The 72,089-nt window shown below is 38.1% G+C and overlaps 1 protein-coding gene across 1 annotated transcript; it reads right to left on the reverse strand.

Annotated features, from left to right (window-relative positions):
* Positions 1 to 21,546: 21,546 nt before the first annotated feature.
* Positions 21,547 to 22,089, reverse strand: LOC129766118 (uncharacterized). Its single transcript, XM_055766582.1, has one exon. It carries the CDS (start codon positions 22,087 to 22,089, stop codon positions 21,547 to 21,549), a length of 543 nt encoding a protein of 180 aa, XP_055622557.1.
* Between the last annotated feature and the right edge of the window lie 50,000 nt (positions 22,090 to 72,089).

The following is a 72,089-nucleotide window of genomic DNA, read 5'->3' on the forward strand; positions in this document are numbered from 1 at the left end:
TAACTGCCTCGTTTTGATTGGCCCGATTTACAGCTTCCCCAACACAGCCATCAAAACCAAGCAGCATTGGGGAAATCAACATTACAAATACATGAAATTATGGGGACTTTTGTTCTCACCGAAATGTATTCCCTAACACAGACTTCAAAACCAAGCAGCGTTGGAGAAATCGGCTTTGCGAACACGTGAGTTTTTGATCCCACCGAAATGTGTTCTCTAACAGAGATTTCAAAACCTTGGTGCCTGGAGGTAATCGGCATTGCGAATTCATACAAGTCGGGGGTATTTTTGTTCCGACTGAAATGTGTTTCCTAACACAGACTTCTAATCCACGGAGCGTGGGGAAATTGGCATTGCAAACACGTGTCAGTCAGGAGCATTTTTGTTCCGATTGAAATGTGTTTCCCTAACACAGACTTCAAAACAAAGGTGTTTGGGAAAATCGGCTTTGCAAATAAATGAAAACTGCGAGTACTTTTGTACTCGCTTGCCTTTGTGCAGACAAGAATATGTTTCCCTAACACGGTCCCTTAAATTTGGGAACATGGGAAAATCATGCATACACTAGAGGCGAATGAACTTTCAAGTTTCAAGCAAATTCGCATTTCGAGAAGTACGTACACTTGAGTGATGCAAACTCCAGAGGGAAATGTTAAATAAAATAATTGTTTGATAATTCTTCTGTTCACATATTCTGTCCTAGGCATCATACCAAACGTAAAAGGACTGTCATTAAATTTACTTGTAACGAAGAGCATAATCTATCACAATGCATGAATTGACCTTACATGGTATTGTTCAATCTTTTTACTCACAAAGTGAATATATTGAATTCAATTGAATTCGGAAATCGTTGCATTCAATCAAGAATTTAACTAATACCATCAAGTAGTTGCTAAGCTAAGGTAGTCCCACGTCAACCGTGTGGTCATACCATAGATATTACCCACTCATTTTTTTTGACGTAGGATTACGTCTTTCGGGAACATATGGGGGTACAAATTGAAAATCGAAAATCGAGTACATCGTGAAAATTGTCCAATTTCAAACGCTTATTGCTCAGTAATTTCATGATGGATTGATGAGATTTCTGCGTCAATCGATTTCGGCACTCAATAACAATTTTTTATATTGAAGAAAATAATATATGTCATGAAACTAACTATCGAACAATTGAAAAATTTGAACCCCTATCTTAACGGAAATACCCACTTCTGATTGGTCGAATTTGACGACACATGCGGCGGGTCCCTAACAGAGACTTCAAAAACAAGCTGCCTGTGGGAAATCGGCATTGCAAATACATGAAAATAGGGGGAACTTTTGTTCCTACCGATAGGTATTCCCTAACAGAGACATCGAAACCAAGCTGCATGGGGGATATCGACATTGCAAATATATGCAAGTCGGGGGCATTTTGGTATTGCACTTAAGGTGAGTAATACGATTAATTCTAGCACATAAAGGGCCTGATTACGAACGCCACTTCACGGTGAAGACGAAATTAAGTGCATACAAATTGCATACAATCAATTCCGTTTTCACCGTGAAGTAACGTTCGTGATCAGGCCCAAAATTTCAATTTGAAATTTCAATGTTGGTTGCCTTCTGAAATTTCATGTCAATGACCGTTCGTGTATTGTGAAAAAATTTAGCACAAGTGTAAGTGTAAAATTGTATATGGTAGCAGATGTGTTGAAAATGACTTGTTTCAATTTCCATAAATAAAAACCAAGGTGTGTTCCCGCTCGGAAATGGGTCGTTATGTTTAAGCTGTCTGTGTTGTTGTGTTCATTTTCATCCAGAGAAAGTTTATACGACGAGAAAAATAGGAAAAGTGAAAAAATATTAGAAAAAGTGATTTCTCATATGCTTCAAATATAGTATTAGGTGTTGTTAGTCCAATTAAAATTCGCATTGGGTTGAATGAACACCCAGAAAGTAAAAATTATAAAGTAAAATCACCTTTTCCATTCCAAATATGTTTTCTCTATATTAAAGTAACATGTTTTTACTGATGAGAAAAATCGATAACTGTGTTCGGTATTGGTAATTATCTTATATTACGTTGGTGAGTTTTTTCTTTCTTCATCCATACACATAACACAGGAGGCATCTCGTCTAGGGTCACAGAGGATGGTTTTCATCATATCTCATTCCACTTCGACATCTTTTATCTGATACGCACCATCCAACGACTGTTCAGCATCCTTCTGTCATCATCACTCGGTAAACACTGGTGAAGTGAACAAACAATACCTAACAACCAAACAAAACAGTCCTTTTCAGGGCCATTAAATCATTATCAAAGAGTTTAACGATATAATTCTTCAAACATATCCAAAATCAATAGATTACCTAACGGAATCCTACGTCGACTATGCGGTCGTGTCTCGGACACAACCCCCCTATGGCGACTTTTTGTATGAGAAAAGTATTTTCTGACTTCAAGAGAATTAATCAAAAATTAAATTCTTCTTTTATATTCAAAGAACAAAGAATACATGTATATATAAAAGTAAAAAAAAGTGAAAAGAAATTGGATACTATACATAATCGAGACCGCTCTGTATACGTAATCCAAGTTGAATAACCGCTTTTTCACAGATCTCGTATAAAACGTACATCTCAGCTGCTGTTGGAGAAATTAGTCTATGTACGAACCTAATAAACATGCTTGGATTTCTGCATTGAAAAATAAAAACGTTAAGTAAACGTTATGGGAATAAATATTTGTTAGAATTTTTTGTTGACACATCCTGTTGAATCTGGGATCAGCGTTGTGTTATCCAAATGCAGTACATATATCGGGAACGAGGAATCGAAAATTATCAACCCTTGCAAGAAATGTATGCATATTATGAGCTTCATCAGTAATGAATCGCTCAAACCAGATCCCAAACACACATAAAAAATATTCGATATCATGAAAGGTCACTGAATCCATTCAGTAACTTGGAAAATAAATTTATACAGATCTCACGGAAGTAATCTTCCGTGACATATACACGTCATAAAACTCCTCCAGACCACCGGGAAAATCGTTGTTCTTGTAGAACCATAAGACAAAACAAAACTCCTACACACTTCATCACACGCGAATGGCCCACTATCGAGCGGTTTGTCCCGACCTCGACCGAACGGAAGAATTCGAGCATAAACGAGACAGAGAGCATCATCAAAGAAATGAAAACATTTTGTTAGAACCTTTCCCGGTGCTACCTGTTGTCCGTCGTTACCACCCACCCGTGACACCGCCGGAAATGTTGTCAATTCAAGGGTCTGCAAGAAACGAGATCAATTGTGGGGTACATAGACTGGAAGCGATACCATCGGCAGGAAAAAAAAAAAAAGAACAAACAAGCAAACTATTTTCACGTTCAGTGCGCTCTGTTGAACTGCGGGCGGGATAGCGTAAAATTTGTCATTAAAATTAGTAAACATTAATGAATAGAACGCACCTAGCGAAGTTATTTTGGGGGGATTTGTGTGTGTGAGTACGCGAGTTGATGAGTGAGGGAGACAGGTAAATGTTTCCCGTTGTAAGACATCAACATAAATCGCAACTCCTGGTGTGACTTAACCCCCTCTCGCCACATGTGGAGGAATGTAAATTTACAAGCAAAACACACAGAAATTATGTACAAACAAAAGGCGAACCGATCGGAGCTGAGCGAAGCGCGCGAAAGCGAAAAGGTAAATGACTTGCAGAGGGACAGAGAGCGTCGAAAACTGTTAACAAAACTAAAAGGAAGAAAGATGAATAATGGTTTTAGTTAAAAGTTCGTTTGGCGCGATGAAATCTAGCTTCTAGGTGTATCTTCAGAGCTAAGAAGGGAAAAAAACAACACCCCGGAGTGGCATCAAGCGCGCCCATTGGCTACCTCTTCCTGAACCCATCGGGGGAGCACCGCTGGATGCTAGCGCGAGTCAAACGCGAACGCGATGGCAGATCAATAAAATTTTTGAAATATGTTAACAGCAGAATTTCAATTTTATAACTTCTGTCTGCGCCAACGGCAGCGCGAAGGTATGTGGTCCCGCGTCGCCTAGCCGCCTATCCTGGGTAAAAGCGCGGCGGTCAACATTCTTATATATTATATTGCCTTTTTTTTCGTTACCTCATATCGGTGGGAATTTTTATGTCGGAGGGCAGCCAAGTGGATACAGCCAGCGGATAAAATATAGCTGGTAGGGCGAACGGTAGAATGCACCTTCCAGAAGGTAGGCACACGAAGTCGTCGATACGATATAATCATCTAAATAAAGTCACCCACTCGGCGGGGGTCGGTAGCAGCATTTTTTGGGAGTAGATGACAGTGGCCTTTCACTGTGTGTACGGCTTAATCCAGCGAGCGGGCACTCGGCTTGTGGAACTGTGGGATTTTTGTTTTTGTTTTTAATTATCCGCAGCATAAAATGTTGATAATTATTGCTCGCTTAATTTATTATTATTGCACAAATCCTATTTATGTGACAAGTATTTTTAACTTCCTACGCTAAGTGTTAAGTTATTCGAGGCGAAACGGAGGGAGACAAGTTCTTCATCCGACTGAATTGAACACAAACTCAAGTCGAAGTTTTAAAAGTTTGATCATTTTCATTGAATTTTACGTAATCGAAAAGTGTTATTTTTCAAAGAAAACTCAACCGAATAATGATTTAAAACATAACGCAAAAAAAATTCTACAGTTGAAAGGGTGAAGTTCTCCCTAGAATATATTTATTTAATTATTCCTTCTCAACGTTCAGCGCTTTCATTTTTTGACTCCGAGAATGCTCATCCTCTATCCATATTCAAGTTATACCTAATTCACGCTAGTTAAAATAGAAACTATTGGATTTTTTCAGCTTGTTCATTTGCCCGGTTGAGTTAATTATGTAGTACATAATTAATATCTTGATAATAGTCTAGCAGGATTGGGCCGATTACTCTCGGTTACTCGAGTTTAGTAAGAATAACATTCTTCAACGAAGTGTGTTGGAACTTGAAGAAATCATGGCTGGTAAACAAATTTCAATTCTCATCCAAAATTTGGTGGTCAACGACTCTAAAGACAATCTATCAAAACGGAAAATTGCCGTCAAATATAGTATCAGTCGTGGTGCTATACCAGAAAATTGGGCAAAGTACCAGAAGCTCAGATCTGTGGCTGAAAGAACACATAGAAGAGGTGTGCATAAAATAGACCGTCGCACAGTGCGTTGAATGCATAGAAATGTGGGACAAAAATCACAACAGTAGAATTTAGTTATTAGGATACTTTGGTGTCATGGGAAAATTTGTTCATAAGTATCAGAACTACTGTTTGCATAAATGTCTCATGTCATTTGAATAATCGCATAAGTGTATCAAGAAGTGCACCCGTGGCCGAGTGGTTAGCGTCTCACATTATCATGCCGGGTGTTCGGGTTCGATTCCCGTTCTGGCCGGGATATTTTTTCGTCAAAGAAATTTACTCCGGCTTGCACTGTGGTCACGCGTATTCTAGAGCTTGCCCCTCGGAATACATTCAAGGCGTGTTATTTGGCTTAAGAAATCTCAACTAAGTATTAATAAATGACGCTAGTTAATGCATACGTTGACCCGGCAAAAGTTCCATGGGAACGTTAACGCCATTCAATTTTTCAAATAAGTGTCTTATTGACCAAAATGTCATAAGTGTTTCATGTAAAAAAAAAGTTGTTTGTCAAGAAAGAAAAGTGCTGATCTTTACGGATATACATTACCGGTAATAATTACATATTGATTGAATGAATGGCAAAAATGTTTCATATCCAAAGGATTATAAAAATGAATTATGTATTGACTCAACCTCAACCTTCTTTCAAAAGCAAAAAAAAAATTATGGCATTTTAATTTTTTTAACTCATAAACAAAACTGCAGCTTGCTCCAAACACATACTAGAAAAACTATTCTTTCGCATTATACGTCTATTCTTTCTTCTCATTTTCAATGTCCTCGTCACTAGAAATATCTACGTCTTTCAACATTTCGTTCTCGAAGCTTTCGGTTAACTAAACGTGAAGCAGACTTCTTCTTCATTCGATTGATGTTTAAAAGCTGGCGATTTTCGCTTCAAAGATATTGATCTTCGCTCGAATTGACTCGGGATGATTTTCTCGTGTGATTTAAATGGGGTTTCTTGATGGGTAGCTTCCAAGGTCTCTTCAGAAAGGTGGGTAGATCGAGCTTTGAAGCAATGTTGGTACTGTGGATCAAAAGTACCAGCTATGAGTGAGCGGTCCTTAATATGTTAATTTGCTTGCCGCTGGATATAATTCTTAAAATGGTAGACAATTTTGTGATGAGATTTACAACTATTACAGTGATTGCAGCACTTGTTGAAGGATCGGAAAAAATCTGTGCAAGGTGTTCTCGTCGTTGCTCGTACCCTAACCAGCTTTCGACTTGTCATCGTTTCATACATCAAGTCATTTTCAACACATCTGCTACCATATACAATGTTACACTTACACTTGTGCTAAATTTTTCACAATACACGAACGGTCATTGACATGAAATTTCAGAAAGCAACCAACATTGAAATTCCAAATTCAAATTTTGGGCCTGATCACGAACGGTGAAAACGGAATGGATTGTATGCAATTTGTATGCACTTAATTTCTTCTTCACCGTGAGGTGGCGTTCGTAATCAGGCCCTTTATTTGCTAGAATTAATCGTATTACTTACCTTACTTGCAATACCAAAATGCCCCCGACTTGCATATATTTGCAATGTCGATTTCCCCCATGCAGCCTGGTTTTGGTGTCTCTGTTAGGGAATACCTATCGGTAGGAACAAAAGTTCTCCCTATTTTCATGTATTTGCAATGCCGATTTCCCACAGGCAGCTTGGTTTTGATGTCTCTGTTAGGGACCCGCCGCATGTGTCGTCAATTTCGACCAATCAGAAGTGGGTATTTTAGATAGGGGTTGAAATTTTTCAATTGTTCGATAGTTAGTTTCATGACATATATTATTTTCTTCAATATAAAAAATTGTTATGGAGTGCCGAAATCGATTGACGCAAAAATCTCATCAATCCATCATGAAATGACTGAGCAATAAGCGTTTAAAATTGGACATTTTTCACGATGTACTCGATTTTCGATTTTCAATTTGTACCCCAATATGTTCCCGAAAGACGAAAGACGAAAGATTAACATGTTTTCAGTTTTCGTTCATTATTCCAATGAACAATTTTTCATCTTCAAACTTTTTTGGCGGTCCGGAACGTCAAAATTACCACTTTTAAACCGTGCAAACCACGTCTGACACGTTCGTTCAGTTGGAGCATGGTCACCATAAACTTCCACCAAAATGCGATGACTTTCCGCAGCTTTTTTCTTCATATTGAAGTAATGAAGTAACACTCCCCGCAAAAGCACTCTCGTTGGTACGAAATTCAACACATTCGAAGTGGCAAAAAACTATATTGTTTATGCTTCAATTTTTTGACATTTGCTGAAAAAAAACGCGCAATGACAGTAGCTTTCCAACGAATGTCTGGAAATTTGATTCACTGGAATAATAATCTATTTACGCCATCTGTTGAGAAACCGAAGAAACTTACTGGTACATCTGATATAATGGGTAACATCATTGACAATTCAAAGCCTGGAGGTTCTGGCAATAGCAATGATGGCAATACCACCCGTAGGTTTCTAGCGAATCCCGAAACAAGTTCCGAAATAACTGGCATGGATTTAGAATTAATTTAACGACTAGTTTCAGAAAAAAAACCATTAATGTATCGATACAAACAAAACGTTACGTTAATCTGTACTCTTGATACAATATGACCACTGCTATGCACAGAAATTTGCTGGCTATAGAATTATTCAAACTGCAACATTACCTATAAAATAGGCTCAAGTAAAGAGTAATGAAATGATTAAATATGCCCAAGAACATTTCAAAATTTCAATTTCAATATGTTCAAAATAGTCGTCAACATACTAATCATAATATAGTCAATCATCTCCTTATGTCCACGTATCTAATAGTAAACACTTATTTTGAAAAGGAGAGAAGTAATTGTAAAAAAACATCTAGATGAAGTAAAATTTCTATTGAAGAAAACAACTGTTGAATCAGGAAAAGATGACGATGAATCTGATGACCAGTGTTGCCATACGTACAGATTTATCTGGAAAGGTACAGAGAATGTCAATCAATCTTCCGGGGGTCACTTTATTTTTTTTACGGCGCGCTGTCGGGGAGGAAGATTTTTTCCTTGAAGAATCATTTTTTCTAAAGGTATTTGTGCCCTACAGTCACTCACTTCAGATAAATCGGAATCCAACTCTAAGTTTGACAAACCCAAAAGTTGTTTTTCATATTGAACGGCTGATGAAGATATCAACATTTTAGCGTACGTCCATTTGGAGCGTCCAATGATAGAACACTGCACTTTTACGGAATGCTGTTGGTACATTAGAGTGCCGATGGATGTATGGGAAAAAAGTGACCCTCGAATTTTCAAAGCGAACTTGATTAAAAATGTTGATTTCCACGAATAACTACCCTATGCAAAATATCAGCTCAATCGGACTTCATTTACTAAGGTCGCACAGCGGTCAAAGTTTGAGTTTTTTTAAAACCGAAAAATCACCCAAAAAGGGAGTAAAGGAAATCGGAGTTTTCGAATTTTTTTTTTGATGCCAAATATCTTCAAATTGCGCCAAATTACGTCGAGATCTACTGTCATCTCGAAAAATTTTTTTTGTCAAAAATCGACACTTTGGGACCTAGTGGTTTTTTTTCGGAATACGAGGCAAAACGTATGGTTTGGGGTGCCAATGGAAACCGTCATATCGATTTTTCATACGGGACTCCCTGCGAAATGTTGATTTGCACGATAAAATACCCTCTACAAAATATTAGCTCATACGGACTCCCCCCTTGGGTGATTTTTCGGTTTTCAAAAAACTCAAACTTTGACCGCTGTGCGACACTAGTAAATGAAGTCCGATATTTTATATTGCTGATATTTTGCATAGGGTAGTTTTTCGTGGGAATCAACATTTTTAATCAAGTTCGCTTTGAAAATTCGAGATAGCCATTTTCATTGGCACTCTATTATATATCCATTACTGTTGCAGAGGGTGAGGATTCTCACCACAGTGAACATACTTTCCAACAGTTCGATTGCGAGAATCCTCCCCGCGTTTTTCACCACATTTTTCATAACGAATCTTGTTGCCGCAGTGGCTGGCCAAGTGTCCCAACTTTTTATAGTTGGTACAATTATACACCTTCAGTCCAAACAATCGCACCGGGAAAAAAGTTTCATCAACTTTAATATAATTCGGGAGAACTGAACCAGCGTTTTTCAACCGATACGAGTCTGAAGGTTGAAAATCTTTTTTACCATCCTGTAAATATTCTGAATGCAATTACTTGATATCCAGCATCTTCACATGCTCTCCAATATTTGAATTTTCGAAACAACCTGAGAATTGCTTTGAGTCTTCGACACTCAATCTCGCATCGGAGACGAGACCTTCTATCTCCACATCTCGAGCCAGGATGTAGATATGGTACTCAATTTTAGAAGCCTCGTGATCAAAAATGTTATTGGCAACATCAAAAATCTTGTATACGCAGCTTGTTCGGTCCTACCTTGTGTACGATGACATCCGGATACTTTCGCAACAGAGCTCTCGAAATATCAAATGGCTGGGTCGAAAAAAAATGTAAGGGGTTGTATCTAGGACACGACCGCATATTTTCGACGTAGAACTACGCAATCATATGATGCAATCCACTTGTTTACCACTTCGAATATTGTTTTAGAATGCATCGAAGTTTTTGTAATAGATTATATTCTTCGTTACAAATTTGATGAGCGTCCTTTTACGTTTGATATGATGCCTGGGACTACCAAAATATCTGAACGGAAAAATTGTCAAACGATCATTGTATTTTACATTTCCCTCTGAAATTATTGCACATCTCATGTTTACGTAGTTCTCGAACCGCGAAAGTTCATTCATCTCTAGTATCTGAAACGCCGATTTTCCCAGGCCTCTCAGTTTAAAGGTAACTTTTAGGGGAACATATTCCGGTCTGCACAAGAACAAGCGAGTAAAAAAGTACTCAACACCAAAAAAAAAACCCGGCTTACATGTATTTGCAAAGCGGATTCCCCCAGGCACATTAATTTAGAAGTCCGGGTTAGGGTAACACAGCTCGCTGGGAACAAAAATACCCCCGACTTGCATGTATATTTGCAAAGCAGATTTCCACAGGTACATCGATTTAGAAGTATGTGTTGGGGAAACCGTAAACCAGGCCAATCAATCCTTGGCAGTTAGGGCGTTTAAATAACGCTTGAAATTTTCCAGTTATTCAATTGTTCATCTCATGTAAAAAAGGTTTTATTAATTGTGATAGACGCATAGAATTGTTTCCCATCAATTGATGCAAACATCTTTCCGATCTGTTAAGAAATGTTCGAGTTATAAGCATTCAAAATACGGGTAGGGTCTTCCAGTTTTCATGAATTTAAACCGTTTAGACATTAGTTAATTGTAATGTATAGCATCTCAAACAAATCTTAGAGAATCTCCGATTCGATTGGTATGAATCATGAGAATTCGTTCACAGTGAAAATAGTTATTACCGTTAACTTTATTTCATAAAAACGTGACCTGTTTTCTGATTTGGCATTCTTCCTGAAAGACGTAGTTCTACGTCAAAAATACAACCCACGATCCCCTTAAGCACGTATCCGTTCAACAACTTCAACGTCAAGTCATTGCCAAGTAAAAAAAAAACAAAACCTTCACTTAACTTAACTAGTTGGAGAAAAATGACTATTGGGATTTGATGACACGCGGATTTTTCGCAGTTAATTATGCGATTATGGCGATTCAATTGTGCAACACAAACTTGATCCAATGCACATATAAAATTAGAAGTGGCATTTATCTCAACATCTCGGATGAATAAATCCTTGTTAAGTGTGTGTGTGTGTGTATACGTTGAACAGCCGTCCCTCAAAGACATTCACAGTAAAGACAATTTGTTTTCTATTGAACCCATAATCAGCTTAATGCATTATATTAGTGGAACAGAACGCCCGATAGAACTAAATAGCCGGGCGTCTTTTCATGGCAAACGGGAGTAAATAAAACTACAAATACTACAAGCTGCAGTTGGGAAACGTCTTCTCTGTCGCTGCCGGGCAGCGAAGACATCGGCTCCAACGTCTCTTCTCGGAGTTCGTCAAAGGAAACTGCAGCGTAATGTGCCCTGCTATAATGAATGCCATCGTGCAACCGTTTCCCATCTCTTCCCTCGCGCTTTCGTTTGGCACATGACCGGGAGATGGCGTTTACAGAAACAACAAATAGAGCTGATCGTCGTCGGAACGCTTTGCAGTGCTGTTCGGGCGAAACGAGAGACAACTGGTTATGTCAGATAATTATAGAATTAATTAGCTCCCGAGTATTAACTCGAGCCAATAGATATCGAAACTGAAATTTTCGAGACGGCAAGCGACTGTCTCAAACCCTTCGGCTTGTGACGGGGATTCCGGGGGAGAGAACGGGGAGATGCAATTTCTTCAACAGTCCGGCGCGCTTAGTTCGGAAGAGTCCTCTTATAGAATTTGGAAGCTGTGCCCGGAGCGTGGCTGACACATTTTAAGGTTTGTGTTGTGCTGAAGCCGGAGCGTGAATGCCAACGGCAAGTGGAAGGATTGGCATATTGACAGAGCCAATAGCATTAGCAGCAGTGCACAGCTAATCGAGTGATTGACAGATCGCATTGAAATCTGCAAAGTATAATTCAAAGTTGTCCACTAGAATCGTCGATAAATGCATCTCTTGTTTGTTCGGCGTCTCGGTAATCCTACAAAGAAAATCATCACCAACTCAATCTCGTTCGCTCGTCAGTCTGCTTTCATCAACCGAACGCCTACGCGTGTGTCATAAAGGCAAATTAGTGCTGGTCTCTTCCCGCGAACCGCGATCGCTTGTTCCTTTTCCCCATGTCGCAAATGTCGTTGCCTGGCTTTCGAATTGCGGTGTTACACGCATAGGCTGTGCAACGAATTAGAGTTTGATGCAGTAACTAATAAGTATCATCGTTAGAAACTCAACATCTATATGCATGTCACAATCAATTGACATAACAGTAGGTCTTTATTATGAAATTATGATTTTTTGAGCTTATATTATGAAACGTTCAAGGGTGACTGATTTGAAGTGTTACCCTTATGGATTCTACTCTATCTCTGCATGTACTGATGGTAGCGCCCTCGAAATTGACATGAGTTCACTACACAGGCAAATCAGTTTTTGAGCGAACTCTTGCGGTTTCTCATTTGTGTGGCTTTTTTTGTGTGATTTTATTATGAAACTAGCTGACCCGGCAAACTTCGTCCCGCCCAAAATTTATTTTTCGTTATCACATCCACGTTTTCTTACTCAGCGCACGTTCAAGGGTCCAATCGCAGAACTGTTCATTGATTGATCTTCTAATCTACCCTTTAAAATTATTTTTTACCATGCAATTTTAGTACTTCTACCAAAACTCGACATTATAGTATCGGATTATTTTCAAACACAATTCTCGTGCAAGATTTTTCATCCACTTGCAAATAACAGGTACCTCATGGAATAAATGTTTGATACATAAAATATGATAGAATGAAGGCAGCCCTAAATCGGACCTTTCTCAAGTTTTGCTCTTATCAACACATTCGGCGATCCATTTTTATTTATTTAGATAGAAGACGATATAGGAGTGCGTTTTATCACATTAAAATCCATTTCTTTAGCGCTTTTTATTTAGTTTACAGCTTACAGAGAACGAGAGAAAACTTGAAGTGCTTGCATAATATCATTGTTAATCCCAATTCCCAAAGATTTTTATTTGCTAAAAGGAAAAAAGTCAAACAAAAATTGCTAAAATGTAGATATATTTTTAATTTGATTGAAACTTTGCAAACTTATTCGGCACATGGTACGATGTCATTCCACGATATTAACTTTTTTTATTTTTTATTGTTTTCAAATTTGAAATGACAACAAAAACAAAAAAATACAAAAATTTCAATGGTGTCATTTGATTTCGCCGTGGTAGGTTTAGTGTTAAATTCTCAAAAAAATGTATGAATAGTTCTTACAATTTCCAACAAGTCACCCATACATCAAAAGATGGACACTTTTACAGGGAAAAAGTTTTTCTAATAACAATAATTTTGTTTAAAGTCAAGATAGGAATATAGTGTATTCGACAATGTTTTAGATCTCATTAAAATATGAGCTTTTGTCGAAGACGTCAACTTTCTATCTTCTATGGTTTCTGGAATAATTAAGTTTGAGTTAAGATTTTTCGAAAAAAAACGTTTAAAAAAAACTCAAAATTTCGAACATTTCCTCACTCAAAAACTATGAGACCTGTAGGTCTCATAGTGGGTTAAAGAATAAAATGCAAGAAATAATTTATGTGCTCAATGATAAATATCAAACAATTCGGAAAAATAATTGAAAAAAATATTATTAAAATCAAAATTTATTTTCCTCAAAAAAAATCTTTTTAAAAATTCTGAGAAACATATGTATGAATTGCCCAAGAATTATCAACAAGTTATCCATAGAACAGATGAAGGGCACTGCTACAGGGGAAAAAATTTCTAATAACAACTTTTCAATGTTTTCTTTGAAAAATTGCTATGAATGTTTAATTATAACTTTTTTAAACTATCGCGATTGACATATTCTGTAAACTTTTTTCTATTTAGAAACACATCAAGAACATGTCAAACGTGGGAAGTTACACAAAAAAATACGTGTAAAACATATTTTTTTCAGAAGTCTCCATACAAAAATGTCATATATTCCAGAAACGAGAGAAAAAATTAAAAAAAAATAAAAGATAGATAGTTGACGTCTTATTTTATATTTTAACAAAATTTAAAACTTTGTCGAAAACACTATATCGCTATCTTGACTTTGAACGAAATTAGGATTAGTTGTATTTTTTCTAAGAAAACATGAAACAATTGCTGTTAAAAAAATTTTCCCTATAAAAGTGCCTATCTTCCGATGTATGGGTAACTTGTTGGAAATTATAAGATATTTTTTTTCAGAATTTAAAAAAAATACTTTTTTTGAGAAAAATGAGTTTTTATTTTTTTTTTTTTATTAATTCGTTTATTTTTACAGGCTCAGTTACTTAAGTTTAAAGGAGCCGAATTCTTAAATATAATTTTAAAACTATATATATAAACAATTTTCTTACATCTATGGTTAGTAAGGTGGAAAACCGATTACTCGCGGTGTACTCGAGTTTAGAAGGAGTTTTTTTAGGAGAAGGATGGGATATAAGGAAATTGTAACACTGTTGATGAGCACTCAATTCTTAAATCTATTCGTATATCTATAGTTTATTTACATTTCAACTTATTCTACTATTTATAGCAAGGGGACGAATTACCCGCAAAGGAAGGAAAGGAGGGTATAAGGATGTAGGGACAATCACACACGAAGATCTATAGCTTTAAGGAAAACATATATATGGGGCATGTAATCAAGGTCTAACCGAGCCAACACATCTCTCACCGGCACATTGGGCTGTCTTCCTCGGGCCCGAAGGGAGTTTTCTAAATTCGATCTGGCGACCAGATACACCTCGCACGACCAAACAACGTGCTCGATGTCGTGATAACCTTGGTTGTGTTTTTATTTTTGAAGTATTATTTTTAAAGGTTTTTTTATGAAATTTTTAACATTTAATCCTTTGACGCGTTAGAATTTTTTGTAAAAAACGTGCAAATTTGAAAATGCCATAATTTTTGTTTGTTTGCTCAGTATCAGAAGAAAAACTAGTTGTGGGAAACAATATGGGTTATATTGTGTCAAAAATTTAGATTTTTTTTTTTAAATGAGGTTTTCAAAAATACCATTTTTAAACTTTATTCTCAATTTTTTTCTGTTAAAAATGATTATAATTCACGAACTTGAGAGTATTCCCATACATTAGTTTATGCAATTCGGTGCTCACCGTGCTATTCGTGCTATCATTCACGAGCAACTCATGTGTCAGCGAGGCGCAATATTTCTATATCACTGCGAATTAGTCGCACGTAAATCGTTTGCTCAAAAAAAAAAAAGGCAGTGCTCGTTCTACGGACAATGTGGAGAGGACGAATATTGCAACTGAAGCTCCTCCCGTTTTCAAATTTTTGGTTATAAATAAGCCATGCTCCATTTCAAATCACATTCAGCTAGTGAGAAGACAACATTCTTTTCTAATGTTTATATCACATACACAGATTTCGATACAAAGAAAATGGGAGATTTCGCAAATAGCGAAACAATTTTATTTGGTGGAGGCACCGCGCCGAGGAGAGATTACTTCTGTAGATTTATATGAAACACACATTGTTGTTGTCAAAGTCAGATTGAAAGGGTTAAGAAATGTGAAGTGATGGTGGTACATAATAAAATCACTTGTGACCGAGTGTGGTCAACTGCGAAAAAGACCATCGCGATAGATTTCGCGATGAATACAATGCGAATATTGACCTAAGGAAACAAATTGCGGTATATGGCCAGCTAGGGTATTCAACTGATTCTACAGAATTACCTAATTTCTACTTAAGAGTTATTTATAAAATTCCGATGCATTCTACAACGATATCCGAAGTAATAATGAAAAAAAATTAACAAAAATATTGTTGAGGTTCCACGTCCACAGTGCATGGTCTTGGACATAACCTCCTTTAATTTTTGTTTGCTGATAAATTTTATGAAAACCTCTGATATGGAAAAAGATATGGAGCTGTGGACGATAAACCGAAGTTTATATTTCTGAAAATGTATGAGAAGTGCCGTGAAAGTAAACGTATGTTACCAAAAATACAAGCACACAAGGATTCTGTGTAGTTTTGGGCCGGTATAGTTAGATGCCATTATAGGTCTATATCGAGAATGTATGACATTCATGATAGCGAATGGATGCATCCAACAAGCTAAGTCCCCTTAAGTTTTTCTCTTTCTCTGAGTCTGAGGGATGTCAAATGCTTAATTTTTTTTTCTTAAAAAAATGTTTTCTAAATGATCAATTACACCCCTAATCAGTCGGAAAACATCCGATTTTGACGCGACCCTCTTCGATTTATCAAACATTTTTCATATGGTGACAACTACCTAAAATAAAAATTTTCATTATGAAACGACCTATTTCTATTACGACTGATTTTTGATAAGGGCGTATCTAGAATAGAATGCCTTTTAAAAAAATCATAACTCAAAATCTGCATGTCTGATTGAAATATGGTTGTCGGGAAATAAATTAACTATTTAGGAAAAATGACATTTTGATTACACCGTTTAACTCAAAAATTGAATTTAATATTAAAAATGTTTATAGCTTAAAATATCTTTTTAAGAAAACCCTTTTAATTTGGCAAGTTTTGACATATAGTGATATACACTATGTCCGACTTTCCAGAATTGATATATGAATTCTTGAAAATTTATGTAATTTCAATACTCTGCGAAATCATAACCATTTAAAAGAATAATATGAAACTTGAAATATCTCGAGAACGATAAGTCCTAGGGCAAAATATAAAATAAATTTTTCATGTAAAATCGTATGTAAATTCCATTTTTATACTACTTGTTCTTAAATTGTTTTGATTTCGCAGAGTATTGAAATTTCACAAATTTTTAGAAATTCATATCATCATCCATCATTTGTCAAAATTTGTCATCCATCATTTGTCAAAATTTGTCAAATTGAAAGAGTTTTGTTATAAAAAAACATTTTTAAAAATATCTAAGGAGACATGTTTTGAGCTATAAGGATGTTTACTATTGAATTCATTTTTTGAATAAGATGTTTTAACGGTGTATTCAAAATATTTGACGTGGGACTACGTCTAACCGGAATATATGGAGGGTAAAATGAAAACCTAAACACAGAACATGCAGGAAAAAATTAAAGTTTTCGAATGCTTATAGCTCGAACATTTCGTACTGGATAGGAGAGATGTTTGCATCACTTGATAGGGAATATACCGAGGTTTCTGAGGAAATCGGCTCTGCAAATAAATGCAAACTGCGAGTACTTTTGTCCTCGCTTGCCTTTGTGCAGAGTGGAATATGTCTGTCCTAACATGATCTTCTAAACTTAGGAACCTGGGAAAATCGTGCAGCCACTAGAAGCGAATGAACTTCCCAGTTTCAAGCAAATTCGAGATTCGAGAAGTATGTACACTTTTGGGATTTAAACTTCAGAGGGAAATGTAAAATAAAATAATCGTTTGATATTTTTTTTTGTCTTTATTGGAAAGATTTTCAGCCTTAGGCTGGTTCATCAAACGTTTTATAATTCTTCCGTACATATATTTTGTTCTAGTCATCATACCAAACGAAAAAGGTCCGTCATTAAATTTACTTGTAACGAAGAACAATCAATCACAATAAATGAATTGACTTTACACGGCATTTGTTCATTTTTTTCACTCACAGAGCAAATATATTGAACTCAATTGAATTTGGAAACTGTTTTATTCAATCAATAATTTAATCAATACAAACGAATGATTGCTAAGCTAAGGTAGTTCCACGTGAACCTTGCGGTTATATCATAGATATAACCCACTCATTTTTTTATTTTCCCCAAACAATTAATCGATTTCCCAACAACTTTGTTATACAAAATATTTCAAATCAAACATCTAGATTTCGAGTTAAGATTTTTTGGAAAAAATCGTAAACTATTCTGGATACGTCCTTATAAAAAATCAGTAATAGTAATTGGTCATCTGGTAATAAAAATGTGATTTTAGGTAGCTGCCACCACATGTAAAAAAATCAAAAAAATCGAAGAGTCTCGAGGCAGAGGCCGGTTGATCTGGCGTGGAATTGCTCAAATGTAAAGTGGCTCATTCAAATGAGATGTGTGCACATCGCTATTATTCATGGAGTTTCTCAACATTCAGTGCATTCAGTACATCCAACATGGCTTAACTAAATTAACTATAACGCTCCAGACAATGATACCTTATGACAAATGATATTCTGTCAGCAATTTGTTTCATTTGCATTTACCAACTGAAGTCGCAAGTTGGCCCCATCAATCGCATATCGCCACGCCTATTCTGCGGAAGTGACAGCGATTCGAATCAGTCAAAGTGCCAAACGAGCCACGCACAAGATTCTCACGTTCGCTCGATGACGACAATCCCGTAATTAGTCTCGGTTTATTTTTCACCGCTCAAGTCCCGTTCCGGTCCAAATTCTAACGAGTAATTCTACCTTCACTCTGCTCTTCTTCGGAAAGATTTCATGTGGCCAACCTTTATTGCATTATTGCTCGTGGGTTGTCACCATGCCAGGGACAAAACATCGAACAGCACCATTTTCCCCCGTTTCCTGTTATTGTTGGCTTGCTTGACTTTCGCTTTTTGTTTATCTGTGGAGCTATTTCCACTCGTTCGAACTTCTAACGTTGTCGCGTGGTATTCACCCGTTTCCGCTCGGTAAATCTTGTCGTAGCAACGGGGAAAACGCAGGGCGGACTGTTTGAACAAGACTTCAAACAAATGATCGATTCACGCTTAATGTAGCACTAAACGAGTCACCCAAAGAGGAGAAGGAGGGAAAAAACTGTGTATAAAATATCAGTTCCACTGTGGGTCCCGCAAAGTTCGACCTGTTGAGATAGCAATTGAATTAAATTAATTTATTAGAATTGAGAAAAGAAAAAAACCTTGGGATAGGATCAGTCCTAATTTTTGAACGGGTGCATAAAGGCTGTCCCTCCGTTTTCTAGGCGAGCGCCGGCACTACGAAAAGTTTAAGGCGCTTGATAAATGGCGACAAAGGTCCAGTAGCTACAGGCGTTCACCGCACTTCATAAAAAAAAGGTTGAGCAATGGGCACAATTTGAATAATGACACGGTAGCGCAACAGTGGACAGTAAAGTATTGGGAAATGAAATAGGTTAATTACAGTGCAGATATTGGGCCGTGCTTTCAAGTTTTTGTTGGTTCTGGCTATGGCGAGCACAAAGTGTGCGATTGGGTAACATACATATTGGCCAGTTACTGCTGTACGGACTGCACCAATCTGTGTCCCGGTTGCCTGTTACGGTCCGTATCAGAATGTGGAATACAAATGTTCTAACAGAATAACGTTTATGAATTTCATCATAACACGCGATAACCTATCCAGGGAACGGGTAAATCGTTTAACTACACAAGAACCGGAGAGGCAGAGACATTCGAATCATAGATAAACAGGACCTGGCGTGTGTGGCTTGGCTTTAGTTTTTTTTCCTCTTCGCCACGAATGTCCGACGAGATCGAATGGCCATAAAAGAGGCAGCCCGAGTTGTGCGCAGTCTCGACGGATTCCCGCGAGTGTAAAGTAAGAATAATAAATAATTTTAATGTGACCGATTTATCACCAACGGTGGGCGAAATGATAAGTTTTATAGCAACCGGATTGTTTGGAATTTGAGCCAGTTTTTTTAGATGTTAGCTCGGCGCAAACCAGTTTTGCAGTTGCGAAATATTGCTTCCACACAAATTAGTCCAGTTCGGGGATCGCGTTTTTTTTCGATCAGTGGCTGAGGCGCCATACCAAATGTTCGATTGCGACACAAAATTTCAGTTTAACCAAAAGACAGCCACATTGACGAGAGGAATTTCTTTGTCTGTCTGTTTGTTATTTATTCATTATTGCTTTCGTGTATTCGTCCGTCTGTTCGATGGTCGTTTCCGTCGGAAAGACTGTTCAATATTGCGTTTATAGTATTTAATTTTGTATGAATTGTAAGTTAATAAGGTTTCAATGTGTGTCTCGAAATATTGATCCCACGAATGGAATTTTCAGAGAATTTCCTTTACTGTAATTAAGAACTCGTTTATGTTTCATTCTCAAATGCTGCCTTAATTCCCGATTATAAACAAAATATTCAGGAATCTAAGTAGAAAATCTATTCGGCATATTCTGTGTGTTGAAAAATCGTTAAATTAATACTGCATCTTTATCTCTCCAGCTTGGTAACCCATTTAATAACATGTATTTCATTCAGATGTTAGTTCAACAATAGAATCACAGAAAAAAAAGAAAAGATCAATAGAAAAAAAGAAACGGCAATTGAAGTCATTTCTACAACTGTCGAGGTTGTTCGATTTTAAAATTATGAATACGTTTATTTCGAGTTTTAACTAATTTTTATTTTCGTTGTGAAAAGGCCGGATTTCTGATGGTATTGATATACAGCCATTCCATGCCAAACCGATATAGTGGTTCTCAGATTTTTGTGAAAATTGGTTCTTTATCGCAAAACATTTGACCCGTATTTTTTTAATTTTTCATTGGGGCGACCAATTCCATTTTAGGGTTGTCCGAAAAATCAATTTTTCCTCTTTTGACGTAGGATTACGTCTTTCGAGAAAATATTGGGGTACAAATTGAAAATCGAAAATCGAGCATATCTTGAAAAATTGTCCAATTTCAAACGCTTATTGCTCAGTCATTTCATGATGGATTGATGAGATTTTGCGTCAATCGATTTCGGCACTCCATAACATTTTTTTATAATGAATAAAATAATATATATATCATGAAACTAACTATTGAACAACTGAAAAATCTCAAACCCTATCCTAGCGGAAATACCCACTTCTGATTGGGCAAAATTGATGACGCATGCGGTGGAACAAAGCTGCCTGTGGGAAATCGACATTGCAAATACCTGAATGTAAAGGAAACTTTTGTTCCTACCGAAATGTGTTTCCTAACAGAGACATTAAAACCAAATCATTATCAAAGAGTTTAACGACGTAATTTTTCAAATATACAGTGAGGGGCAAAATAAAGTGTCCAAATTATTATTTTTCCATTTCTTTCATTTTGCGGGTTAAAATTCAACGAAAACACATCGTAATCATTTTTAAAATATTACTTATTATGTTCTTTTCAAGTTTTGTTAATGTTGCGCTGGTAGAAAAGAAAATTTTTCTGATAGAAAAAAAGTTAATATTCAAAAAACAACAGAGGCAAAATAAAGTGTCCAGATCAGTACAGCTTCAAATAAATCAAACTGAAGGCAAACAAGAACGATTTAATAATGGGTATGGCCTCCTTTAGCCTTCAACACCTCCTGCAAGCGCTTCGGCATACTTTCAACAAGATTGTGCAAGTGTTGTGGGTCGAGTTCTTCCCACGCCTGCTCCAGGGCATCAAAATAAATATTTTTATTTGTCACACCAGTCTTATAAATCCGAGCATCGAGGATGGCCCACAGATTTTCGATGGGGTTCAGATCAGGACTTTGTGGGGGGTTTTGAAAATTGACTTCGTCAGCTTGGCCGTATGCTTCGGGTCATTATCCTACTGGAAAACGAGGCGCTCTTCGAGGTCCGTCTTGATGAGGGATACCTCGAGGTTTTCCCGCAGGATATTGCAATATGACTCAGCTGTCATGATTCATGAATTTTTACCAAACTGCCCACCCCACCCCAAGAAAAGCACCCCCACACCATCACGTTACCTCCTCCGTGCTAAACTGTTCCTTGGATATGGCGGTTTTGGAGCTCCTCACCCGACTTGTGCCACACACGATCCCGCTTCTTCCGGTTGAACAGCTCGAATTTGGATTCGTCGGTCCACAACACTGTTTTCCAGTATTCGAGCGGTTTATCGACGTGTTCCTTGGCGAACTTGAGCCGCTTAGCCTTATTCACCTGGCTAGTGAAAGGCCTTCTCACTGCGATCTTGCTATGGCACTCCTTCGCTTGGATGCAGCGACGGACAGTACGACGGAGCTCTTCCTGTATTTTCCGGATCGTAATTTTTGGGTTTTTCTTCACCTCACGAATGATTTTCTTGTCCGTCCTGGCATCTGTCTTGGGCTTCCGTCCTCTTCCCGAGCGATCCACCACCGATCCGAACGTTTTCATATTGTTCATTAATTTTGATACCGTTATCTTGCTGATTTCGTAGTGCTTGGCCACTTCCCGGTGCGTTTGGCCGTTATTGACATCACGAACAACCAGTTTCCGGATGGACAATGGAATGGAACCGGAAATTTTTGCGTTCTCCATATTTTACAACTTATTCGAATGTATACACCTGTTTGAATGCTCCAGAGCCACGCCAGTTGTTCATGAAACATCAAAATACACAAGACAAACAAATTCGAGGGGCCTCACGATGGAAACTTATCGAAATTATATAGATTTTCGAGTTGGACACTTTATTTTGCCCCTGTTTTTTTGGAATATTAACTGTTTTTTTTTCTATCAGAAAAAACATTCTTTTTTACCAGCGTAACATTAACAAAACTTGAAAGAACATAATAAATAATATTTAAAAAATGATTACGATGTGTTTTCGTTGAATTTTAAACAGAAAAATCAAACAAATGGAAAAAAAATTTGGACACATTATTTTGCCCTTCACTGTATTCAAAATCAACAGATAGCCTAATAGAATCGTCAACTATGCGGTCGTGTCTCGGACAAAACCCTCCTGTGATTTTTTTCAAAAAACCGACTTTTTTTAAAAATTCATAACTTTTGAACTACTAGACCGATTTAGATAATCGACATATCAAATTAAAGCCAATAGCCTTTTTATAAAAAATACTATACCAAAATTCAAGTTCTGCTTTCGTTATTATCGATAGTATTCGTTTTTTATCGTTTTCATTGTCTCGGGACCAAAGGCGCTATATTTTTATATATTTTTTCTGGAAAGCTGTGATTTTTCACATAACATATGTCGAAACCAGAGAGGCGTTTTTTTTCGTTTTTGAGTTATGATTTTGCAAAGTTAACAGATGATTCGAAAAATCAATTTTTTCCTCTTTTTCCGAAACGAAAATTCATAACTTTTGATCAACTGAACCGACTCAAATGATCGACAAATAAAATTAGAGCCAATTAGATAGTCTTTTTTGAAAAATATTAAACTTGCGAGAACAAATGGATTTTGATTTCGTAATTATTTCTTGTAGTAGTTTTTTATAGTTTACATGGTTTCGGGACCAAGAATGTTATATATTTTTTATATTTTTTCTTGAAAGCTGAGGTTTTTTACGTAACATAGCCAAAAATCAGAGATGTGTTATTTTTCGTTTTTAAGGGGGTATTCTAGTGTAGAGACACAAATTTCAGACGTTTTTTCGAGCTCCGCAAAAATAAAACCAAGAATATTGTTACTTTCCATTATATCATTATTTGTTCATCTATCTTTTAACAACAAAACGAAAATTGAACGGATAAAAAATATACAGGACTCAAATAGTTACAAGCTTATGAAGTGAGGGAGTTAAAAAAAAGTTATGCCATGGCTATTCCAACCATTCTGGTTTTTTTTTATCCCATGTATTTATTTTAGGCTCATTAGCATTTTATCTGAAACAGAGCCGACTTTTAATCGTGTACACATCGTGTCACATGGTTATCATTATCTATAATTAGCACATTACACAGTTGCCATTTGCCAGTATTCCTTCTATACCATTGCATATGGTACATCTACACAGTAGCCATTTAGGCGTAAGAGTTTTCTATCTGTTCTTCCATTATCCAGTTAGACCGGACAGCGGAGACAGTTGATTGATCATTGTTGAGTTATTTATAGAACAGCAGCCCGATGTGTCTTGCAGAGCAGAGCAGTTGTATGGATGAATCGATCTTATTTCGACCGTGGATCGATCTCCATCGCTGATGATTGTTGCGTGGACGTAGTTATTCTGTAACAACACAAAGATGGTCAAATGAGGGCCCTGAGTTTTGAACTCACGATCGATCGCTTACTAAGCGAACGCGCAACCAATGTGGCTACGGAGACCCCCAACCATTCTGGTTATCTGAAACAAAAAAAAAAGAACAGATACTAAATCAGTAAAGATACCGTTATCTCATGAACCTCGGACAGCTCTAAAACTTTTTTTTTGGCAAAATGGCGGCCGTTTGGAAAACAAAATGCGGTTCAAAACGACTTTTCTTACGTTTCTCGATTTTTGAAAAATGGTAAAATTAAAAAAGTATCATTATTTAGAGGTTCATGCGATAGAGAGAAGCATGCGGATTGTATTCATATAAATTTGACATGAATCGGCTCAGTAAAACTTGAGATATCGTGTACGCCAGTTTGGAAAAACTAGTTTCGAGAAAAACGCGTTTGAAGTTCATTGCTATGGCCATAACAGGTTAGATACCGCTTCACTAAAATAGCTCTAACTCGGTGAATAATAGGATTTTCGATAAGTCCTTTCTAGAGTATATTCTCAAATGCCTAAACAAGAGAAATATGATGGAAAAAAAATTGATTTTTTTCAAATTTCTAGACTAGAATATTGCCGCAAGTTATGATTTTTCAAAGTTGTTTCAGTACATATATGTTTTCAGTCTTCGTTCAATATTTCTATGCGACTAGACTGGATGTATGCCACTAGAGTTCAATTAATCGGCAAATGTGTAATTTTTTTTTCAAGAAAAAAGGCTAGCTAATTGGCTTTAATTTGATATATCGATCATCTGAATCGGTCCAGTAGTTCAAAAGTAATAATTTTTTTTTCCAAAATATATATTTTTATAAAGGCTCATATGGCGTTAGCCTCACGGGGCCGGGAGTTCAATACTTTGACAATTTTTCTTATTATCTATGTTAGTAATATGTAACCGATTACTCGCTGTTGGCTCGAGGTTAGTATTACAAGTGTTTTCGTAATTGGGATATTGCTGTCTCCAATGCTCTGTACGTGTGCCCGACACGGGATACTTCCTATTGGGACCAGCAGACCATTAATCAGCAACGCTCCCTAGTCTGTAACCCATATCTAGCGTGGTGCGTCTTTCTCGACTCGAGGAATCCAGGATAAAATGGTCACTAGCCGGCGCAATCATCAGCTCGTGTAGAGTTGTCATGAGAGGTACAACCTTTGGCTCTTGTTGAATGATCAGTGGACTGCACAACCTTCGGCCCGTGCATCTGTAAAGAGTGTGTGTATGTATTGCCGCGACTAAGTAAAAGTTTATCGATCGGATAGGAGGGATATGAAACGGGGACACAACGAAGGAAACATCATTAAACGTTGACATCGGCGTTTCTGAGGAACAGGTATAGATGAAGCAGAAGATCAGGATCACGGCTACCTAAGATATCCCGGACGGGGATCTCCGATTGTCTGCCTTGTGCTCTCAGTGCTCTAGAGAGCTGAGAGCGAGCAGCATGGAACCGGATACACGACCAGACAACATGCTCGATGTCGTGGTAGCCATCGCCACAATCACAAAGATTGTTTGCTGCGAGCCCAATGCGATAGAGATGCGCGTTTAGGTTGTAGTGATTGGACATAAGCCGAGATATCACGCGAATGAAATCACGACCTACATTCAATCCCTTGAACCATGCCCTCGTCGAGACCTTAGGGATAATCGTGTGTAACCAACGACCGAACTCATCTCCACTCCACATGCGCTGCCAACTTACGAGTGTGTGCTGACGAGGAAAAATTCATTATAAGCAATTTGCCTTTCAAAAAGAGTGCCTTCTAAAGCGCCCACCTTAGCTAGCGAGTCCGCTTTCTCATTCCCCGGAATCGAGCAATGAGAGGGAACCCATTCTAAGGTAATCTTGAATAATTTTTCGACCAAAAAACTCAATAGTTGTCTTATTCTTGTTAGGAAATAAGATGAGCGTTTGTCAACTTTCATTGAGCGGATTGCCTCTATTGAGCTGAGACTGTCTGAAAAAATAAAATAGTGGTCGATGGGCAATGTTTCAATGATCCCGTATAAAATTTTGTACAAAATGATTTTTTAGACCATCGGTTAACTTTGAAAAATCATAACTCAAAAACGAAAATAAAACGCCTCTTCTGGTTTTTATGTGAAAAATCCTCAGTTTTCAAAAAATAAAATAAAATAATATAGCGCCCTTGGTCCCGAGACAATGAAAACAATAGAAAACGAATACAATCAATAATAATGAGAACATCAATCGAATTTTCTGCAGGTGTTAAGTAAGACCAGGTGATTGGCTTTAATTTAATATGTCGATCATCTGAATCGGTGTAGTAGTTCAAAAGTTCTGAATTTTTGGAGAAAAGTTATTTTTGGAAAGTTTTTCTAACAACAACTATTTCATGTTTTCTATTACAACTAATTATAATTTTCTTTAAAGTCGAGATAGTGATATAGTGTATTCGACAAAGTTTTAGATCTCATTAAAACATGAACTTTTGTCGAAGACGCCAACTTTCTATCTTTTATAGTTTCTGGAATGTAGGGCATTTTTGTATGGAGACTCCCGAAAAAAAATAATGTTTAACTCTGTGTGTAATTTTGTGTGTAAATTCTCGCGTTTGACATGTTCTTGATATGTTTCTGAATATAAATGTTAACAGAGCACGTAAATTGCGATAATTTATACATACAAGTGTTACGAATTAAACATTAATACAGGAAAAAGAACCTTTTATTTTTTTTTTTGCTCCGTCGATGGTAACACTGCATTCTCCACTTCGGGCCGATAATTTTCGGTTACTCGTTCAGTCTGATCGGATGGTTTTTAGTGTCAAGATGTACAATTTGCAAGAACGTGTATTTTTAGCGAAATCGTATTACTCGTGCAACCGAAGCTTTAATGAAACTTTGTCCTCTTATGGTAAGAATTTGGTAAAATTTGGAGGAACTTAAAGAAGAAATAACAGTTCGGCTGAAAAGTTCATAAGGTAACACAGTCAAACTTTTTTTTTGCAAAATTCAATTTTATTATTCAATATAATTGCCTTCGAGGACATTAAAGCGATTATAGCGATCTTGTAACTTTTCGATACCATTTTTAAAGTACTCTTTCGGTTTTTCCTTTAAAAATAAGCTAAAATTCCTTGCCAGCGAGCATTCTCTTCAGGTCTACGAACAGAAAATAGTCGCTGGGGTCAGATCTGAAGAATACGGTGGATGCGGAAGCAATTCGAAGCAATTTGCAATTTTGCCATCGTTTTCATCGATTTGTGATTGTTCCATTTTTTTCACAATAACAAAAGTTGCTTCACTCTCAATGCCGTAACTCACGAACCAATCGACCGATTGGTGTCAAATTTTGACACGTATCCATTGAAAGATGATGCTTTGTGATAGTTAAGTAGATTTTTGCAAGAGGCACCATCTAGACGTCAACCTTATGAACTTTTCAGTCGAACTGTTAACTCGGATTTTCAACAGCATCGAAGTCGTAATGTTAGAGTTGTGCATGAAGAATTTTGTTCACCGTTTAAAACGCGTTGTCGAAAAAAGGGGTGGGCACATCGAAAATGTCCTAAACCTTTATATTCACTTTTGTAGAAGTTATTAAAATTTGTTGCGTGAGCGTTTAGTCTGAAAGACCCTGTAGTAATTTTTCAAAGAAAAACATGAAAAAGTTGTTGTTTGAATAACTTTTTCCCTGTGAAAGTGCCCATCTTCCGATGTATAAGTGACTTGTTGGAAAATGGGCTTCATAGACTGCAACTGTAAATCTCTGTTTGATAAGAGAAAAAAAAAACTAAAGCTGGGTTAGACCTGTGATGTGATACAACTGAAAGGTTGACGAAGGACTACTAATGACTTAGTAACCGTTTGTTTGAAGTTACATCTGAATCAATTCGCAATGAATGAATGTTTTGAAAGATTTCAGAAAAATTCCAAGAAAGCATAGAGTGGGATTGGCTAGAGCGAGCGTAATAGATCCATCAAACAATCATGATTGAAATTTTTTTTTCAAACGGGCGTTCATATGTATAGTTTTTTTGTGGTTTAATTTTTTCTAAACCATCTTTAGAGCTGTTTAAACAATTGTTTGGTTACATATGTAACAAACATCACTCATATACCTTTTATCTTTCGAATGAAATGTTTGTCATACCACTTTCCTCAACCAGCAAGATATATTAAAGCTCAAAATAATCTCTCGATGAGACCTCGCCACACTGTGTTAGTTTCACAACATAACTAAGTGAACTTCTGAGCTGTCACCCACTTATTAGTCGAGTTTTGTGATTTTCCTAATTTACTTTTCAAACACACCTTCCGAAATGAATATGCGTTCCAAATGTAGAAAATAATTGCTACAGATTATTTCGTTATAAACTCATCTCATTCGCCTTCAAGACTCATCTAAGAAATTGAGCCCTAACTCAAACGCGAAACGGAATTTAGTCATAATAATAATTCCGAATGCGGTCAAATGCTCTGTCATTGGAGTGAAATCAGGCAGTTGCCGAAATTCGTTTTAGTCTCACTTTTATCTGCAGATAACAACCCGTCATATCTTCGAGCTCCAATTATAAAGCTAAACATGGGCGCAATTTGACGTCATCGCAATAGCGATAAAACGCTAAAACTTTTTACGAGTATTCATCATGACCTATATCCACGCCCGCCTATAATTGGTTCTCACCACTAAAACATGTTGGAAATTAATTCTGCGCGTCTCTGCGCTCCTTCTTGTCTTCTCGTCGGCAAACGAAATTGGACAAATGTATTTTGCTTGTCAGTTGTTTATAGAGGCATCAACACGGGCACTATGGACACTCATTTTCTACGAAAAACATCATCTTCTTTCCGACACAGCTCGACACTCCCCCGCAGTGTCGTCTATTGCACGCGGTTTTTTCCCTCCTCGTTCCTATGACAAACCGAACACGATTCGATACTCATCATTACGACACATTTTTCGACAAATCGCGCAAAACAAGCAGATAACCGTGTTGTGTTTCACTTTTAAAAGCAAATATTCAACGATGGCAAAGGAAATGGTTCGAAGGGCCGCGGTTTCGTTCCGTTTCGCATCTAGCGCTTCGGTTGTCGCCTGGAAGACCTTGCCGGCCGTTGCGTTGTTTGCTCGCATAAATTTCTCGAAACACCACTCTTTTGGCCTTTAACCGGCAACCCATTTCGGCGTCGATCCGAATGCGCGGTCGCAGCCGTCAGAGGAAATTGATGGATGTAAACAAAATTAGCTTAAATTACTCAATAAATTATAAAAAGTACAATGTTTTGATCGGCTGAATTCCGGTCCGAGTGGTGTCTGTCCGAAACCAGTCGATGGGTGATGATTTTGTTGAAATACAAAACACATGGGCGGCTCTCTCGGCTCAGGTTTGAACAATTTTTGGGTTAGTTAGGGATGGTCTATCCGCTGTGTAGTGAAAGATAGTCGGTGGAAGCGTCATCATAAAACTCTTCTACGGTTATATTCACTAGAAAAGGAGTGGAGGTTTTGTTTTTGGTGGGTTTATGACTTATTTTATGGGCAGTAGTTTTGTTCTATCAATATATTTTCGACATCAGCGGAGTCCAGCTGAGAACTAGGCGTTCTAACTGATCTTTATTTGCGTAGAACCGTTTAAGTTCGGCAAATAGCTCGTGGAAAGTCATTCGAAGCTTTTTGGGTCAGAATTGCTAACGGAATGTATACCGAACTATTAACGTAGAAAATGGATACGAACAGTGAGATAGCGTATCAACGTCAGAACAGGTTGAACGACTAAGGGATCACGAAGCGAGCAGGAATTGAAGCAGGCTGGCTGAGCCTGGCAAAAAGTGCCAGTCGTTGACATCAAATTACAATTAATTTCATTTCATACATTCGTACCCTCAAACGTCGTAATTGATTACATCTCTCTTATAATCTAGATAAATTCCATGTTTTTGCTCACCAAGCTCGAATGGCGCGTTAGCTTGTCTCGTGTACGTATCTCATTTGGAATGATGGCGTGCGCTTTTTTTTGTCTTGCAGCTCCAGTTTCGTTTTTTTTTATTTCGTGCTCGATCCATCCATGGCATATAAAACACTCTTCTGCAGGAGTCACAAACCCTGCCAACCGAGGACAGTGGCGACCGCATGCAACTACGGGAGTGATTATCTTTGGCGTAGATTTTCCACGCTTTCTTAATTAGTATCTTGTTTGAAGTTTCGTCGCAAGAACGGCAGCAAAACTCGGCTACCGTTCGACAAAATCCGCTGCTACCAGCGGCGGTAAAAACGACAATAATTTTTGTTTGATCTTTCTGACGTTTCGAGAGATATAATGAATCAGTTATGAGACATGATTGACGAAATCGGGAGTGAGGAAAAAGTTGATCTTCGTTGTCAATTAATGTTTACCCGGAGACATGACAGCTGTTCGGCCGACGATCAGATAGGGACAACCGAGCGGGACTTGTTTAGTACATATAAAAATGATTTATGCATTGCTCATAATTGAATTCGGGTTCCACGGCTACATGTTCGTTGAACGATCTTGATAATGCAAAATTTTATCGATGGAGTCGCGTAGGTATTTCAATACACCTTTGCTGGAACACCAGCTAGATCATTTTTATATACTTTATTTATTTATTTTTATATTTATATTTATAGTTTCCTCGTAATGAAATGGACCACACTGCAGGTGATGGGAAATTATGTTTTTTTCTCGAATTAAGTTCGAAATGATCAAAAAAGGGCATATACAGGCATTGAGAAAAAAGTATTGAGTTTTATTAAATCTAGATTCGAGTTAAATACATACACTGTGTTGCAAAGTAGATGGGGCATTGGCATCAGTGTATTACAGGCAAACCTGTTTTCGTGCCAAGGATAGGGACCACAAAAAAAATCGTACTAAACTTCACCAGTAGCTTTAAAAAATAATTTTCGCAGCACAATTTGAAAAAAAAAACTTTTTTTTGTGCTTTTTTTACGTGAGCAACATGAGCAACGTACGGAAGGAATGCGGTGGATAGGGACCGCGTAAAAAAATCCTTAAGTAAATTACCCAAATCCTATTGATTCCATTCGTGATCAACGTTCGATTCCGTTTTGTTTTCCTTCTATACGTTAAGACATGTTGCTCACGTAAAAAGACATGTTGCACTTATTGGAGAAAAACTCTAGGAATAGATTTTTACAAGCTTTTCTTGATTCCAATTTCCTATTACTCAGGAAGTTTTACAATTTAAAATAAAGGTGGTAACCGCTTGGTGCCAAGTCCGGACTATATCCGGACTATATAAAACATCCCAATCAAGCCCCCGGAGTTGTGTGGCCTTGCGTTGTCCAGATGGAACACAACACCCCATCTGTAGGCGAATTCTGGACGTTTCTGGTTAATTTCCAGATTCAAACGGTTAATTTCTTGACAGTAGAGACCTACATTTAATGTATAGCATAAACTGTCTAGACGTCCCGCGTTACGCGGGACAGTCCCGCATTTCAACAAAATGTCCCGCGTAAGATTTCGTCCCGCGAAACGTCCCGCATTTGGCAAAAGAAACGAAAATGTCCCGCGATATCAATATATTCCAATATCACAATTTGATCACGTTGAATGTTCTTAAATGGATGAACCTCAAAAAAAACTTTTATTTGGCAGACTGTTCAAGAACGCTTCTAATGCATCCAAAGATTAATACTTTGAGCTGGTTTCATCGAACCGACATTGGGCTTTTTGTTTAGAGAGTGTCAACTGGAAGTGACAGCAACAAAATTGGAAAATCTAAATCTATATATATATATAATATATAAATTGAATAAATTGAATTTAAATTAATATATAAATTGATTTCTGTCTGTCTGTCTGTCGTCTGTCTGTCAGTCTGATTCTTATGGACTCGGTATGTAGGAATTTTTGGGGTCGGGGATGGTTCTTATGATAGTTCGAAACCCCTCCCCCCTCTCTAAGGGGGGCTGCCATACAAATGAAAGTTTTAGGATGCAAGAAATGTTTCTATGGTGGTTAGACACTCCTCCCCCCTCTCGAAAGGGGGGCTGCCATACAAATGAAACACAAATTTCTGCATTACTCGAAAATTAATCAAGCAAATTTCTGCATAACTCAAGAACTAATCAAGAAAATAGAACCAAATTTGGCATGTGGAGGTTTTAGGAGGCAATAAATGTTTCTGAGGTGGTTTGACACTCCTCCCACTCTCTACAGGAGGGGGGAGGGTCTGAATAACTCGAGAACTAATCAAGCAAATGGAATCAAATTTGGCATATAGAGGTTTTAGAGATTGATAAACATTTTTATAATGGTTCGACACTCCTCCCCCCTCTCCAAGGGGAGGCTGCCATACAAATGAAACACAAATGTTTGCGATAACGAAATTGATTTTCGTTTAAAGTGACCAGATGGTCAGAGGTCTAACGCGGGACACAAAAAATAAAACGTGATGTATATACGTTATGTGAACATAAACCATAGTTTAGAGAGTCTCATTTTTTCGTGAAACTCTCGACATGTGTCCTTGCAATTAAACCTGATCTGTATTATTTCTTTATAAGTATCTGCACTCAGTTGTGATTTTGCGGTGGTTTAGATTTTGTTTACGCCTAAAAAACACTCACTCAGTCAGAGCATTTAAGTGTGGCAAGCACGATTAAAATTCTAAAATTTTGTTCCAATTATCGAATGGAATGCTCGAAAATTCCAATCCATTTTTCATCGATTTTAGCGTTAACGTTTGCATTAAAAAATTAACTAATTTCGGATGGCGATGAAAAAAACTATAAAAGATAATTTAATGGAACAAATTTTCCTTAAATCTAACGTATATTAAGCCTACAACAAAAATGATTCAAGGTTGTTGATTCGCAGCAGCAGCAGCGCTGTCAAGCAATTTGATGATTTTTTTCATACTTCATACTTTTTCGTACTTATAATGAAAGACAAGACGTACTTGATGCTTGAATTCAACGAATGGCAAGGGACCGGATACTTTACGTTCCCCAGGTAAGCGATGATGACGAATTTATCACCCACATCAAGTTCTCGAAGAAGGTCATTCTCTGACAAACGAGAAGGGAATGTGCAAGCCGCTCTTCTTTCGAGTCATTTGGTGAACTGGGAGATATACAGTATGAAGTGCTAACCGGAAGTTGCGAAGGTGATGTGGTCTTTATGCTGAACCTGTGATCAGCCCATTATGCCAAAAGATCACTGGAGGATGGATCGGCTGGAGATAAACATTGTCGCGAAGACCGCCAACCTTCCCAACATCCCTCAGCTGCGACCGATAGAAAACTTTTGGGCGAATGGCCAAAATGGAGAGACAGTCGACCACCAAAGTCAGGAAAAGGTAAAAGAACACACCGATATGCATCTTTTCATCGGCCATAGTTGAGGTTCCGGCCAACTTCCGTAAGGCTGCCAAGCGCTTCATTTACGATACTTCATCAAACAACCCTGCCTCTTCCTGTCCCGTATACACTAGTTCTTCCGGCTTATTATATTTTTCCGGCCCTGATCGAGCTAGGGGACCAAAGATTAACTTTTCGTCTGACTCACGTTGGTCCCTGCGGATCAATAGGGGACTTTTATAAAAATAATTTACTAATTTTGTGGCTGTCGTTTCTATTTGACACTCTCTTAACAAAAAGTCCACTGTCGGTGGGATGAAACCAGCTCAACGTATTAATCTTTGAAAGCATTGGAAGCTCTCTTGAACAGTCTGCCAAATAAAAGTTTTTTTTTGAGGTTCATTCATTTAATAAAATCAACATGATCAAATTGTAACATTGAAATATATTGATATCGCGGGACATTTTCGTTTCTTTTGCCAAATGCGGGACGTTTCGCGGGACGCAATCTTACGCGGGACATTTTGTTGAAATGCGGGACTGTCCCGCGTAACGCGGGACGTCTGGTCAGTTTATTTTCGTTCGAAAATGGAAATGGATTTTAATGTGATAAAACGCACTCTTATATGGTCTTCTATCTATATAAATATGAATGGATCGCCGAATGTGTTGATAAGAGCAAAACTCGAGAGAGGAATTGTCTGATTTAGAGGGATCTCTATCCTATCATGTTTTCGGTATCAAACATTTATTCCATGTAACGGAGAAACATTTTATTTTCAAGTGGTTGAAAAATATTGAACGAGAATTGTGTCTGAAAATAATCTGATATTATAATGACGAGTTTTGGTAGAATTACTAGGAATTTTATAGTAAAAGGTAATTTTAAAGATAATTTTTGTTTCAATCAATGAACAATTCTGCGATTAGACTCATGAACAGCGCTTAGTGAGGAAACATGAATGTGATAACGAAAAATAAATTTTGGGCGGGACGAAGTTTGCCGGGTCAGCTAATGATTTTTATAAAAGTCTCCTATTGATCCGCAGGGACCAACGTGAGTCAGACGAAAAGTTCATCTTTGGTCCTCTAGCTCGGTCAGAGTTTAACGTTTTAAATAAGCCGGAAGAACTAGTGTATACTCGACAGGAAGAGGCAGAGTTGATGAAGTATCGTAAATGAAGCGCTGCTTGGACATTCCCTTCACGTCTGACAAAGAAGGACCTTCTTCGAGAACTTGATGTGAATGATATATTCGACATCATCGCTTACCTGGGGAACGTAAAGTACCCGGTCCCCTGCCATTCGTTAAATTCTACGAAAAGAAGTTTAAAAATGTCCATTTTGGCCAGATTCTTCTCCGCCGTTTTGCCGGTTGCTTCGATCTCCCGGCTTAAGGAGCGGCAAAGAGATGATATTGTGAATACCAGATCGGCTATATCTGGCGGACACAAAGTGCCTCAGGATGTCCAACTCCTTCGCTGTGGGGTGGAGCTTGCAGTATGGAAAAATCATCAAGCTGCTTGACAGTGCTGCTGCTGCGAATCAACAGCTTTGAATCATTTTTGTTGTAGACTTAATAAACGTAAGATTTAAAGAAAATTTGTTCCTATAAATTATCTTTCATCGCCATCCGAAATTAGTTAATTTTTTTGATTGCATACGTTAACACTAAAATCGATGAAAAATGAATTGGAATTTTCGAGTATTCCATTTGGTAATTTGAAGAAAATTGTAGAATTTGAATCGTGCTTGCCAGGAGTAAATACTCTGATTGAGCGAGTGATTTTCGGGCGTAAACAAAATCTAAACCAAAAAAATCACAACTAAGTGCCGATGATCAGAATGAAATAATACTGATCAGTTTAGACTCGCTAAACTATGGTTTATGTTCACATAACGTATAAACATATCGTTTTGTTTTTTGTGTCCCGCGTTAGACCTCTGACCATCTGGTCACTTTAGTATAGCACTAAAAGAAAATTTTTGAAAAAAAATTTCAAAAAATATTATAAAAAAATAAAAAATTAAATTATAAAATATATAAAATATTTAAAAAAAAACATTAAAAAAATTGCACGTATTTTACTGTTACAGTATCGGAACCATTGACACCATTCACAACTTCAGCGGTCTGGCTTGCACTTTCGCCTTTGTAAAAGAAAAACTGTAAATTGTACCGAATTTTCTCTTTGTTGACTTTCATTGTTAACGCCCTGTAACTCACAACTGAATGAAACGAAAAAAACAGCAAAATATTTTGTTTTGTTTGTGTTTTGTCACCTTTACATAGAGCCAAAACTTGAAAATTGTATGATCAATATTAAGCGAGGTGATTATTGATTAGTAGAGCCAGCTACCGAGAAAATAATGGATAACTTTTTCCCCAACCTAATATTATTTGAAGAAAAAAAAAAGAATGTATTAGCATTAAGGGGAAAAGAAATTATGGCCATTATATAATATAATATAATATTTATTTAAATTCTATATTATATTTTATTGTTACTTTATTTTTGTTTCTACTTGAAGTTGTATTTAATTCGCAAAAAACATATTCTCATTTTGGTAATACATATTCGTTGTTAAATTATTTTTCTCATGTGGAAAATATATTACAGGAATATTCCCTCTTTCCCTCTTTATTGGCGACATCGAAGGTTTAGTGTCAACATGAAAGTTTCTAGTGTCAATTACCGAAGTTTTAGATGTATTTGACGCAAAGGCACACTCTTTCAGATTACCATAACAAAATCAATTCAAAATTGTTGATATTTGAATGAAAATGATTACCTAACCACTTGAGTGTTACTGATTACTTGAGTGTTTAACTCTTTGTGGTCGTTTGTCTGCTCTCGGCTACCATACCTTTTTACCGTTCTGGTCGTTCGTCTGCTCTCAGCCACCACAGCAAGAAACCATTCTAGTTTTATATTGGGGAAAAAGAAATGTCGTATATTGTCAATATATGGCAACACTTAAACACATCTTGTGTTCAGTCTTCCATGTTTCACAAAAAACACTGCGTCTGGAATAAACATGTCCCAGCAGCGTTCACAGTTTTGTGTTTGAGTACAAACATGATTTTTTCGTACCTCTGTTAGAAAATGTGACATGTTTGTATTCGTGGTATGTTTGGACATACGATGTTTAATCCCAATGTTTCACATGATGTTCGAACATGGTGTACAGTTTCTCTTGCATTTTCACCCCAAGCACCGGCAGTGCGTAGAGTAGAAGAAGCGAATCGGACACCAAACCACCACCATTCAACGCGTGGTGTGTTGGTATGTTGACATGGAAAAAAATGCTTTCCTATCATGACAATGGGTGCTTCGTTTAAAATATTGGGCAAATAAAATAAACCTCTTTATCTGTTCTGAACAAAATAAACGTCGATTGATATCAGAGTTTTTTACAATTAATATCATTATTTAGTGCACGCATTTATATTCATGTAACTTTCGCTATTATTAGCTATTTGAACAAGTACTAAAATTGAATTATTCAGCAGTGACATGTTAGGCGTGACGCTAACCACTCGAGTGTCGTTTTGACGGTGTTGTGCTTGTCCTTTTCAGTCTCAAGTTATAGAGCGTCAAAGATGGAGTCCACCAAGCAAGAAATTCGCCATATTTTACGTTTTTACTACCTGCGAGGTAAAACTGCAACGAAGGCGGCCGAAAAAATTCGTGTAGTTTATGGATCCGATACTGTAACGATTCGCACAGCACAGCGTTGGTTTGATCGATTTGGTTCTGGTGTAGTGGCTGTCGAAGATACACCCCGTACTGGTAGGCCAATCGTGAGCACTCGCTCGATTGGCCAGGAACTGGGTATAGACCATAAAACCGTTTGGAACCATTTGCAGAAGATTGGATTCCAAAAAAAGCTGGATATATGGGTGCCACACGAGCTGACGCAAACCGAATCAACGCCTGTGATGCACTGCTGAAACCGAACGAACTCGACCCATTTTTGAAGAAGGTGGTGACTGGTGATGAAAAGTGGATCACGTACGACAACCTAAAGCGAAAAAAGTCGTGGTCGAAGCACGGTGAGCCCAAACCATCGCCAAGCCCAGAGTGACGGCCAGGAAGGTTATGCTGTGTGTTTGGTTAGATTGGAAGGGAATCATCCACTATGAGCTGCTCAACTATGGCCAGATCCTCAACTCGATTCTCTACTGTGAGCAGCTCGACCGTGCGAAGCAGGCGATTGACCAGAAACGGCCAGAAATGATCAATAGGAATGGTGTTGTTTTCCACCAGGACAACGCTCGGCCTCACACAACTTTGATGACCCGCCCCGAAGCTACGGGAGCTCGGATGGGATGTCCTATTGCACCCACCGCAGTCCGGACCTGGCTCCAAGTGATTATCATCTCTTCCAGTCCATGCAAAACGCTCTTGGTGATACTAAGTTGGCCTCAAAAGAGGCTTGCGAAAACTTGCTGTCTGAGTTTTTTTGCAAATAAGGAAGAATGAAGTTGCCTTTTAAATGGCAACAAGTTTATGAACAAAACGGCGCATATTTGACTTTAATTGAATAATTTTAGGTATGTTAAATAAAGCGTCAAATTTTGATCAGAAATACGACATTTCTTTTTCCCCAACCCTATATTTTACTCAACTAAGTATCAGTTTATGCTTTTCCTAAACGAAGCTTGATGTCTAGTGAACCTATTCACGAATCAATACGGTGCTCCTATGAGTAATAGATATTCAGTATTCAGTATCAAACAAAGTAGTCACCCGCACAAGACAACGCACAGTGCGTTGAATGCATAGGAATGTGGGACAAAAAACATAACAGCAGAATTTAGCCATTGTAACACTTTGGTGTGATGGAGAAGATTGTTCATAAGTATCAGAACTACTCTTTGCATAAATGTCCCATGTTATTTGAATTTATAAAGAGCAGAATAATTGTTTGCATAAGTGTCTTATGTCATCTGGATAATCTCATGTGAAAAAATATTTGCTTGTTAAAAGTGAAAAGTGCTGATCTTTTCAGATACACATTGCTGGCATTAATTACACATTTATTGCATCAATGGCAAAAGAGTCTCATATTCATGGATGATAAAAATAAAATTATGTATTGGTTATGATTTACTCTTGATATGATTTACTCTTGGAGACTGTTGTAGAAATCTATGTAAAGGATGTGTCACATCAAATTGCATCACGGAAAAAACGCTGTAGAAATTAAATTTTTAGGAATTATATCTTCAGCTTTCGCTTATAATCAAATAAGAGTGTATAGATCACGTTGGCCATGCTTCACTGTCAATTTTTCGTAAATTTGGAAAAATGTCGTCGAATGAAAAAGAGTGTCGTGAATTAATCCTGTGCACTCATTTCGAGAATCCGGAGTTGTCACATCGGGACATCGGTAAGATGCTGGGAATCGTCCAATCCACGGTCAGCAGAGTACTAAAACGATACTTCGAGAACCTAACCATCGACCGGAAGGTGAAGAACGGCAAAAATGGATGCTCCGTCAGTGAAAAAGATCACAAGCGCGTAGTTAAGCAGTTTAGACGTGAACGAGAAGTTCGGTCCGGGATGTCGCCAATAAGCTGAATTTGTCAAGTTCATTCCTCCAGCGGACCAAGCAGTGGGAGGGCTTGCGTACATACAAGGTTCAGAAGGCTCCTAACCGCGACGAAAGGCAAAACATGGTGGGGAAGACGCGAGCCCGGAAGCTGTACACCGAAATGCTGACGAAGCCGCATTGCCTGGTAATGGACAACGAAACCTACGTCAAAGCGGACTTTCGTCAGCTGCCGGGCCTGTTGTTCTTCTCCGCAGAGGACAAATTCAGCGTTCCGGATGAGATTCGCAAGTAGAAACTATCCAAGTTTGCCAAAAAGTACATGGTGTGGCAAACGATCTGCTCTTGCGGAAAGCGGAGCGCCCCCTTCGTGATGACCGGCACGGTAAACGGGCAGGTTTACCTTAAGTAGAGCCTACAGAAGCGCTTACTACCACTATTGAAGCAGCACGAGGGCCCGACCATCTTCTGGCCGGATCTCGCTTCGTGCCACTATTCAAAGGACGTGTTGGAGTGGTACGAAGCCAACGGGGTCACCTTCGTGCCAAAGGAAATGAACCCGCCCAACGCGCCGGAGCTTCGCCCAATAGAGAAATATTGGGCGATTATGAAGCAGGCCCTGCGGAAGAACCCAAAAGTTGTCAAATCGGAGGCGGACTTCAAGAGAAAATGGATTTCTGTTCAAAAAAAACTACAACCTGACGTTGTACAGAACCTTATGGACGGGGTAAAGAGGAAGGTGCGAGCAAACGGGCTTGAGCTCGAAGTATGAATAAAAAGAAATTGCCAAAAGTTGTTTAATAGTTTTTATTTTACTGTCTAAAATTTTCAAAAGGATCGGTCTACTGGGCGAATTTCTACAGCGTTTTTTCCGTGATGCAATTTGATGTGACGAAAGAAAGATGAAAAGAAAGATTTTACACAAAGACGAATTACAAACTATAATTTTCATAAAAAAACTACACATTAAAATACATTGTTGAGTTAATACTTATACATAGTTCACAAAAACAATAAAAAATGTTTATTTTTCATAATCTTGCATGTATCACTGCTTTTTCAAGGAAAAATAATTCCGACCAGTACGATACCCATGACCAAATTTAATACGACCGCAAAGGGTTAAAACATGCAGTGCTGACCCTCACTCAACAATTTGTCTATGTATTTTGGTTCTAGATTTTCACCACTTGCATAAATGGTGTTATTCTACTCCTTAGAATATTTGTTTCCTACGGAAAAAATAAGTTTCATAATTTTGTTGTTGTTGTGCAAATGTGTTGATTCTTTCTGGAAATTTATCATTTTTCTCGAATTTAGTGTCATGGACACGACTGCATTTTTTAATAGGAATACGGTTTTTTTTTCAATTTGTATTGTTTCTTATTTCTGATATAATTTTAGAATGCATCGAAATTCTAGTAATAACCATTAAGTAGAAAATTTGGATGGTCCCAAAAAGGGACGTGGGTGTGGTTTTGTAGAAACAGCCTAAGGAGATTGATTCGTTCTTGTCCTCGCGATAACAATACACAAGCTGATCATATGTCGAAATTTGTGTCCTTATTGCCAATGGTCGGAGTGCACGCAGTATGCTTCGGAATGTTCTTCTCCCTCTAGACACACACTGCGGCTCCTGGCGATTATATTTTCGTTTCAACAGCACCATTATCGACTTTTGCCAACGCAGAAGATTAACAATGTGTTCGTATGATGCAATAATAAATAAACACTTTCTACCTGACGATTTTAAAACCGATGCGGTAAAACTTTTCATCGAGTCTCCACCTCGGATTTGAGAACACATTTTGACGTAGGACTACGTCTAATCGGAAGATAGCGGGTAAAATGGAAATCTAGGCACTGAACATGTAGGAAAAATGAGAGATTTTGAATGCTTATAACTCGAGCATTTCTTAGTAGATCGCAAAGATGTTTACATCACGATGTTCCACGTATCTAACAAACTGAATAACATTTTATTTTCTTTGAGATAAACAGTTGAATAATTGTGCAATATCTCAAGCATTGTCCAAACGCACAATGTGTCTCGTTTTGATTGGTCCAATTTGTGCTCGTCAAATGGGTCCAACCAAATGGAGCAACCAGAGTAACAGCGGAACATAATTTAGATAGAAACAAAGTATTATACTGTAAACCACTCCCACTTGTGATTCTACCGCCAGTCGAATGAAATGAATTTGGCTGTTGCTTCCCGAAAACATCATTCATTCTCTAACCGCGAAGCAGGGCTGATGCGCTAAGTTCATCGTTCTAGCATATAGCGGCATAACTGGCAGGAGCCATGGCAGAATCGGCTGGAGCAGCGGCAGGAATGGCAGAAAAGGCGGTATTAGTGGTAGCAGCGTAGCGGTGGCAACGGGGACAGCGGTCAACGAGTTTTAATTTAGTTGCGCTCATACTCTGGGGGCACTTAGAGTATGCACTGGATATTTTTAGTTGGCCGATAGTTTGGTCGGGTCAGCCTGATCAAGAAGCCGATCAAACTATTTGACGATAAAATGTCTGCAGTCTGCGGGGACTTCGAGGTCATCGTTCCACGAACATCATCAGCAACGACCACCGAGTTTTCATCAAAGTGATAACCTTGACCCATCGTTTTCGTGTCATCGATCCAACACTCAGTGTCTGTGGCTGCATTCCGTTTCTCGAGAAAAGTGCATCAGCAAAATGAGGCTACAAATTTCGGCATCGTGAGAACAAAAATTAATTGGCGCTTTTCAGAGCCACTAAGCCATTTACAAAAGAGTTATTCAAAGTTATCTACAACACAATGGGTTCTAAAGTTATATCCGAATAATAAAGTAAAATATATAAACTTGGGGAGAGCCTGTGTTAATTTAGACATATTTTTTGAGCTTATTGATCGTTGGAGATCGATCATTCAGTTTTTACTAATTCGTGCATAGTTTCCAAACTGACAGTAAGTGGTAGTAAAATACAACACATTGCAAGCCGGATGGAAAGAAGAAATATTCTATAAGCGAGAGCAGTGTTCATTGTTATAGTTATCACCAAAACAATCCAAATCCTCCGAAGCGATTTCGCGCTCAATCTTCGTGTCGGGCAGAACCTCTGTGTGTGGATAATAGCTGCTGGCTGGCTGGAGCGAGACTCAAATTAAAATAGCGCATGAAATTTCTTCTATTCTCACGGAGCCTAGTTGATATTTTTCTTCCGCTTTGCTTTTGCGCAAAGCACTGAGCTTGCTTTGTGAATGTTCTTATACTGCATTCTGGAACAAACGATTTCGTCAGATAACAAAGCAGGAACTGGTTGGCAGAATTTTTTGTGGTATTTTTTTCTTTTTTTTTTAGATAGAAGGATGTATGATGATAAGCTCCATAGCATTGTACAATTATTTGTACAATGCTATGGAGTTATTTAATTTGGGCCTCGCTGCAACGTTTATTTGTGTTCATGTTATATTTTTTTTTTCTATTTAATATGATCAAAAAACACTCGACAAAACAAATCAGAGGCACAGAGTGCGAAGCTAAAATGTTGAAGTAATTATTGAAATGCTGTAAGATTGTGAAAAACCGACGCATGGAGATGTACATGAGGATGTACGTCATGTAGAAGCTTCAATTTCAAGCTTCGAAATATTCTATGAACACATTTGTATCTTGGTGTGTGTAGATGTAGTGGACAAAAATATCGCAAGGAAGAAAAAAATCGATTTGTTTACATTTTGTTTTAAGTTTTTGTATACTAATACAGTATTTCACTGACCAAGTCAATAACGAATTTTTTATCGCACGCACTGTTCGTTAGATGCGCTATTCTTTCGTACTAGACTTGCCGATAGCAATATCTGTGTTTGTGGCCAAGGTTATCACGACATCGAACACGTTGTTTGGTCGTGCGAGGGGTATGTTGTTGCCAGAACGAATTTGGAAAACTCTCTTCGGGCCAGAGGAAGGCAGCCCAATGTGCCAGTGAGAGCTCGGCTAGATCTTGATTACATGTCCCAAATATATGTTTTCCTTAAAACTATCGATCCTCGTTTGTGATTGTCTATATATCCTTATATTCTCCTTTTCCTTTTCCTTCGCGAGAAATCGGACACCTCATTACTAACAATAGAATAAAGTGAAATATAAATACATAATAGATATAAGAATAGGTTTAAGAATTGAGTGTCATGAGTGTGCACATTGTTACAATACCCTTATGTACCCTTCTTTTCCAGAAGAAAACATGTCACCCTTCTAAACTCGAGGCGACGGCGAGTAATTGGTTTTTCTACATTATGACCATTATAATCAACGAAAAATATTTATATATACCAGTAACAATATAGGAGTTTGGCTCCTTTAAACTTATGTAACTGAGCCTGTAAAAATAAACGATTTAAAAAATGTAGATTGAAATGGTTACTATATCCAAAAATCAAAGAAATGTTTTTTTTACTCTGTTTTGAGTTATAATTTTTCGAAGTTGACATTTTTTGGTTGCGCAAGCAGCTTAAGGGAGTAGAAGGTACTGTGTAGAGGTAGTGGTAGAGGTAGATGTAGTGTAGAGGTACTCATTTCGGACGTTTTTTCAAGCTCTGATCTAATAAAAAGAGTATTTTCACCATCCATTATTTCATTATTTTTTTTATCTTTTGACAACACAATTAGAACCAAACGGAATAATATTAAAAATTAGAATAGTTCCAATCAGTGTTGCCACACGCACAGATTTATCTGGAAAGGTACAGATTTTTTCGTTATTTTTGGTACAGATTCTATACAGTACAGAGTACAGATTTTCGTCAAATGGTACAATTAGTACAGATATTTTTCCACGGGTGAAATTTTTCACATATGAACAAAACTACATTAAGCTATATGATTACGTTTAAGCCGCAGTATCGCTTGGTGCGGCAGATCGACTCTTTTAATAAATGATAGTATGCAATCTATATTCAGAAAAACTATGTATAAGCATCATCAAACACACGAATGACAAATGAAATGTGAATGGGATTTTCGAAAATACCGTTCTAGGGTAAATTATTGTTTTCTTTTGTAAACAACATAAATACGAAGAAAAAAAATTGATTTTTCGTGTTTCTAGAATACCCCCTTAATCAAAAAAATGTAGTAGTTTATATTCCAACTTTGAAAAATCGTAATTAAAAACGAAAAGAAACATCTGCTTGATTTTTGGATATGCTATGCGATAGAACCTACCAGCTCTAAAGAAAAAATTGAGAATATATAGCGCCCTTTAAATTTAACCATGTGAACTATAAAAAAACAAATATATTTATTAAATAATAACGAAAATGATACCCATTTTTTGCTAGTGTAACATTTTTTTCGAGGCTTTCTAGCACATTGACTTCAATTGGCTGAATTAGTTGAATAGATTCTCAATTAAAAAAAAAATGTTTAGGTATTACATGAACGCTAAATATTACATGGCATGCCGAGAAAACTTCCAACCTTGAAAGACCTTTGGCCGATCGAGAATTTAACTCAATACTTTTCAGCATTAGTCGTGAATTTATGAGGAAATTCCTGTTTTACTAGTTCCCCAATATCGCTTGTGATCGTTTGCTAGTTCAGATCGCCTAAGCTTAATTACAGTCAGTCCATACTACAGGCCATTCATCCATTATGGGGTACAAACGTGTTTTCCTGAATCTGTATTAAAATCAAAACAGAAAACTCTAATCATAAGCATCGGTTGTGAAGATAAATTTACATGTATTCCAGTTGAGGTGTCCCTTGCCTTGTTTACTTCATTCACTCATTTTCACTTTAAGCCCCATGAATATTTGCCGAATGCGACAAATACCTGAATGCGACATTTACCCGAATACCAGGTTTACCCGAATACTACATTTACCCGGATGCAACGTTTACCCGAATGAAAAAAGTAAAAATCCCTACATATCAGGCTATTTTGTCAAATCTCCTCAAAATAAATAAGATTTCATCAACACAATATGCAACAAAAGCAACCAAAATACGCAGTTCAATGTAAAATTGTAATGAGAAAATTTGAAAATGATGCGGGAGACTTCATTGATTTGTTTTTGAAAATAAGTGTAGGCACAATTATTGTGCCGTCTTCTTTTCTTTCCGTATTGCTCTTTAAGGCTAAGATATATTTTTTCGAAAATTAAGCATTAAGCATTAAGGATGTTGCATTAGGATAAATGTTACATACGGGTAAATGTAACCTTCGGGTAAATGGTCATTCGGGTAGATGTTCTATTGAGGTACCTGTCGCATCCTGGTACTTGTTACATTCGGGTGATTGGATTTCGGGTGAATGGCTTTCTGGTAGCTGTCGTTCGGGTAACTATTTTTCGGGCAAGGTTTTCGGAAGATTTTCGAGGATCAAAAAATCAAAACTATGAGCGCATTGAGGCACCCCTAAATCATGTCCGATCGAGCTGAAACTTTGCACAGATCATTTTTTTTTGGCCATTAAACAAAATGTACATGGTCGGTTTTTGAAATTTGACATGACCATTTTCGCTGCCACCCTAATGTAGCCTCATGGAAAATTTTGGTTTATACCCAAAACAGCATTTATACCCAAAGAGTAAAAATAATCTTTAATCTGTTTTACACATACTAATATTTCGTTTAACCACTTGCCCCACTAGCCTCATTCATTATTTAATTACATTTCAGTTAGTTACATTACCGTTTGTTGATAATATTCGTTTTTATTGCTTATTTTTCATAATTCGTCAATCCATTTATTTTTATTGGGGTGTAGTTTATCCTTTATTTAAAATTGAGCACAATATCTAATTTTATGCAATTTCATTTGAGAACGAAAGTGGGAGAAAGTAAAGCTGCAAAAAATAATGTCTGAATTTATAGATCGCGAAATACCCGAGGAAATGACGAGAATCCACAAATACTCTCAACATATCAGCCCGGAATCCTACGTAATAACTTCTTCTCGGAAATATTTTTTCTCCAACTCGAATTCATCACACTTCCACACGATTATGGAATCGTAACAGTGCGAAAGCTTGCAGAAGCTGATTTCCGCAGGGGTCGAATCATCGAAGATGATTGCGAGACAGTGATGGGTGACGCGCTCGACGCCGCAGGGAACCCTAAAAGGATCAAACGAACGGATGAGACGAATTATTGATGATGCTCCAGACGAACCGAACGCATCGAGCATCGAAGGAACCATTAGTGGAGTTCCACGGAAAAATATTTTCAATCATAGTTTGAAGAGATAAAATTGCAGCGGATACAAATCAAGTCCCCTTTTCATGGCCGGAGTGATGGCAATGTGTGGTGCGGTGGCGATTCGGTAAAGGAACAGCAGGAACAGTAAAGCTGCTACTCATGTTCGATGAGATAAAACATTGCCGAGGAAATAGTTTTTATTCGTTGTTGCAGCACTCCACCGAGTGGAATCGCGCTACCACTTCATCATGCTTCTGTTCTGATGCTCTTCAGCGTTCGCTCGAATCCCCTCCCCGTTCCTGGCGAAGGAAGCTGGCGAGCTACATTTGCGCCACAATAGCGCTGGAGCCTTTTGCTCCATCGCTCTCTGTGAAAACTAATCAACAAGTTGAATGATGATTTATTACCACATTGCTCACAGCGTAGAGGAGTGAAAAAGCTAGTTTTACTGAAATATTACCACGTAAACTATTTAACGGGTCACTTATTGCGAGAATGTTTTAATCAGGTTCTGGTGGAAGCGAATTGATGGGCTCGGAGGGAAGGAGATGTTCCGAATTATCCACGGGTTAATCTTCGGAATGAAACAATGAATGAGCAAAAGTGCTGTAAAGTTATTCTTTTCAACACAAGCATCGAGTAGCGGATTTCGGCACGCTATTCTTGATTTTATTTAAATGTTGCATCCATATTCACTTCGACGGGTTCCACCTTCCCCAAGGAAAGAAACTTCTTTCGCAACGATAGCTGGGAATGGAAGAATTGGATTCGTACGAATGCCCTGGGCAGTCTGTCTGATTCGTGGAGTGCACAAATTTACCACTCACCGATAAACTTTTGATTGATTTTTGGTGTATTCAATTTATTCAAACTTGACTGCACGCAAAGGACATAAGGTACTGGGTAGTATCATCCATATTCCGTGCGAGAGGAAAAATAATGGCAAAGGAATTAAGATAGAGAACAATTTCTAAGTGCTTTTCAAGGTAACTTTAGGAGCGTGTGGGATGGCTGGAAATGACATGCCGAGGATGTGTTGTTAACGGAACGGTTTATGTCCTTAGAATATACATTTCAATGCAGTCGAATGCCAGAATGTTGCTTGATTCGATTATTGCTATACATAAATGAAAGAAATGTGTGAAATATTTACGAGTTTAGTTCATTGAAAAAATATGTTTATATTTTTATATTATGTTTTACGGAATTTCAACGCGTGCATGGATATGTGACAAACACTAATACATTATTTGAAATAAAAAAAACTAGTCGGCGAAACCGGAACAGTATTTATCAGTTTTTCTTCGCACTTCAAGAATTCCAAGCATTTAAGCCATTAGAGTAATTTACGTCGTCTTCATTAAAACGTAATTAAGGTGAGATAAATTATTCTGTTCTGATAGCACAAATTACGACCGACTCGAGAGAGCGCGCGCGTCTCTACTGCCTCGCACAGGACGGGTGCAATGCATGTCTTACTGTTGATCCTGACACCCATTATATGAGGTTTCCTCAAACATCCGGAACATTGTAGTGGCACATCGGGAGGCGGTAACTCCGCAATACGAATATACGAACGTTTCCTTTCCGCCGCTCGGCAAAAACTGGGCCAAGCCGGGAACATTAGTATCACGCAAAGCGAGAGCTTGACACTCGGAGGAATTTGACAGACAGGAAGATTTCACTAGCAGCTGCTACATGGCCACATCAGTGCCATCCATCGCAGGAGCGCAAAACACAAGCAATCTCTTCATCAAAGCTACGAAATGGGAATTGTGATCTCTGTGGAAGAGAAATGTTTTCGCCTTCGTGATGGTGGTGTCACACTGATGTGATTGCATTTTTAAAACATTTGTGTGTATTTAAATGAATAAAATGAATTCCCAATCTAGTAGAGCTTATTAGTGACAAACGGATTGATCACGGATAAATTACATCACAAATATTAAACGTTCATGAGGAAGCCATTGAATTATTCGGGCCATTGAATTATTCGGAATTCACAATGTCGACAAACTTTTACTTAGTCTCGGTTATACATACACATACTCTTTACATATAAAAACTACACGGGCCGATGATTGTATAGGAAACTGATCTTTCCTCAAGAGCTGAGGATTGTACCGATCATGACAACTCTACACGAGCTGATTGTACCGACTAGCGACCATTCCACCTGGATTCCTCGAGTCGAGAGAGAGATTGTTTCCAAGACACGACCGCATTGTTGACGTAGAACTACGCTGTTATTTTATTCAAGTCTCTTGTTTATAATTTTATAATTCAGCGAATACGCATACAAATATCCATATATTGATGGCTTCCAGCAATTAAATATACACACCCTTATCTCCGTTTTGCGCTCTTCTCAACAGAAGCCTCTCCTGTTAATGTTATCGGTCTCGATAAACTTAGCTGTCATCCTTGGTAGAGATAGTTTTGCTACTGTCATGCGAAACATTATCACACACAAAATTCCTGAACAATTATTTTCTTGGTGAGCCGATGATAGCCTAGTCTGATGATTCCCCACACAATTGTGTACTTCAGAACCTTGACGGAATGGCGACAGTTAGAAGTAATGATTGCATATCAGAGACATCAACGAGTAAGTAATTTGGTCGCGTTCACAGCTCAATCCCAAACGAAGACATACGATGACGCAAAACAAGGAAGAACAAGCGATGTTCATTGCTTCGTATCTAGAAGGATACTGAAAGTTTGCCTCAGCGAGATCCAACATTCATGTTCTAGGAAATATTCCCCTTTGCTCTTATTCTTCTTCTTTTTTTTGTTCACGAAGACTTTAAATCATTCCCCTTCGTTATTCGCCGATAAGTTGGTCGTTATTGACGGCATGGGCAGGGACGCTCACAATTGGACAAAACAAATGTCTGACATACAAATGAAACACAAATTTCTGCATCACTCGGGAATTAATCACGCAAAAGAAACCAAATTAGGTATGTGGGAGTTTTAAGGTGCAATGAATATTTTACGGTGGTTAGATACTCCTCCCCCCTCTCTTAGGGGGGATGGGGGGGCTTCCATTCAAATGAAACACAAATTTCTGCATTACAGGAGAATTAATCAAGCAAATCAAACCAAATTAGGTATATTGATGTTTTAGGGTGCAATAAATGTGTCTATGATGGTTAGACTCTCCACCCCCTCTCTAAGGGGGGCTGCCATACAAATGAAACACAAATTTCTACATTATTCGAGAATTAATCAAGTAAATGAAACCAAATTTGGCATGTGGAGGTTTTAGGGGCAAAAAACATTTCTAAAGTGGTTCAACACTCCTCCTACCTTTTTGAGGGGGGGGGGATGTTTCTATGATGGTATGACACCCTTCCCTCATCTGGAATGGGGAAAAAAATATGAAATATGTGTAATATTAAAATATTACACATATTTCAACCAAAAATATTCCAACCAAACATGACAATTGAAAATTTTCGGAAAGCTCTGAAGGAAAAAGGGAAAATTATTCCCATATGTTCTACAACTACATAGTGACAAGTGCTGTTAGTCCATTTGATGTTTGCGCTAGCGAAATTGATCTTTGTTCGAAACTGGAAATGGATTTTTATGTGATGAAACGCACTCCTAACTTCTTCTATCTATACCAATAAAAAAGTATCGCCGAATGTGTTGATAAGAGCAGAACTCGAGGAAGGAAATGTCCGATTTAGGGCTGTCTTTATTCTACCATATTTTCTGTATAAAAGATTTATTCCATGTAACGGAGAAACATGTTATTTGCAAGTGGTTGAGAAATCTTGAACGAGAATTGTGTCTGGAAATAATCTGATATTATAATGATGAGTTTTGTTAGAAATACTAGGAATTTTATAATAAAAGGTAAATTCAACGGGGTCGATTAGAAGATCAATCAATGAACAGTTCTGCGATTGGACCCATGATCTTCCTCATAGTAAGAAAACGTGAATGTTTGAAGGTATTGATAACAAAAAACAAATGTTGGGCGGGACGAAGTTTGCCGGGTCAGCTAGTATAGCATAAAAAACATATCTTAGAGAATTTCCGATTCATTTGATATGTGAATCGTCAAAATCCGTTCGCGGCAAAAATAGTTATTAACGTTAACTTTATTTCATAAAAACGTGACCTGTTTTCTGATTTGGCACCCTTAATGTAAGACGTAGTTCTACGTCAAAAAATGGGTAATTTCTGTGTGATTTATATGCCCTATTAGAATCCCTGACCCTGCTCAAAGAAAATTTTCAACTGCCGTTTGTTGAGGTCTAAACACGATGAATTATAAATTATTTCTCTAGCTTGGTTCATTCCTAAGTGTTCACCCAGTTGCCTTCTCAAATTAGAGATACCTTTCGCCACTGCGCATAGGAATATACGGCCAATGAAAGAGTTTTGGGTTCTACGAGTTATACAATATATCAGTCATTCCATGCCAAACCGATATAGTGGTTCTCAGATTTTCGTGAAAGTGGTAGTTTTGTTCCTTATAGCAAAATATTAGACCCGTATTTTTTTTTTATTTTTTCATTAGGGTGTCCATTTCCATTTTAAGGTGGTCAAAAAAATCATTTTCTATTTTTTTTTCAAAAATTTATAACTAAGCCGATTAAGATGGTTGACACATCAAATTAAAGCCAATATATAACTGATATCACCTGTTTAATTTATTCCAAAAATTCGCAAAACATTTGGAGACATGTGGGTTAACCCGTTGCAAATTTTTGGCAACCCTCACGAACACCGAATGCAGATTCATCCTTATACTCAGTGACACCAGATCGCCAAGAGGGTGCCATGGTAGTATAAATGGTATATCGGCTATAAACATCCCAGAACGCATTGCCTCTAGCATCATGGAAGCCTCTAATCCTCCCAACCCAGTCGCGCTTGCTGCTCATTCTTGGCATCTCAGTCGTTCTGGCCCTGTGGTTGTGGACGATGACGGGGTCTTCCAAGCATTTATTCCAGGCAAGTATTCGTGTTGTTCGAGCCCTTCATTGCCTGATATTGTTCCAACTTGCAGTGCAACTCAATTTTCACCAGTCTCACCTCATCAATCACCTCTGGTTAATCAAACACTGGGACGCATCGAAAACAGTACTATGGAAGCCCTATTGCCCCCCGCCGTAGTCGAGTCTCTCCCGCCAGCATTCAACAGTCGTCCCGGCCCTACGTGTGGGAGTGGTACTAGGGTCTTCCAGCTCGACATCAAAGGCAAGTACGATGGTCCTATGTACTCGATGACTCCTGATTTGCCCATCGCTTGCAGCCTCCTGTCACCTATCAGCAATCGTCCTGGTATGGCCACCACAAGTCATCAATTTCGTGGCCATCGAAATTCTGGAGTATCCATCTACTACCAGAATGTAAGAGGATTGCGGACTAAGATTGAAGACTTTTTTACTTCCGTTACTGCTTCGCCATATGACGTACTCGTGTTAATTGAAACCTGGCTCGATGATGTTATACCTTCTAACATGCTGTTTAGCAGCGATTATTCTGTTTATCGGGGGGACCGCACTGCGTTGACGAGCACTAAGAAGCGTTCAGGCGGTGTCCTCATTGCTGTGAAGGATACCATCCCGTCCAGTCTAATTCCGACTAACGTAGACAGCATTGAGCACGTATGGGTGTCGTTAAGCATGTCACAATGTAAGCTTGTCATTGGTGCCGTGTATATTCCTCCAGATAAGGCGTCGGATGTGCAGTTGTCTAATCTCCATATCGACTGTATGGAATCAGTAGTCTCACACTCCGGGCATGATTCGGTTGCTGTATTCGGTGACTACAACTGACCTGGACTGCGATGGATTCGAAACGATAATTCTAGATGTTGCGTGGATCTCACAATATCATCTATTACTCAATCCAACTCTGTTCTGCTTGACGGCATGAGCTCCAATAACATGTGGCAGATGAACTGCCTGAAAAACCACTCCGGGAATACGCTTGATCTGTTATTTGTCAATGAGGAGATAACTAACTACTTGACTATTGATGAAATTGACAATCCTCTTGTTCCAACCGACATCCACCATCCACCTTTCTCATGTACAATCGAAATTGACAAGCCTTTACTAGAGCTCAATGACCATGAATTTGACGTCGAAGTACTTAACTTCAAGAAAGCTGATTTCAACAGATTGGGCCAATATTTATCGTCAGTGGACTGGTCGCCAATGATCCAGTGTGTAAATCTGGATGATGCTGTCGAGAAGTTCACTCTCATACTTCAACGCGCTTTCATCTTATTCGTTCCACATCTACGTCCCCCGCAGAAACCACCTTGGTCAAACGCTGAGCTTCGACGTAGGAATAAACGCTGCAACGCTGCGCATAAGATTTACCGAAGAAATCGTACATCAACGAACAAAGCGTCGTTCCAATTCACCAGCCATCAATATAGAAGCCTGAATCGTCAACTCTATCGTAAACATGTGGTCTTTATGGAACGAAATTTGAAACGCAATCCAAAAAGCTTCTGGAATTTTATGAAATCTAAGCGCAAAGAGTCTACACTACCTTCGGCAATGTATTTGGATGAACGATTGGCTTGCAGCTCTTCGGATAAATGTGAGCTTTTTGCTTCCTACTTCAGTTCGATGTTCAACCCCACCTCTGACAGTGTTGAAGCTGCTCTGGAACTAACTCCTGCTGAGAGCGCTGACGCTGATACACCTGAAGTATCATCAGAAGGGATACGAAAAGCGGTCGAGAAATTAAAAATTTCCTATCAGCCTGGACCTGATGGAATTGCAGCGTGTGTTCTGAAAAAATGCTTCGAACATCTGGAGCAGCCACTCACTCATTTGTACAACTTGTCTCTGAGAACTGCAACCTTCCCGACTCGATGGAAAGCATCGTTCATGTTTCCGGTGCATAAAAAAGGAAGCAAAAACGATGTCCGGTGTTATCGGGGCATCACATCGCTGAGTGCTTGCTCAAAGCTATTTGAAATAATTATGTCGGAACACATGTTTCGTCAGGTGAGACACTATATTTCCCCGAACCAACATGGATTTTTTCCTGGCAGAAGTGTCACTTCAAATTTGTGTGAATTCACATCCTTCTGTCTTAGCAAAATTGAAGAGGACCGACAGATTGACGCCATTTACACCGACCTCAAAGCAGCATTCGACAAGGTTGACCATAGTATACTTCTGGCCAAATTAGCAAAACTTGGTTTCTCTGTAAGGCTCGTTAAATGGCTTCGCTCATATTTCCTCGCTAGAAAACTAGCAGTCAAAATTGGCTCTTGCACCTCAACCTGGTTTGAAAGCAGCTCCGGAGTTCCTCAAGGTAGCAATTTGGGACCGCTACTATTCTCACTGTTCATCAACGATGCCATCGTGTATCTTGGAGCCGACTGTTGCCTGGTATATGCTGATGATCTAAAGCTGTACATTGACGTCAACAGCATTGAAGATTGTCGTAAACTCCAAAAACTTCTTGATAAATTCGCTGCATGGTGTCGCGTAAACAGGATGCAACTAAGCATACCAAAATGCTCTGTCATAAGCTTCCACCGCAAGATGAACCTCCTGTCGTTCGAATACACTGTCGGGGACGAAGTGTTAAGTCGAGTTCAAACGATTCGAGATCTCGATGTCTTCCTTGATCCAGCTCTGTCATTTCGGAACCACTACGAAGACATCATAGACAAGGCTCGTCGTCAATTGGGATTTGTGAGCAAATTGAGCAGAGAATTCCGAGATCCTTACACGCTGAGATCCTTGTATTCGTGCTTGGTTCGGCCGTTTCTAGAAACCGCTTCATTAATATGGGACCCTTATCGTAGCACTATGGCTGCTCGCATCGAATCAATTCAGGGAAGGTTCGTCAGATTCGCCCTACGTCTCCTGCCATGGAATGATCCGCTGAATTTGCCACCGTACGAACATCGATGTCAGTTGATAGGGTTGGAAACGCTGAAGCAAAGGCGGAAACGGGCTAAGACAATATTCATCGCTTGACTTCTTGTCGCCGAAATTGATGCTCCAAACGTACTTGCGCAAATCGCCATCAATGTTCCTGGTTATACTCTCCGTCGCTCTGACTTCCTTCGCCTGCCGTTCAGACGTCGAGACTACTCCCTCCACGAACCAATACGTTCAATGATGGAATGCTTCAACGATGTTGCCCATTTGTTTGATTTTAATATCACGATTAACGAATTTAAGAGTAGAATTAAGCGTTTCGTGTTCAGCTAGTTTCACTACACATTTGTTCATTGAGACATACTTGTCGGATGAAATATAATATTAATAAATAAATAAATAAATAAATAAATACAAAACGTAGTGATAATGTTTTTCGGCGTAACTCTTAAACATATAGTTTTACCATAATGATATATTTGGAAAAGTTGTTGAAAATCATAAGCAAACTCATAAAATTCCATTACCTTGGCGGTATAATACGACAAACATATTAAACGAGCCTATTTAGTATTTTAAAAAAACAATAAATCCATATAAATAAGAATGATTTGGTGACCGTTCATCACGATTTAACTCCAGTACGGAGCAACGGATTTGAACTATCAGTATCAGGATTGAAGTGTCGCAGTCTGCGTCAGGTGTATATGTCAAGAAAGAAATTATATACTGCGATCGCGCACGGAAAAATAATTTTCGGGGAATGTGAGTGTTCGAAATTATTGAAATCAGAAAAGCAATTGTGGGCGGGACGAAGTTTGTCGTGTCAGCTAGCTAGAAATAATTGTGCTCCCTTGGCCGAGTGGTTAGCGTCATAACTAACATGCCGGGTGTTCGGGTTGGATTCCCGTTCTGGTCGGGGGATTTTTTCGTCAAAGAAATTTCCTCCGACTTGCACTGTGATCACGCGTATTCTAGAGCTTGCCACTCAGAATGCATTCAAGGCGTGTTATTTGGCATAGAAATCTCAACTAAGTACTAATAAAAATGACGCAAGTAATACTACGTTGAGACGGCGAAGTTCCTCTAGGAACGTTAGTGCCATTGAAGAAGAAGAAGAAGAAGAAGCTAGAAATATATTTTAAAATATCTCGGAAATGGCTGCATTTAGAAGGAGATTGACAATGAACTTTTTTTGTTTTAAATTACATCAGAATTCATAATTTTTGGCTAAAACTTTTTGTTGACATACAAAAATTTGAAGTTTAGAAGATTCATAAAAATTCGATGATCCACAAAGATGGTTAAAAATAGTTTTACCATCTTGGACTAATGTTTTAAATTTTCTACATGACTTTTGATTTAAATGAAAACATTTTAAAAAAAATAAAAAAACCTATATTTTTCTTGTAAATAAAAAAAGAGTACTAATTTTTTGACGTAGGACTACGTCTTTCATTTCTATACCGGGGTGTAAAATCAAAGTTTCGAAAACGAAAGCGTTACGCCGGAGACCGAGATTTTGAGCGTTAATAGCTCCTAAACAATTGAACGAAATGGTATGATAAACAATTCATTCGAAAGATAAAATGTCTACGCGTTATATACTTGTTACTTTTTGATCCAAAAACTTGTTTCAATAGTCTTAAAATTGCTTTCAAAACAGGCTATTGAAATCACCAATCGGTATATAAGCGAGCGGCGCTCGGAAATCCACTCAGTTCTAATTGAACAGCGATTGGAGCATGTTGTCGCTGTTGCGGTGAAGCTCTTTATTTATCATGAAAGCGCGGATGAACGGTGTCACCAAGAGCCTGTTTGTGCATCCTATGCCAGAAGGGAACCTATCAGGAGGAGAGTGATGCCACAAACGGTTCCCTGGGAAGACATCGCTACACACACATACACGCGCGGCTATTAACAGGTGGTTATCGAGTTGGCATTAACCACTGGTGGGCTTCCAGTATCGAGGAAAATGTGGAAATATCTAATCGTTACTGAGAATAATCTGCCAGTTCCTCTGGGAATTTTCCAAATATATTCATGTGAAAGAGTTTAATTGAATGTTTTCTATCCATGTTACACTGTGACCAAATATGTTTCAATCAAGTGCTATTAACAGGTGGTTTTCGAGTTGGCATTAACCAATGGTGGGCTTCCAGTATCGAGGAAAATGTGGAAATATCTAATCGTTACTGAAAATAATCTGCCAGTTCCTTTGGGAATTTTCAAAATATATTCATGTGAAAGAGTTTAATTGAATGTTTTCTATCCATGTAACACTGTGACCAAATACATTTGGTTTTGTGGTTTTTCAATCAATCGCAATTAACAGGATAGCTTCAGAAGATTATTCTTCCCCATCAGTAGGATATTTCCTTATCCAATATTGTATGCGCCCGCAATCGATTATTGCTCAGTCGCCGAAAGTTCCGAGCTCAGAGAGTTCTTTCCCCTCTAGTTTGCCTTCAAAATTGCCATCGTAAACCACACCTTCTCTCGATTCAATCACACACAAAAAGCATACTTAAGCGATATTCTGGTGGTGAGACACATTCATTTTTCGTGAGGACATCGACAAGACAACATCGTTGCCTAACGTGCTGGAGGAGGTGGACGGCGAAGGATCGACACATACACGCGCAGAACTCTTTCCGTTAGGATGCCATTCAGCATCGAGAAAGTTCCGGAAAGATCTAATCATTGCTGGAAAATAATCTGCCAGTTCCTTTGGGAATTTTCAAAATATATTCATGTGAAAGAGTTTAATTGAATGTTTTCTATCCATGTTACACTGTGACCAAATATGTTTCAACCAAGTGCTATTAACAGGTGGTTATCGAGTTGGCATTAACCACTGGTGGGCTTCCAGTATCGAGGAAAATGTGGAAATATCTAATCGTTACTGAAAATAATCTGCCAGTTCCTTTGGGAATTTTCAAAATATATTCATGTGAATGAATTTAATTGAATGTTTTCTATCCATGTAACACTGTGACCAAATATGTTTTAATCAAGTGCTATTAACAGGTGGTTATCGAGTTGGCATTAACCACTGGTGGGCTTCCAGTATCGAGGAAAATGTGGAAATAACTAATCGTTACTGAAAATAATCTGCCAGTTCCTCTGGGAATTTTCAAAATATATTCATGTGAAAGAGTTTAATTGAATGTTTTCTATCCATGTAACACTGTGACCAAATATGTTTCAATCAAGTGCTATTAACAGGTGGTTATCGAATTAGCATTAACCACTGGTGGGCTTCCAGTATCGAGGAAAATGTGGAAATATCTAATCGTTACTGAAAATAATCTGCCAGTTCCTTTGGGAATTTTCAAAATATATTCAATCAATCGCAATCAACAGGATAGCTTCTGAAGATTATTCTTCCCCATCAGTAGGATATTTCCGTATCCAATATTGGATGCATAAAACCTTGTGCCTCCAACGTAACGCTCTCGTTTTCGAAGTTCTCCAAATATTCATTCATTCAGAATGAATTCAGATTCAACTTCATACAAATGATCTCTAAATCAACGATAGTCCTACGTCACCCTTGCGGTTATACCATAGATATAACCCACTTCCTGTTTTTTCTCAGTGTATATTTTTTCCACGGTTTCACATCAATACTCTATAACTCTTTCTAAGACACTATTTCGATACGAGTTATAGTTTTTGAGATATAAATTATCAAAGATTTCTCTTACTAAAATCGATACGCCCTTTTCAAAAGTTACACTTGAGTCTCCTCCAACCCAAACCTATTTTCTATTTCCTATTTCCTCCAACCCAAACGGAATACAAACTTTCGTTCGAATTAAAAATACAAGTTTTCAAAATCAGCATTTTTAGTTCGATCTTATTTGGAATTGCGCTATTGGAATATACAATAACTGAAAATGTTAAACGCGCGAGAAAATATGAATCGCGAGTTCAGATGAGGATAGACTGGTTACCTGATGTTGATGAAGAGATGAGATCGAATATAGTCAAAAGCATGATCTATACTGAACGATGGTTTATTTGAGACTGAACTACTGAACATGCATTGCCCTATTTAGACGGTCAAACCTTATCATTCCATCCTGGATTCCTCGAGTCGAGAAAGACGCACCACGCTAGATATGGGGTACAGACTAGGGGAGGGGTTGCTGATTAATGGTCAGCTGCATCCCAATAGGAAGTATCCCGTGTCTGGCACACGTACAGAGCATTGAAGATTGCAACATTTCAATTATGAGAACACTTGTAATACTAACCTCGAGCCAACCGCGAGTAATCGGTTACATATTACTAACATAGATAATAAGAATTGTCAAAATATTGAACTCCCGGCCCCGTCAGGCTAACGCCATATGAGCCTTGATAAAAATATATATTTTGGATGAAAAAAAATTTCGACATCGAGTAAAATGATTGGACTAATAGAATACAGTACATCATCAAAATATTCTGCAGAAAATTAGGTAAGAAATAAAAATAAAAAAAGATTGAATGGTTATATTTTAGAGTATACAGAAAATGTACTACAAACTAGAAAATAAAAAATTACAAACAAACTTTTTAGGTTAAACGGTTTAATGCACTGAAAGCTTGAAAATAATAAGGCAAGTAGCAGTTGGTAGTTATCACATCCCTTCCTTCAGTAATCTAGGGCAATGATGAGAAAAAGAAAAAGAAAATCGTGGGGCATATCGAATTTCCATTGTCCACAGTTAGTTGTTTCATCATATGCCCACGATTTTATTTTAGTCTCATCATTGTCCTAGATTAATGAAGGAAGGGATGTGATAACTACCAACTGATACTTGCCTTATTATCTTTCAGCTTTTAGTACATTAAGCCGTTTAACTTTAAAATTTTTGTTTTACTTTTTTTATGTTCATTATTGCGTCATACTACATCTTTCATTTCTGTGCTGGAGTGTAACTTCAAAGTCTCGAAAACGGGGGTGTGACGTTTGCAGTACAGTAAAACCTGTTTTTATGCGATTTTTTGTGTGCGGTTTTTTTTGTGCGGTATATGAAAAGAAGCATATTTGACGAAGTTATCGTTCATTTAGTTTTTTCGATTGTTTATATGCATTTCAGTGCGAAAAAAGCATATTTGCGTCTCAATTATCCACTTCTGAAATCATTCCCCTCCTCCCATGAAATGCTAAATGCCAAGTTTTTCTGAGTTTTTGCATGATATGACAACTAACAGCATCACGTTTCGGCATGCAACTAAAAGCTCAAAACAGCCACGCGCAACCGAAGAGGCAAACTGTCCCATCACAAAGCATTGAAACAAAGGGAAATTGAACGGTGAACGGCGTGGATTTGAGTTATTTTCTTGGGGGAAACTTTTTTTTATGCGGTCCCTATCTACCGCACAAAACATTTTTTTTTCGAAATGTGTACCGAACACGGTTTTTTAGAGCTACTGGTGAAGTTTTGCACGACTTTTTTATGCAATTTTTTTATGCGATCTCTATCCCCCGCACAAAAAAAAGGTTTGCCTGTACAAAGATTTAAACGTTAATATCTCGCTACCGGATGAACGAAGTGGTATGAAAATAGCATTATTCGATAGATAAAAGATCTACTGGAGATGTTTTTACTTTTCAGCCATAAAAACTAGTTTCAATAGCTCTAAATTGCTTCGAAAGCAAACTATTTGAATCATAATAAATAGCGACAGCTTCTTGAAATTTCACTTCAGTCTAGATTGGTCTGCGATTGATGCATGATGCGTCAGCTGGCCAGCCTCTGTTCATTTCGCTTTTGTTGCCGTTAAAAAGGAAAGGGGAAAACGAAATATCCTTTCATCCATTTATTGAGAGTTGATTTAGATACAACTTCAAACAAATGAATACTAAACCAATGGTAGCCTTGCGTTAATCTTGTGGTTTTATCACATATATAACCCACTCCTTCAACAACGAAAGAAGGTCAGGGTTTAGTTTTCATGGAGTCCCGTTCGCAGGCTACCGATCGCTCCAACCATGTTAGGATCAAATGAAGGAGTTCAGGATTTGTTAAGAAAGCAAAATAAAAAATCCGTATCCAAAGGGTTTGTAGACAACTCTTTGGGCTCATGAGGACAACATGATTTTACCTAAGAATCTACGGTGTGTGACCTCCTCCTACCAGAAGTTTATGATTTAATACTTCTGTGTTGTCTGTACCTCTGATGCATTTTACTATATAAATTAGATCTAGCGCAGAACACTTACAAACCTAAGGACCATATCTGAGTAACGTTGTGATCAGACTCAATGCACACCCCAGTAACCCGGTTGTCAACCGGTAACGCTACGCCACTGGTACCATCCAAGAAGTTTACAAACTGAAAGGGGTTTCACTTCCGATTTCTTCTTAAGATCCGTATGAATTTATCAACATTTCAGTATCAAAGGAAAGCCGGAAAATTTCATTATTCTTCTCCATAAGTAATTATTGTAATTATACTAAAAGTCGCAAAAATTTTGATGAAGTTGCTAGAGGATGCCAAATATTTCGATAAATGCATACGGCACGCCTCGAGATTTGTAATATACGTTTAATATAGCTATATGTTCATCAATTACACTTAGTTACACCAAAATAAAATGTATCCATCCGTCGGGTCGTTTCAACACGCAATCCATTATCATAATTAAACTGCGATTCGAGATATTTTCAGTATTCTACTTCCCGGTTTTGTTTTCAACAACACCTCTCCGCCAAAACTTAACACTTTCCATGTTTTATCCAACATGAGTGCTGGTGTATTTCGCAGAATTGTTCTGCCTGGTACCGCATTGCTTTAGTTTTCGTAACTTCAACACACCACACTTCGCCGCAGCATTCTCACAAGTTGACCAGTAACCGCGGTGTGCAGAACTTGTTTTCCGTTTTGTCTCACACTTATTCTCCTCTGTGATTGATATGGTCTGCCGGAGGTGCCCACACCGGCAGAACGAGAAAACTCAACCGGCCAAGTGCCAGAAGCCAGAAGCCCTGCCAAAGAGAAGGTAAAACATCAATGTGAATCAAGATCCATCGAGCCAGCGAGTTGAATCGATGCACTTCCAAACATCAGAAAACGTGTACACTTTTTTGTTGTTGTGGTTCTTGTTCTCCAACCTGGCGAACATCGGTTAAACGCACAGCAAGTTTTTCTTATGTTGGTTCACACGTCCAAATGAGCCCAACGAAATCAATATCCTTCACGGTCATTCCACCGGTTGAATCGACGCGACGGTCGGATGGGTTGGGTTCTCTGCTCTCCCCCCTCTCCCCCTCCCCTCGTGACCATATACGCGAATGAAGCGAGTTGTGTCCGTTCATACGCGTAACGCGTTAATTGGTAATTAAAAGCGAACGTAATGCTATTTGTTCCTGCGAGGAGACACGCAGGTAAAAGCATTCGTTGCATACTTTGTTTGGTAGATAGGTGTCAGATTAGCCAAATTTTTTTTCAATGCGTATAATAGATAGTTTCAACGTTGAGAAATGTTATAATACATTCAATCAGATACGTGCCACAGATACCGAAACATCTTCAGGAATTATATATAAATATAAATGGATTTCTGTCTGTCTGTCTGATTCTTATGGACTCAGAAACTACTGAACCGATCGACATGAAAATTTGTATGTAGGGGTACTCGGGGCCGGGGAAGATTTTCATGATAGTTTTTGACCCCTCCCCCTCTCTAAGGGGGAGCTGCCATACAAATGAAGCCCAAATTTCTGCATTACTCGAGAATTAATCAAGCAAGCGAAACCGAATTAGGTATATGGAGGTTAAAGGGGGCAATACATGTTTTCACGGTGGTTAGACACTCCACCCCCTTTCTAAGGGGGAGCTGCCATACAAATGAAAGACAAATTTCTGCATGGCTCGAAAACTAATCAAGAAAATACCAAATTTGGCATGCGAAGGTGTTAGGGGATACAAAACGTTTCTATGGCGAATAGACACTCCTCCCGTCTCTCTCAGGGGGGAGGGAGGCTGCCATACAAATGAAGCATACATTTCCGCATAATTCAAGAACTAATCAAGCAAGCGGAACTTAATTTGGCATGTGGAGGTTTTATGGGGAAGAAACATTTCTAAGGTGGCTCGACACTCCTCCCCCCTCTTTAAGGGGGTCTCCCATACAAATGGAAACAAATTTCTGCATAACTCGAGAACTAATCAGGCAAACAAAACCAAATTTGGCATGTGGAGGTTTTAGGATGCAATAAATGTTTCTGTGGTGGTTCGACACTCCTCCCCCCTCTGTTAGGGTGGGCTGTCATACAAAAGAAAACACAAATTTCGGCATAACTCGAAAAATAATCAGGCAAATAGAGCCAAATTTGGCATGTGAAGATTTTAGGGGACAGGAAACGTTTCTATGGTGAATGGACACTCCTCCCCCTCTCTAAGGGGAGAAGAGGGGAGGGGTCTGTTTTTATTCTATCATATTTTCTGTATCAAACATTTATTCCATGTAACGGAGAAACTTGTTATTTGCAAGTTGCTGAAAAATCTTGAACGAGAATTGTGTCTGAAAGTAATCTGATATTATAATGATGAGTTTTGGTAGAAGTACTAGCAATTTTTTAGTAAAAGGTAAATTCAACGGAGTCGATTAGAAGATCAATCAATGAACAGTTCTGCGATTGGACTCATGAACTTGCGCTTAGTAAGAAAACGTGAATGTTCGAAGGTATTGATAACAAAAAACAAATTTTGGGCGGCACGAAGTTTGCCGGGTCAGCTAATCTATATATATATGAAAATGGATTTCTGTCTGTCTGTCTGTCTGTCTGATTCTCATGGAATCGGAAACTACTGAACCGATCGACGTAAAAATTTGTATGTAGGAGTTTTTGGGGCCAGGGAAGGTTTTTCCGATAGTTCGAGACTCCTCCCCCTTCTCCAAGGGGGGGCTGCCATACAAATGAAACTGAAATTTCTGCATTGCTCGAGAATTAATTAAGCAAATGGAACCAAATTTGACATGTGAAGGTTTTAGGGTGCAATAAATGTTTTTACGGTGGTGAGACACTGAACCATACAAATGAAAGACAAATTTATGCATAATTAAAAAACTAGTCAAGCAAATGGAGCCAAATTTGTCACGCGAATGTTTTAGGGGACACGAAACATTTCCATGGTGAATAGACACTCCTCCCCTCTCTCGTGTCTGCCATAGACATGAAACACAAATTTCTGCATAACTCGAGAACTAATCAAGCAAATGGAACAAAATTAGGCATATGGAGGTTTTAGGGTGCAATAAATGTTTCTATGATGGTTAGACTCTCCACCCCCCCTCTAAGGGTGGGCTGTCATGCAAATGAAACACAAACTTCTGCATAACTCGAGAACTTCTTCTTCTTCTTCAATGGCACTAACGTTCCTAGAGGAACTTCGCCGTCTCAACGTAGTATTACTTGCGTCATTTTTATTAGTACTTAGTTGAGATTTCTATGCCAAATAACACGCCTTGAATGCATTCTGAGTGGCAAACTCTAGAATACGCGTGATCACAGTGCAAGTCGAGAACTAATTAAGCACAATTTGGGATGTGAGGGTTTTTGGGTATGAAAAATGTTTCTATGATTGGATGACACCCCTCCAAACATGACACTTGAAAATTTTCGGAAAACTCTGAAGGAAAAAGGGAAAATTCGGAAAATTAAATTCCCATTTTTTTTTATCTGTATTATAGTGATTTTCAACTCATTTGGCTGGTTCGTCACTTTTACTTCCATTTTTGGAAGAATGTCGGGAGTAAGAATTGAACTCGTGACCTTTAACGTGAGAGGCATGGATGTTACCACTACGCTAGATCGCCTCCACAATTCCCATATGTTCTACAACTACATAGTGACAAGTGCTGTTAGTCCATTTGATGTTTGCACTAGCAAATTGATCTTTGTTCGAAACTGGAAATGGTTTTTCGTGTGATGAAACGCACTCCTATATCTTCTTCTATCTATACCAAATAAAGGATCGCCGTATGTGTTGATAAGAGCAGAACTCGAGGAAGGAATTGTCCGATTTAGGGCTGTCTTTATTCTATCATATTTTCTGTATAAAACATTTATTCCATGTAACGGAGAAACATGTTATTTGCAAGTGGTTGAAAAATCTTGAACGAGAATTGTGTCTGAAAATAATCTGATATTATAATGATGAGTTTTGTTAGAAATACTAGGAATTTTATAGTAAAAGGTAAAATGATTAATTCAACCGGGTCGATTAGAAGATCAATCAATGAACAGTTCTGCGATTGGACCCATGAACTTGCTCATAGTAGGAAAACGTGAATGTTTGAAGGTATTGATAACAAAAAACAAATTTTGGACGGGACGAAGTTTGCCGGGTCAGCTAGTATAATCATAAATGTGTTTCAATCGCATTAGCAGAACATGGAAAATATTTTGATAATCGTTCCAAATAAACGGTTTACCAAAGCTTTACATCGATTAGATGATCAGCTTCGGCAGACGAGCAACAGGCAATAATGACCATTTATTTAATAAATTACCTTTTGCCGTATATGCGACGAATCAACCGAGTGAAACGACAGAAGGAGATGAAACGAGCTAACGAAAAAGAACGCTGTAGAGTAATTGTACCACCGATCTATTGGGCAGTAGCTTATAAACCTACAATCTCTCACTTCTGTGCAGACAGACGATTAATAGCAACGAAGGAACCACGGAATGGGACGAGACAAAAGGCCGCTGGAGAAGACCAAATAATTTCATTAATTAACACGCCAACTCCGCCAACTCCGCCGGTGGTCCCATCGCGATCGTTTTTCCTAGTTTCGTTTCACAAGTTTCGGAGAGCGCGATTTTTCGGTGTGTGCCTCTGTCAGCTCCCGGACGCCAACTGCTGTTCCCATTTGACGTGATCAGATAATGATCGCCGGTATACACGCACACTTCAGATGCTATTAAAATTTGAGAAATTCAAAATGCTTAGCGCTGACATTGCTATTCTGAAGAAAGCGATTAAAATTCCCGCAGCGCATAGAATGGTGAGATGAATAATGGAGATCAACACAAATAGCATCTTCGAAGAACGATGAAATTTTATATGAATGTGTTTATCCAACCAGTTGTGGTTCTCCACATTTTGTAAATCGTTTTAGTGATCACGATTTGTCAAAAAGTATAAAGACCAAACGACATTCACATACCCTCAGTTCATCATTGACACCAAATTAAAACTATCAGATTCCAGCGCGAGATTGACCTGAACGGCGTATAGTCTGCATACGCTATAAATTCCGCTGCCAAGCGATTTAAATCCAATTAAAAGAAAAATTGATCATCGTGCAACCGATATCATCCGAAGGTTTGCTGTTCCCCCGGATTCGACCTTTCGACTCCGCTGTGGTCCGTGTCTCTATCAAAATATCATAATTCGGGATAAATTGTTCTCGCTGGCGAATTATCAATCAGTATCAACTTACCGACGCAGAATCCCCCCCGAATCCACTTATAGTCATTTGCATATTTGCTTTTTCGCCCCCAACGGAGAGTTCCGAATTCCGAGTGGATTCGAGCACCCGGACGCCACGCCATTCGATCCTTTTTCCGTTCGCCACTGCAACCGAAAACCCATCCAGCACATAATTTGTTATCAAATTTATAAGTATTCGCAGTCGGTTCTCGACAGGTTACCACCGGAAACTGATATCTTTTTTTTTCCGTCCGATGCATTCAACTGCAACCGGAGCTCTCCGTACGCAATTTCTCTGGGTGCACCGGGGTGCAATTTTATTCAATATTGTGGATATTATAGCTCCAAACCGAGAGTGCGGCCAAGTCGATGGACACAGCAGGGACCCTTCGCGATGGTCAGTGTTTCTCTGCTGGGCGGTCAATAGCCATTCGGAGCGCCGCTGGCCAACGGTGGAATGACGAGTAGACCATTCCCGGCGAAGAAAGTCGCAAGATAATATCGTGAAAAACAAAATATGTACGCTTGGTTTTAATATGATAAAATATCATCGCCGGCATTTCGGTTTCGGCGATGAATCATATTCCCTCACTCTAACGATGGTAACGATGCGGAGAAAATATTTTTCGACAGTCTTCCTTTTTTTGCCGTGAGCAATCCAATGAAATTACGGACATCAGTAACAGTAGAATGACCGAATGTGGTAGAATGTGAGCGATCTTGGGGTGAAGAATGTCATTGCTTAAATATAATGTTGCTGAATGGATCCGTAACCTACACTGGATTGAAGCTGATGGCATACAATCTTGCTGCGTTATTGTTTTATGGATACTAGACAGGAGTTTTTCTTGTAGATCGGTTTTATTTGGAACTTTACTTGTTTTTTGTTTGTTCAAATAATTTTATTCCGCATCAATCTTGCGGTTTCCGGTGCTTTCTTTAATTATTCTAATAACGTTGATCACGGATTAGCTCATCAACATCATGAACAAATTGTGAGGGAAGGAGAAGTAATAAAAACTTTGCTTGTGTCTGTGAAAACAAAGAGTAATTACTCGCCAAACTAGCCGAGAAACAGTAAATTTTGACGCGATTCTCTTTGATTCTATTGAAACTTGGTAAAAAACTTGGCTTCCCAAAATCATATTATTCATTAGCATATGGTCGGTGTTCAGTCAGACCAAACTAAGTAACATATTTATGGTTTCGAGTAAATCGAACTCAAAGTTTGAAGTTGTGTAGTTTTAGCATTCTTCCCAATCGTTTTTCTACAGCCTAGTTACCTTTTTAACAAGGTCGTGTTATATTATCACCAAAAAAAACTTCTCTAACCCTCCTGTACTCGGGCGCAAAATCGTATATTCACAGACCGTGCGTGTCTCTGTAATGTTGCTATTGTGTATTTTCAGGCGTTATTGGTATAAGTTATTATTATTATTATTTTATTGTCGTCAATCAAAATTGTAGACAAATACATTCTTCATACTACTTAAAACTAAAAAAAACTAAAGAGAGCTGGCTGGATAATTTATCCGTATAATTCAAAAGACGATTTTAACAAGTTACATAATCGAAATTTTTATTTATTTATTTATTTATTTCGTCAAACCAGCGTAGACTAAATATGCTTCCCAAATATTACAGTGAAATTTAACTATATCTTATTCTATTCAAACAGTCTTTGAGTATTGACCTTGACATGGTCACATCAATTATTTCACTGTGTTCGTTACAAAGGCTCATCATACGATTAATAGGACTATATTTGGCATAATTCGTTCTTCGGTAATCTGTGTAGAAAATGTTAGGATTTCTCAGATGTCCAATCGGATGACGGCAAACGTCATTAACAAATAAAATGAACAAAAGTGGCCCCAAATGAGAGCCTTGAGGAACTCCGGATGTAACAAATATTGGTTTTGAAATTTTCCCATTAAACCTTACTATTTGCGTGCGGTCAGTCAAACATGATTCCAGCCATTTCAATAGCTTGACTTCTATCCCTATTTTTTGAAGTTTAAGAAGCAGTAATGGTATATCAACACGATCGAAAGCCTTACTAAAGTCAGTGTATAGAGCTTCAACTTGATTACCATTATTCATTGCATTCAAAGTGAATGTGACAAATTCCAGCAAATTTGTTGTTGTTGATCGTCCTTTGAAAAAAACCGTGTTGCTTATTCGTAATTCGTGTCTTTAGTTGTTGAAAAAGTTTTTGATTTGTTATGGCTTCAAAGAGTTTTGGAATGCAAGAAATAATTGCTACTCCACGATAATTTCTTACATCGGATCTATTGCCGGATTTGAATATATTTAGGTACAAGAGAAGAGTTTTTCCATATTTTTGAGAACCTTTCTGATTCCAATGACTTATTGAAAAGCCATAAAAGTGGATGAGTTATTTCAGATGCCAAATTTTTTATAAACACCGGTGGAATTCCGTCAGGACCTGGCCCTTTTGAGACATCAAGCTTATGTAATGCGTCAAAAATTTCTATGTGAGTTAGTTTTCTGACTCCAACATCACATGGAAATTCTGGAAGAGATGCGAAGATGTCACGATCTCGGTCCTCCTCAGCTGTTTCAATATAAACTTTTTGAAAAAATGTTACAAAGAGGTTGCAAATCTCTGGGTCATTCCCCACGGTATCGTCAAAGTGCATGCGTGATGGAAATACATTGCTTTTTAATTTTGTTTTTATGTAATTAAAGTAACTTTTCGGGTTATACTTTATGTCCGACACTGTTTTTAAGTTATTATCTTCAAAAGCGATTTTAACAGTTGAGTTGAGCTGTTCGCAAATGTTCAGATATTGTTCGAGATTAGCGTCAGATTTGTATTTATTATAAATTTTATGTGCCTTCTGTTTTTTTATTTTTTTAGATTCTTTATCTTTTGATTAAACCAAATCGGATACTTTGTGTTTCTATTTCTCCTTTTTCGTCTTGTTGGTATCTCCTCCTCTATAATTTCATTGATCATCGAGTGAAAAGTCGTCACTGCTACTTCAATGTTATCCACACTTCTAAATAAATCCTGCCAATTGATATAGTTAAGCTTACACTTAATTGATTGGTAATCTGCTTTAGTTTAATCAGAGACTTCCTCGAATTCACAATCAAATGGTTTTTGGGTTTTATCTATAAATATAGAATATTCGATAACTGTGTGGAAAGCTTCATTTTTTTGTGCGTGATTTTTTACGCGATTTTTTTTACGTGATTTGCTCAAAATTACGCGATTTTCTTGAAATTGCATGATTTTCGACCAGGTCCAAAAATTTTCTGCCCGTATGCACGTTTGTTTGTGCATTTGTGTGCAAGTGTGCGCGTGTGATTTTTGATTGTTTGCGCATGTGTGCACGTGTATGTGCAAGTGTGCGCGGGTATTTGTGCATGTTTGTACATGTGTGCAAGTGTGCGCGTGTGTTTATGAATGTTTGTGCGTGTGTGTGCAAGTGTGCGCGTGTGTATTTGCACATGTGTGTTTGTGCTTGTTTGTGTGGGTATACAAACGCACACGAACATACAAATTCATCCATACACACAAACACGCGCCCACACAAACGCACGCACGCACGTAAGAACACAATCTATCGCGTAAAAAAAGAATCCAGTGTATTTAATTCAGCCACCTCATTGATTATCAGTCTGTCAGACCGTATGCGCGAGTATAGGAGGGTTAAGATTAGTCGAGAGAGTTTTACGATTGGCTAAGTGTAGTTGGTCCACTCTGACTAAACAATTTGGTAATGAAACCGTATCATTTATCCAGAACGCAGTCGACGTCAATTTCAAACTGTAGAATTTCGTTCACTAAACCTATCAAATAAAAAAATAAACCGGTTTTATGGTTAGAAACAGTATTTTACATACCAAAACTAATCGATTAGTATGTATTTTCAAGTACAATTCTTAATTTTTCGGCCATTCTCGCGATGTTTCATTTATATCGCTGCAACTGTGGGCACCTCTCGTTAAATACTCAGTGCAATGCGTGCATTGATATAAAGAAACAAATTGCGACATATGACCTACACTCTGTCCAACTTCTATAAGACCAGCTGATGATCTTGCTGCTTTGTGTCATTGTAAACAAACAATGCGTCAATTTATATTCTAGTGTGTAGGTATTGGTGACTACCATACACTGCATGATTTTCATATGTGGGTGTGCAAGCGCTGTGCGTAAACGAATGTTTTCGTATTTTCAACTGTCAAGTTTCTATAAGACCAGTTACATTTTCCGTTGTTTTAGTTGTTTTGATCAATTAAATCTGAAAAATGTCGAAGGGAAAAGTTCTCACGGATAGAGAAGAAAGACAAATCGATGCATTTCACCAAGAAAATGTTGGCATCAGAGAAATTGTTCGTCGGATTAGATGATCCCATCAAGTAGTGCTCAGTTATTTGGCTTATCCTCAAGGATACAGTAAGAAGGAGAGAGCTCCACGTGAACGAAGCTCTCTGGCCGAGATAAGCGGGAAATAGCTAGAACAGGTTCGAATAGCTCAAAATCGCATGTGCAAATGAAGCAATATTTCAACTACTCAACTGCTCGTGTGACAATTCGTCAAATTTTGGTAAAAAATCCTCACATAAAGAGGGCTTTGAAGGTTGAAACTCCTCAGCTTACACCATCTCACATCGGAAGACGAGTTTGCCAAAGTTCACATGAATCGACAGTGGGACAAGGTATGTTATGACAAACAATGTTTTCAAAAGAATACATTTTGCTATATACCATAATGAAAAGTTCTTCAATGTATAGGATATCTTCAATGACGAAAAAAGTTCAATATGGATGGGCCTCATGGTTCCAACGGGTACTGGCGTGATTTACGGATGAAGGAACAGTATTTCTCAACCAGGAATATTGGTGGAGGTTTGTGCATGGTTTGGGCAGGATTTTGTGCAACCGGAGAGCTCAAGATAGCTTTTACAATCCTATCTCCTACCGTTTTTGCGTCACTTTCCAGCAAAACAATGCTACTATTCATACCAGCAAGAAAACTGAGCAATGGACTATGGTCCAAAAACTCAAATTTTTTGGACAGGCCGGCTTGCTTTCCCGACTTGAATCCTGTTGAAAAATTTAGGGGGGATCCTTGTACGCAGAATCTACACTGAGGGAAAATGGTACACCACGACTGAAGAGCTCAAGGTCGCAATTTCGGGAAAATAGAAAAAATATATGGAGAAATCCGTTCAGCAGAATTTGGTAAATAGTAATCTAACACGAATTTTCGCAATTATTAGTCGAAATGGCAAGGTTACCAATTATTAACATGTAAATCAGCCGATCGTTTTGAATTTTTCATTGATAATACTTATGAATATTGAAGGGGTCTTATAGAAACTGGACAGCTGAAATTATCATATTTAAGCACAATAAAACGACGGCGCCAGTGGTTGTGTGGTTAGCGTAACAGCCTCACAATCCGATCGGCCCGGGTTCAATCCCAGCTGGCATCGTTGGGATTTTCTGAGGCGAAAAATCTCTGGTTACGTCTTCCTTCGGAGGGGAAGTAAAAGAAGTTGGCCCGGCTCATGAGTTGTTGAGTCTGATAGGTAGGAACAGGTGGAGTCGCCTCCCTGATGTCGGTGATTGGCACTGAAGTGGCGGAAATAGGCCGACGAAAAATAAGCGAAGATAAAAAAAAAAAGCACAATAAATAAACAAACAACTCTTTTGAACGAAATTGACGTTAAATATAATTTATTCTAAGCATTCAACAATGTTTGAATGTATCTTGTTGAAATTATAACTGTTTGTGTTGCAACGAAATAGAATCAGGGTGATCTTATAGAAGTTGGACAGAGTGTATATTCAGAGTAGAAAGGAACCAGCTATATTTGGACTACTTGAGAGGTGGTCTACAATTAGTCGACCCAGAGTCGAAAATAAAAGCATTATTTATTAGAAACATATTATGTAATATTGATATGGATGATGGAAAATATTGGAAATATGGAAATATTCTAGATAATCTTGATTTCGCTCTCCCGCAAAGACTCACGAAAAATGCCAAGTTGGCTAGAAGAAGTAGTTGATCTGAAAACAAGAATTATGCTACCGTGTAGTACTGAATATTTATACAACCATTATGTTGGACGTAGAAATTGTAAACCTAGAATTGAAAATTTAGTCGATGTTGATTGGCCGACAATTTGGCAAAATATAAATTATTACTTTAGGATCGTGCAAGAGTGTTCTGCTTTGTTAATGATTTGATTCCGAATAGTTACAAATTGTATGCTTACGGCATTCGCAACGATATAGTTTGCAAAAAATGTGGTGACCATGATAGCAATAAACATAGACTGAAGCCAGCCGCGCAGAAGGCAGAAGGCAGCAAATTGACTGACCATTTCAGCGATTTCTTTCAATTTGATTTCCGATCAACATTAAAATTAGTATGTAGGGTTTTTTAGGGCCGAGGAAGGCTTTCGTGATAGTTTGAGACGCCTCCCCCCTCTGAGTTTCGCCCGTGACATCGTTGAATGCAGGCGTCTTTTTCGATCGCTCTGTGGTTAATTTTCTGTTCGTCTCTCCGAGTATCTCTCCGAGTACTGTTTGATGATTTAACAGGAAGAGTTTCTGTGTATTGTCCGAAAGAATTCTAGAAATTTGTAATACCGTATTCGTAAGAAAAAGTGTGAAAATATATATGATTAATTCTATTTGAAATGTGTTATCAGGCCAAGTGAGCGAAGCATATTTTGTTTGTGAAAGTTTTCGTTTCATGTTTGCTCGTGTTCTGGGACGCTTGCATATATACTAGTGTGTGTGTGTGTGTGTGTGTGCTTGTAACGAAAGAAAGAGAACGCGCGTTCACGCAGAGAAATCGTCGGTCAAGAGCTAAGTATTTTACCTTTACTCTCCTTATCTTTACTTCTTTCTCTCTTTCTCTCACTGTTTCT

This window comes from Toxorhynchites rutilus, chromosome 2 (assembly GCF_029784135.1).
Source record: "Toxorhynchites rutilus septentrionalis strain SRP chromosome 2, ASM2978413v1, whole genome shotgun sequence".
Lineage (NCBI taxonomy): Eukaryota > Metazoa > Arthropoda > Insecta > Diptera > Culicidae > Toxorhynchites > Toxorhynchites rutilus.

What these genes read in the sequence shown, in the direction of transcription:
- LOC129766118 (XM_055766582.1), bottom strand. Translation starts at nt 22,089, where the DNA reads ATGGAGAACGCAAAAATTTCCGGTTCCATTCCATTGTCCATCCGGAAA.